Here is a 69,116-nt window from a genome sequence, read left to right as displayed (position 1 = left end):
GAGGAGTACCGCGGAGTCGACGGGGGAGCCTGCCTGCCGTGTGTGGACCGAGGTAAGTTCGAACTAAGGTACTTCGAACTTCAGCTACGTTATTCACGTAGCTGAAGTTGCGTACCTTAGTTCGATTTGGGGGTTTAGTGTAGACCAAGCCTGAGTGTCCCTGTGTAGACAAGCCCTAAGGAATTTAGCAGTTATCTACCTGTATGCAGACCATTTATTATTTGTACAGTTCCCAAAAGTGTGCTAGGCTCTTTACACATCACAATCTTCTCTTCTAATGAGGTATTTACAAGATGCCCACCATTCTGTTATCTAAGTGCCAACAGACACGACAGAAAGAACTAGACAGGCAGAAAAATGGACATTACAACAGTGAAAGAAGGTGAAGAGTTACTTATACCTGCTAATGGTCTCCTCACCTTGTAAACAGAGAAGGCAGCTGATACAGTCAACCACCCACTGACGGGACGTGGCCAGTGAATCACAGCTGTATGGTGCTATTAGTCCAATCAGAGATCCAAACCGATTAAAAGTTTCCTGAGTCTAATTACAAAAGAAGGAAGAATGAACATTCTCCAGCTGTACTAGACTTCACTTGCCATCCTTATTGTTGATACCAGTCAGCTCTGTGTTTTTGGGGAACCAGGGCGCAGTATCTAGCCTGTGTGACTTATGAAGGACACCCCTCACCCCGTCTCTGTTTGAACCAAAACCGATCGGAGAAAAGGTTTGCAGAGAACAACGAAGGGCATGGGGAGATATACCTAGACCCCCCTGACAAGGGTGACAAGATTAAGACTTTTCAATTTTTGCATCCAGAATGTAGAACAGAGACAACTCCCCTAGCCTCATCTGCATGAAAGATGGGATAGGGATTTGCATAAAGAATGGGGAACCGCACTGAACTCTGGGACTAGAAAAGCAGGGACGCACTGCATCATGGGAATCCCTGCTCCAGATGCTAATGAACTTACACCTGCACACACCCAGCTCAGCAATTATCAGAGCAATTCTAGTAATAAATCTTTGATTGATATCCCAAAATACTGTAGCAGCCTAGTTGCCTTGTGAGCTCCCTGTAAGAAAACAACACCCATAGCCAAGAGTGATCAGCTCCTATTGTCTAGCCCAGGGGTCGGCAACCTTTCAGAAGTGGTGTGCCGAGTCTTCATTTATTCACTCTCATTTAAGGTTTCACGTGCCAGTAATACATTTTAACGTTTTTAGAAGGTCTCTTTCTATAAGTCTATAACATATAACTAAACTATTGTTGTATGTAAAGTAAATAAGGTTTTTAAAATGTTTAAGAAGCTTCATTTATAATTAAATTAAAATGTAGAGCCCCCCGGACCGGTGGCCAGGACCCGGGCAGTGTGAGTGCCATTGAAAATCAGCTCGCGTGCCGCCTTTGGCACGTGTGCCATAGGTTTCCTACCCCTGGCCTAGCCTAAAGAAAATCCTTGAGCCATCAGTTTACCCATAAACAAATCTAGTGTTCTCCCTTGAGCCATTGTATTTTCTCTACAAAACCCCCGACCTATGCCCAAGTAAGGGTTCTGATGTATAGACACAAACTCTGCATCAGTTCCATTGGGATTCCATCTCCTGACTGATCGTGCTGGGGGCTCTGCCTGTCTCCAGCACTCAGGACCCTGAGCTACCACCATCACCTGGGAACCCCGACCAGTTCAAGCCTCATGGAGTGGGGGAGATCCCGCTCTCTCTCTGTTTTCTTTTCTACCTCAAGTATTAACCTTTAAAATGTAACTGTTATGTTGGTTTAGCTCCTTGTGTAGTTATCACTATTATTCAATAAATAACTTTTATGGTTCAGCTGGTTGCTTCTCTCGCTCTGAATTTTACTCTTGTGTTTTTAGCTTCCCCCATTTACTCTGCAGCAACGCTTCTTGCACCTAAGCTAAAGATCCCTGTAGTGCCCAAAAATACTGGGGGTTTGCTCATCAAGTGTGTTACTCCCACTACAATTGTAATGTGAAAGTGTGATAGGGATGTGTTAAACTTGGGGCACATAAGGGAGGGGCAGCTGAAAGTGCTGTTCAACCCAGCCTATTGAGACCAGGGGCACATAGGGGTACCAGCTTGAAAGTGCTGCGTAACTCAGCCCACTGAATACAGGGACATATGAGGGGATCAGCTGGGGAGTGCTGATTGACTTGCTTTGCTAGTGTGTGTGTGTGTGCGCGCATCTTCATCTAGTTCTAGTTATTAGCCCTGGGGAACCTAGGTCCTGCAGGATAGCTCCATTGGGAGCTCCATTGGGAGGGGACTTGTAGAAAGAAGGAGTAGAGCTCCATATGAACACACAAGTGACATAAGCAACATATTAACAGAATTACAGAAAACTCCCCCTCCCCCAGAAGAGTAACCCTAATCAATGAGCCTACCCAAAGTGACAGGCACATCTGATAACATTGTGCCTCTGATTTCTGTACTGAACTGGGTAATGCACATTGGAAAACATAATCCCAATTGTACATACAAACGGATGGGGTCTAAATTAGCTGTTATCACTCAAGAAAGAGACCTCAGAGTCATTGTGTACAGTTCTCTGAAAGCATCTGCTCAACATGCAGTCAAAGACCATAACAACATGTTAGGAACCGTTAGGAAAGGGATCGATAATAAGACAGTAAATATCATTATGCCACTATATAAATCTACAGTACCCCCACACCTTGAATACTGTGTGCAGTTTTGGTCATCTCATCTCAAAAAAGATATGTTAGATTTGGAAGAAATACAGAGAAGAGCAACAAAAATGATTAGGCGTATGGGACAACTTCTCGTACAAGGAGAGATTAAAAAGACAGGGACTTTTCAGCTTGGAAAAGAGACGACTAAGAGGGAATATTGTAGAGAACTATAAAATCATGAGTGGTGTAGAGAAAGTCAATAAGGAAGTGTTCTTTAGCCCTTCACATAACACAGGAACAAGGGATCACCCAATGAAATTAATAGGCAGCAGGTTTAAAACAAACAAAAGGAAGCATTTCTTCACACAATGCAGTCAACCTGTGGAACTCATTGCCAGGGAGATGTTGTGAAGGCCAAAAGTATAACTGGGTTCAAAAAAGAATTAGATGAGTTCACGGAGGATAGGTCCATCAATGGCTATTAGCTAACATGGTCAGGGATGCAACCCCATGATCTGGGTGTCTCTAAACCTCTGACTGCCAGCAGCTGGGGCTGGGACTGTCCAACGGGGGATGGTTCACTTGACAATTGCCTTGTTCTGTTCATTCCCTCTGAAGCATCTGGCACCCACCACTGTCAGAAGACAGGATACTGGGCTAGATGAACCATTCTTCTCGGGGATCCAGGATAGCCACTCTTCTGTTTTATGTTCTTAGCTGATTAAATAGAAATTCAGCTTTAGCATCCTGGGAGCATAAGAACCAAGAATGCATTTGTGACACTGGCAGACCAGTCAACCTGTGTATGACCCATAATAACTTAACAAGAGGCGCTTCTACTGTATCAAGACAGTTCACTTGCATGTGAATTTCTAAGAGATGTATTAGTCTAGCAATCATCAACTCATTCAAAAATGAACAATAGAGGCTAAGTGTATTTGTCTGTGTTTATCTATACCTGGTTAGAAGTTTCACAATGTAACCAAATTAGCTTGTAGATGCTAATTCCCTTTCATGTCTTAATTATGTATGCAAGGTGTTCAGTTAACCTTAAAATCAAAGATGTAAGACACTCCAGGAAACCAATCATTTCTACATTATCTTCAGCTTAACTATCTGTGTTATAATGGAAGAACGGCTAATTACCTTATGTGAAGGAATGTAACTAGTTTACTGTGTTAATAGAATGATAATAGAAGATTATCTTCAAAGCAAAGTACAACAGGTGATCTGCATTGGGGGAAGGTCCTTCTGTGACAATTTCTGTGAGGTCGGCTTGTCAGCCTGCTAGAATAGCTATAAAAGAGAAGGCTCGGGCCTGAGCCTATCATCTCTAGTCTGCTTAAACTTTGAACAGGGAAAGTGTAAGCCATAGGACAGAGATTTTCCAAATAATCATTTGGAATAACCTGGAAAGTGCATGGAAAAACTAACAGACTTTACATCTAAGCTGCCTTTGGATTCTGATCTGTTGGGATGATTCCAGAGAGACTTTTACAAATCAGCATCTTGTTAACTAGGGTGGGAGCTCTTCTGTTGTTGACTTGGTGAATCCAAAGATAGAATAAGCCATCAGTTTGGGGGATTGGCTGCCCTCTACTTCTTGCAGTCTGCCCGGAGTGTGGTCACAGCATTGTTGTGTAAACCTCTCTTCTGGAAGCAGGGGGATCTTAGTCACCTTGAGATCCCAGCTGCCGCCCTGGAAGAGTTTTTCATGCATTTGCGTTGAGTGTCAGATCTGATATAAGCAGGGAAGTCAGCTCAAGGAAGAGTAAGAGGCTATACTCACTGTGCTATTAACTGCCTCTTGATAGGCAGTCAGAAGCTGGGTGCTGGCCTGCAAGGCCCTTTCTCTCTCCCACTCCTTCCCTGAACTGAACCATGTCCTCAGTAGCTGTTGGTAGAGCAGGGGAATGGACAGAGTTAGTACCAGAAAATCCCTCCCAAAAGTTCCTCTTAAACAGGTTTAATTGTCACTAGAATTCCTCTCCAAAGCATCTGACCTCGGTGTAGCAAAGGAATTACATATCTAATGGAAGAGCCCCTTAGATATACAAGTCCCAGGGACCAGATTCACCTCTGGTGATTGAAGCCAAAGGAGTTACATGAGAGATGAATCTGGGCCCGTGTATGTGATGTCTGCTGTAGACTGTCTGATGGGAGCTGTCTAGCACTTTGCATGCTGTTTGATGTCTGCTGCTGTGGTCTGTTTCCTGGGCAACTTCTCCCACGTCGAGTGGCAAAATGACAGAGAAGAGCATTTCTTTATATTAATTTGAATAAGAGCAGAGAAGTCCCCCCCCCCGCCTTTTATAACTTCATTTTTATACTAAAGGTGCATCAAACTCCCCACCCCTCAGCTCTTCAAGATATTCTGTTCATGTCTGAGGAATAGGAAGTCTCCTCTGAATGAGTTTCCATACACAGGGCTTAACTCAATATTAATGAATTCTCTTAGAAGAAGTGATCAGTTTCATCTGGTTCTCTTGGATCTGGCTACTGCAGTGGTGATTTTCTTGCCGGTCCAAGTAGTGTCAACTCCATTGTAAGAACTCGATCCCAATCCAGCCCTGGCATAAAATGGCATAGCTTCCATGGATTTCAATGGGGCACATGCCCACTTATCACAAGGAAGAATGTAGTGCGTTCTCCCTAAAATTAACTCCGTTGTGGAAAATTCCTCCACAACTGAAGCTTGACCCTCTAAATCTCTGACTCTTCCCTGCTGTAACACAAGAAACAATCTCCATCGCGGTTCAATGGTCTACTCACTTCAAACATTTCCTGAAACCAGTCTGCCGTTGGTTCTTCCTCCAGCAAAGTCTTCATTAGCTTGCCAAGGGCTTCCAAGGACCCTACATACAGTGACTGAAACCAGAAGAGAAGGTGTGAGGCTCAGCACGGATCATTTGTGTGTGTGGGCCGGGGAAAGCTAACCATAACCTTGCCAGGGAGGCCATGTGTGACTGCCATCACCCAGTGCCTGCTGGGCAGAAATACAGTGGATGGTGCCAGAGGAGAATTGTTGTCACGTACCTGTATATGCAGAGCATCCTTTGCTGTCTCGCCTTCCTCTTTCATCTTCTCCAAGGGAGGAAGGGGAAATAAACTTTTGAAACACTCATCAAGGAGCTCATGGTTTTCCTCCAAGGTCAAAGATGGTTTGAGTTTGCTGGCAGAAGAAAGATAGGGAGAAAAGTCATGCATTAGACTCAGTACCACCTCCAAGTAAAAGAGTGGGTCCAATGGCTAGAGAGTGCCCCAGTCTAGAACCCCAAATGCAAACAACCCTTCACTTTGCAGCTGAGCACCTCTTTGCACCTCTATTAAGTATTGGCTTATCTAGAAGTAAAGCTAAAGCGTCAAGTCCCCTTTTTAGAGAAACCCACAAGCTTCCTTCCCCGTGCCAGCTAGCCAGACACCTCCCTCCCCATCTGAACTCTCCTCCATTGTACTGCATGCCCCACAACCTCCAGTCTTGTGTCTTTCAAGCACAAACCTCCAAATGGACACATTCGAACCCTCAAGAACGAAAGTTCTGCTGGTGAGCAGCATGTGAGCCAAACCCTGCAGGCATCAGACTGCTCCCAACCTGACACTCCTGAATTAAAAAATAAGAAGTCATCACAGTGCCAGGAAATATGGCAGAAAATAGCCTACCTCAGATGTCCAATGGCAAGAATTGCCTTGTAGCGAACTGGAGATGCCAGGGAATCCAGTGGTTCCTTTTTAATGAAGTCCTGAAATGCATTAATAGGGACATAAAAAATGGGAAATGGATTTGAAAGGCAGAGAGGTCTTCCTCTCTCACCCTGAAATAGGGCCATATGCCAGACCTGTAATAAACAGACACCGGGCTCAGCAGGCTCTCTGCCTCTGAAATGGACCGTAGGGCCATCTGCAGGCTATACGGAGGACAGAAAGATAACTCACCAGACACAACCCATTCCTTCCAGTTACAGCCCACAATATGTCAGCATCCCTGCCGAGCTCAGCGTGGACCCAGCATTCGGGGTGCCATGCAGGTAGCTCATGAGACTGCAGTAGTACAGTCACAGCCAGTGGATAAAATAACATCTCCCTGGAAAACCAGTCTTATTGCATTACAACAAACTCCTTTGTACTTCAGTCCTCAAAGCTCCTCATCACTCACCAGCATGTAGCCAAGGAGCTCCTGTTTGTAAGAGAATTCGAACTCCTGGGAGTCGCTGGTCTCCAAGATGGCACAGCTAATCTCCGTGACATTCTGGATGAGGGTTAATTTTAGGTACATGTCCTACATAATCCAGAAGGAGAAACAAGAGGATGTGGAAGAGAAACTGGGAGAAGAACCAGAGTCCAGAAGATAAAGATCAGGAATTAAATCTAGCCTCAGGAGAGGAGAGCTGTGTCCGCAGACCCCAGAAGGCAGAGGACCCCAGCTCTGCACCCACCTCAGAAGATAAGAAAACCCAGGTTCATCAAATAAATCCAGGTCCACTTACACCAGAGCAGCCAGGACTCCTGCTTGATGTAGCAAGGAAATCAAGCTCTGTGCAATTTAAACAAGCAACTTGTGTATAGAAAATGCAAGAGCTGAGAGCAGATTATTTAGAATTTACCTTGTTCGTAACAGTGATGCCCAGCACCTGAAAAACAAAATGCAAAACAGCTCTTAGCAATGTATGTCCAACATAACACACATCCTCAAAATGTCCTGGCTGGTGAATATGGAGCAGAGAGAAATCACTATTGTTCAATCTTCCAAAAGGCAGGAAATGTATCCAGAGGGGGTGTTTTGCAGAGGTCAATATCAGGGGCCACACTACATAATATTTGCATTTGTGAACTACTAGAAGATATCAGTTTGGTTCAACTGTTTTTGACAATGCCTAAGTGAGAGTCTCAGTCGGACAGGGCAGAATTGAATGGCAAAGTGACGTGGAAAGGTTGCACGGAGATAAGAGTCAGTGCCAGCAGTCAGACACCTAGGGAACAGAAATAAGGAGCACACAGACAAACAAGAAGACAGATAAGAGGTAAGGGAAGTAGTGTGTCCAAGAAACAGAGTGACAGCAAATCAACTAAATACAAGCTAGCACTCGTCTCTCTTGGGTAGCGAAAGATAGCGCTAGATACACATACATATTAGGGGAGTTAGAGTGTTATTCTGAATAGCCTGAGTCTGAATGCATCTGAATTACTGGGTAGCTGTGGTCTACAGAATTTCAGAAGAATATAGAGAAACTAGAGAAAATACAAAGAAGAGCAACAAAAATGCTACAACATGTGACAACTCCCGCTCCGTCCATTACAGTTTTAAATTTGAGTTATGTGACAAATTATTGCTCAAAGGAGAGTTTTAGAACATACAAGCCCTCGCTCTGTAAACTCAGAGTCAATGCTATCACTTCAGGGTAATGCCCCTAACACTCATCACGCAAAAGCTCTTACCCGACAACTGGCTCTGTAATGGTGAAGGATGTTCCCTGTGATGTCTGCCTCTACTCGGGAGAGAAGCTGGTCTTTTGGAGCATGAACAGCCACGTTGCTGTATGTCAGCATCAGGGTGCTGCGAGTCTTGCCTCTTTTCCCATGGTGGTAGTCCTAGACAATCGGAAATGTCACTAGAGACAAGTTCTTGTGATTCGTTTTGCCTTGGAATTCTGATCTGCTGCTGACCGAGGAATTGCTCACAGCCAAAGATCTCAAACCACTTGCAAACTGCATTTAAGCAATATAATAACTGTGTGAGGTAGGGAGTTATTAGTATCTCCATCATTCCCACGGGTCACTCTGACACAGAGAGCCTAAAATGCTGAACCTACAGCAGTGAAGTACATGGGAGCTTAGTCGTTGACACTGGTGGGTACAAGATCAGGTGCTAAATGTCTTGCCTAAGGCTGCACAGTGAGTAAATGCAGAGCCAGCAATGGAAGCCCAGAGGCCTAGTCTCCTGCTCTATCCTTTAGATCAGTGGTTTTCAACCAGGGGTACTTGTGTACCCCTGAGGGTCTGCAGAGGTCTTCCAGGGGTATATCAACTCATCTAGATATTTGCCTAGTTTTAGAATCATAGAATATCAGGGTTGGAAGGGACCTCAGGACGTCATCTAGTCCAACCCCCTGCTCAAAGCAGGACCAATTCCCAACTAAATCATCCCAGCCAGGGCTTTGTCAAGCCTGACCTTAGAAACCGCTAAGGAAGGAGATTCCATCACCTCCGTAGGGAACCCATTCCAATGCTTCACCACCCTCCTAGTGAAAAAGTTTTTCCTAATATCCAACCTAAACCTCCCCCACTGCAACTTGAGACCATTACTCCTTGTTCTGTCATCTGCTACCACTGAGAACAGTCTAGATCCATCCTCTTTGTAACCCCCTTTCAGGTAGTTGAAAGCAGCTATCAAATCCCCTCTCATTCTTCTCTTCTGCAGACTAAACAATCCCAGTTCTCTCAGCCTCTCCTCATAAGTCATGTGCTCCAGACCCCTAATCATTTTTGTTGCCCTCTGCTGGACTCTTTCCAATTTTTCACATCCTTCTTGTAATGTGGGGCCCAAAACTGGACACAGTACTCCAGATGAGGCCTCACCAATGTCCAATAGAGGGGAACGATCACGTCCCTCGATCTGCTGGAAATGCCCCTACTTATACAGCAACAAGGGCACATTGTTGACTCATATCCAGCTTCTCATTCACTGTAACCCCTAGGTCCTTTTCTGCAGAACTGCTTCCTAGCCATTCGGTCCCTAGTCTGTAACAGTAAATGGGATTCTTCCGTCCTAAGTGCAGGACTCTGCACTTGTCCTTGTTGAACCTCATCAGGTTTCTTTTGGACCAATCCTCTAATTTGTCTAGGTCCCTCTGTATCCTAATCCCTACCCTCCAGTGTATCTACCATCATTTTACAACAGACTGCCTGCAGTTAAGCAGAGAGGAGCACAATCTGAAGCTGGGGTTCTCTCAAATGATTTTTATCGTCTGATGTCTCATGGTTTGAGCGCCCCTCCCATGCACAATATGTGGGAACTACATCAGTCACTTGCATGGAAAAGACATCAGACGATAAAAATCATTTGAGAGACCCCCAGCTCCAGATTGTGCTCCTCTCTGCTTAACTGCAGGCATCACGCAGAATGCATACATTGGGGGACAATGCTAGCTGACCAGAGCAGACACTACTGCGGGGTTGCTGCCCTTGCTTTAGAGGGAGAGAAAGTTTGAGAGTAGCCCCTGGCTCCTTTACCTTCAGGCGGCCGATGAACCCAGAAATCTTAACCTTGCTCATTGCAGCCCCAAACTCCTGAAGTGCGTTCAAGGTGAGGTCCAAGTGGTTCTCAGCAGAGAATGCGAGGATGGAAATGACTCCCTGTCACCCAAGAAAAATACTGGTTAGGATCTATCCAGGTGCCTGATAGACCCCACGAGTCCGTTCCTTTCACCTGAAGTGGTATAAAGTGCCAGTGAGGCCTGAGACACATGGGGGCTGAGTGAAATAGCAATGAAGAGGATATGAAGCAAAATGGCATCTGTCCCAGGCCAACTCAGAGCTGAGCCCCACAGGGAGCATTCAGGGATTACTTGGTAAAGTGGGGAGAGGGACAGAGTCCTCACCTCTCTCTCAGGGGCTTCCATACAATCTGTTGTCGTCAGAAATTTATGAGTCTGTGATTTAACGTGGACCAGGTCCTGACAAACTGCTAAGGACGTTCCTAGTGCCTTATACAGGAAACTCTGAAAGAAAGAGACCAGCCCTGAGATATCAGTAACACAACGTGCCTGTCAGTACAGACCCAGCTCAGCAACACTCAGGAAGGAACAAGATAGCCAAGGCCAAGCATCCATACTGCAGAAACATCCCATCATGTAGCCCAACCAGAGAACCAACAATGCAGTACAGACAAGCAGCCTGTCCAAGCAAATATTGGAAGGGCGGGCGGGGGGCAAGACAGCAGGGAACAAGTAAAAACAAATTTTATATGCAGAATAAAATATAAAGTAATGAAGCCTTGAGAGAAGCCTTATGCAGCCCTCCAATCAGAATTTCAAGGGAAATTAACGAGAAACTAAGCCTTAACAGATAACAAACCTTCTCTTTGGAGGGGCTGGCATAGCCGGCCATCTGCTGGCTCAACTCAAGGCTTATCTGGCTGCTCCAGGCACTGTCACCTATCATCTCCAGAGATGTTCTTAGGAACTGAGTGTAAAACAAGAGTTAAAGCAGATGGTTAATTTCAAGAATTTGGGGGTTGTTGTGGGGTTTGTTTGTTTGTTTGTTTATTTGGTGTTTTTTTTCTTCCTTGTTCTCTGTTGTCAACTTTCCAATATTCAGGTGTCATGGGAAGATTATTTCCCTATTGAGAACTATAAACATCAACAACCCAGACTTCCTCTGCCTGTTGTTCTTTAACCTTTGCCTGATGATTCCTCTCAGTCTCCAAACCCAGATGGACAGTGAACTGGAGAATGAGATGGAGCCAAGAAATCTGACCATTGAGGAGTGATTCTATAGTGGATGGAGAATGGGTCTAATAAATTTTGAACAAAGGGCCCTGGACTATGAAGGACCAGGCACCTTCTCTGAAGTGTTATGGACCCTTTATGCCACCTCCCGAGGGTCCCCAGGATTGTGAGGTACCTCACGACCACCTGCCCTTAGCATGAGGAAGCCTCCTCTGTGCCTGCCACATGTCAGCTCCTGACTCTGCCAGCCACAGGAAACACAAGCACACCCTTCTCACCCCATCCAGGCTCCACTGTCCTTCTACAGGTAAGCAATCAGTACAGTCCAACCACCGAGCCCTCTGTGCATCCCGAGAATGTCCAGCCCCTGTTCCACTGGACACTCACAGAATTCATAGGTTTGCTACACACCTGTCACCGGTGTCACCTCAGCATCATCGCTCCATTTAACACACTTAGATACGTTTAGAGTGAAAACAACTATACTTCACTTAGATACGTTTAGAGTGAAAACAAGTAGAGTTTAATTCACAAAGGTCAGAGATTTGAGAAGCAGCAAGTAAAATTAATGTAAACAAATGGTTACATAAAAATAAAATCATAACACACTTCTAGAGCTTAAACTTAGATAACCAAACATTCCCCTGTCTCACAAAGGATAGCTCCCCCAAATCTCTCTCCCAGCATGAAACACCCAAACCAAATGTGATCCTCCATTCATAAGACAAGCCAGCTGGCAGTTCGTCCAATAGGTGAAGGATACCTGGTACAGGATACCTCTGGACCTCCAGATATAGTTCCAAGCATCCATTGTCTTTACTTGTAAACAGGGTACCCCCTATTTTTTGTTTGTTTTTCTTGTATCGAATCTCCTCTGGAGACTTTGCAATCACTTGATTAGAATGTTGCTCTATTGATTAGCATCCACTGTGAAGAATTACTCATCTACATACAGCCATTCAGGCAGATAAGCGTCTTCTGCCTGAAAGAAACTTGTTGATCACTTTCTGGTGACCAGCCCCAACTCACAGACCTTAAAAGCATAAATTTCAGTGTACAACCATAACGCCTTATATATTATCCATCCAGTCACTGTGCAATGATTATGATGATCCGTATGGCACAGGTATCCAGTAAAGGCTTTACATGACACCCTTTGATTATATGGAGATCAGATCCAGGGAATCCTGGTAATCCTATGCACTCCTGTGGCCTCTGCCACTGGGTACCCAAAGGACTGGGGTCACACCCTCAACTCCCATTGAAGTCAGCAAGAGGTTAGTAGCTCTCAGCACTTTGCTGTTTCAGGCCCGAATTTTGAACAGCAGCCAGAAAATATCAGAAACCTCACAAGAGAACCTAATCTTCTTTGATTTTTTAGCCCAAAGAATTTCAAATGAGGCTGGCTCTGGAATGGGAAATTCTAGAGTGTAATCCAACCCCAAATGGAACTCCAAACCTTCTCGGGCTTATTTGTCACTAGGTCCTTTCCTTTCATTTTCAACGCTCGCCATAAAAATGTTCCTTGTCTGGATTTACACAAGGCTGTAAAGAGCTCTTTCTGACCAGAAAGGCTTCTCCATGAGATACGGTCACCAAACCTTGTCTTGTCTCTTTTCCTTTTTGGGTTTCTCAGAGCAAATTTTCTTTTGAGTGGCAAATAGAAAAAAAGAATCCTTTAAATGTCCCCCAGTGATGCATTAGCACCATTAGCATGCTGGTTTTCTGGTTAAGTTTTGTGTTGTTCCCAGTGGTAATACAGAGTTATTTATAACTAGAGCTGGTTGGACAATAGTAAGTCCATTTCACAAAACAAGTGGGATTTTTTTGTTTTCTTGATTTTTCAACACACAAATGAAAAAACAAAAAATATTTTGCTTTTCAAAATCAAAAATGACCATTATTCAATTCTTTGTTTTCCCTCTTTCCTTCCCTTTATCCCTCGTCCCCATGCCTGTTTCCCCCTCTTCCACTTTGTGACTGAAAAAGCTGGAGGGGGGAGAAGACAAACAGGAAAGCAACTGGAAAAAAAAAACAAAACAAATCAATTTCAGTTTCAAAAAACTAAACATTTTCTATTTGGGTTGGGGTTGCTTTGTTTTGTGTAAAAAAAAAAAACTGAAAAATTTGAAAATATCCCATGAAAATAAAAAAGGCCATTTTTCACTGAACAAAAGTTGCAAATGAAATGGTTTGACCAGCTCTGCTTATAATGAATAATTTATCATTATTCTTTCCCCAGCTGATACATCTGGAGGGGGGAGGGAGGGCTGTGACAATACAGCTGAAAGCCAACTTGTACCTGAAGCAGCATGTGTTCCCACCGTTCATGGTCCAGGGAATTCTCTGTGTTTCCTATAAAGCAGGAGGCAAAACAATAACGTCACCTAGGTTAGCAAGAAGAGTCGTCCCAGGTATCTCCTTTGCAATCAGTCCTTCTAAAACTCCTGGTCTGCCAAGCTGTAACATACCTGGGCTTTCAAGGCTAAATGGGACCTACGCCAACGTTCTTTGTTGGACCAACAGAAAGTATCACGTTATGTACCCTGCTGGCATTTTTATTCAGGGTCAGTCAACCCACCAGGAGTGAGATGCTGAGCACTCCTAATTCCTGGTGACTTTAATGGGAGCTGAGGGTGCTTAGCACATCACAAAACTGTTCAGCACATCAGAAGACTGGGTTTAATGTGAATACAAACTTTTCCTGCATAATAAGAGATTCTGGACTTGATCCTAACTTGATGTAAATCGGTGTAGCTTCACTGAAGTCAATGGAATTATATTGATCTACATCAGCTGAGAATCTGGCCCTGTTTCTGAAGGTCCAGCTCTAACCTACCCTTCTTTAATGTCGGCACAATGTAATACTGGGGACTCTGTACAGCAACAACAACTAGGGAAGATACAGCTCATTTCTTAAATCTTTTTTTGAATATCAAACCCACTTGAACATTTTGGGGTCCGATGTTCCTCAGAAAGATATCGGGTTTGTGCTCCACATAGGGTCTGTCATACTCCACAGAGACTGTACTGGCATAGCTACGTCATTGGAGCTCTGCTGGCATAACCCCATAGTGTAGACAAAGCCGACACCAGGGGTTGGCAACCTTTCAGAAGTGGTGTGCCGAGTCTTCATTTATTCACTCTGATTTAAGGATTCGCATGCCAGTAATACATTTTAACGTTTTAAGAAGGTCTCTTTCTATAAGTCTATAATATATAACTATTGTTGTATGTAAAGTAAATAAGGTTTTTAAAATGTTTAAGAAGCTTCATTTAAAATTAAATTAAAATGCAGAGCCCCCTGGACCAGTGGCCAGGACCCGGGCAGCGTGAGTGCCACTGAAAATCAGCTCGCGGGCCGCCTTTGGCACGCGTGCCATAGGTTGCCTACCCTTGGCCTACACTGACTGAAGGGTTTTTTCCACTGAGGTCAATAGATTCATACCACTGTAAAATTGGTGAAAGACATTTTTAGGCCCATAATACCTAGATTCTACAAAGGGCACCCACTTGGCCAACCTAGCTTTTATGGCTCGGGTTTCCTTACAGAAAGAAAAACTCTGGGTTTTTTAATTGAATCACCCTTGAAAGTAAACATGGGGTTTAATTTTCAGAAAAATTCCGTTTCCAAAATCAGACTATATATGTAACTCCAAAATATTTCACTAACCTCCAGCTTCATGTGTATTCAACCTAGCAAAGGTGTGGGGGGAACTGCTGTAAAATTTCCATGCAGCTGAAACCTTCCTGGCCTGATTCTGCCCTGATTGAATTGGCCTCAGTGGTTAAACTCTGGATTTACCCCAGTGGTTCACAGTTATCCAGGTGAAGGAAAAGTGAGGGCCTAGAAGCCCAATTTCAATTCCTCACTGTTCCCATGTACTGCAGCACGAATGGCACAACACATGTCAATACGAAGCTGCATTTTGTGGCTTCCCTTCTATTGTCCATGGACCGCACTCCTACTGACTAGCACTTTACCTTCAATGTACTGCAGCAGAGGTGGGATATTTAGTACCCACATCTCACCCACTGCTGCGTGGATATTGTGGTGCAGGGCCTCAAGTAATTGCAAGGCAGCACATCCATGTCCTTCTCTTTCATAAGGGGATGAAGCTACTACCTGTCAATGAGAGAGAAAGAACAGGCTAAGTTTTGCCAGCACAATACCAGTTTGTTCCTGAAGGAGGGAATAGTTCAGACTCTCTCATTGTGGAGACCATACAATAGAGTTGTTGCTTCTACTGCAGTGTCGTCCTGAAGAAGAAAGCATTCTAGCTAGTATGAGGATGCAGAACAGTGTGTCTCAGGAGAGGGCAGAGAGAGAGATCCAATCATACACATTCCCCAGCCTGTCTATAAGCATCTAGCTATAAAACTGATTTTTATAGTTAATTGTCCCACTTTACATTTCTCATGGTCTACTCACCAGGAGTCGTGCCAGCAGCCCCTGGGGTGTAGGGAGTTTCACTAGGGAAAGAAACAGACTATCATTAATTATGCCAGGTTTTGCAGAGAGTCCTGCTGATACAACAAGGAGTCTGGTGGCACCTTAAAGACTAACCGATTTATTTGGGCATAAGCTTTCGTGGGTAAAAACCTCACTTCTTCGGATGCATAGAGTGAAAGTTACAGATGCAGGCATTATATACTGACACATGGAGAGAAGGGAGTTTCTTCGCAAGTGGAGAACCAGTGTTGACAGGGCCAATTCAATCAGGGTGGATGTAGTCCACTCCCACTAATAGATGAGGAGGTGTCAATTCCAGCCAGCTGGCTGGCTCATTACAGAAGCAGCTTTTCCTCTCCTGGAATTGACACCTCCTCATCTATTAGTGGGAGTGGACCACATCCACCTATCCATTTCCAACGTGCCCACCAATGTTGAATACAGCTGATAATAATTTGCATTTCCATAGTGCTTTCAGTCTGAGCATCTCAAAATGCTTTACAAACAGGAATGAATTCCGCCTCACAGCACCTCTATGAGGTTGGCATTCATTACTCCTTCATTTCACAAGTGGGGAAGCTGAGAGAGAAAGATCAAGTGATTTCCCCCAAGATCACACCAGAATTTTGGTGGCAAGCTGTGAACAGAACCCACGTTTCCTAGCTCCCTCCCATGGCCATGTTGTCATCACAAGACCATCCCTCATTCATTTTAGCCTCCTGATTGCAGACGAGAGAACTGGAGCAGACTGAACCTGTTCATTGCATAGTGCCTGGAGAGAATAAATGAAAGAGTTTCTGTTATAAACCTGGTCCACTGTAGTCGAGGCAAGCAGCTTCTTCTCCTTCCTGCTGCTTTTTCTCAACCAGTTCCCTAAGGCATCTGCAGAGAGGCTTCAAAGTACCAGTGTACTGAGCTGGCACCACATACTCCAGAAGCCTTGGCCATAACACCTGCAGAGAAGAGCGAGACTGTTCAGTACACAGCTATTTCCATTCCCCCACCTCCAGTATCCTGCTGTCTGAATCCCTCCCTGTCATGTAGCTTCTCCTTTTATTCATCACTGACCCTTCCCTAACCTATCACCTCATCTCTCTCTCCCCATCATCTCACTCTACCTGTCCGGTGCCCCCGCACTCTGTCTTTTAAATACACTGCCTTGTTTGGTGAATCCTCTTTCCCTGCATTAGAGCATTATGGAGCTATTTAGATAGCACCATAAACTCACCCAAAACTTTACAGACCTATGTAAGGCACAGCCCCAGCCCCAATATCTGTTCAAATCCAGGATCACCAAATCTAAATTTCAGAAGGGGGGGTTCAGACAGTGGAAAGAATTAAGAGAAGATCTCTGCAACATGATTCCTTCCAGTTAAGTTGCTTTATATCTTTTCTCTAATGTGAACCACTTACTCCATGATGAAGGGGTCACACCATCCCTGACATGAATTTGACATGCTGTTCCTCCATTATGCTGACTGTGCAAAAAGCTTCCTTGTGGAGAGGTACAAGGAACGTAAAGAAGAAGGTCCCTATTTCAAGAAGCAGTAGCAACAGGTCACTTACTTGGGTCATTCCATTGACTGAGGTGTCCAGACATTGCAGGATGTCAATGCACAGGGTTTGGATAGTGCCTTCTTCCTCAATAGCCTGGGTGAGAAGTGTTGTACCCTGCTGTGAGATAGCTATATAGAACTTATGAGCTAGTAGTAAGACACTGGCTATAGAATCAGTGTCCTTCTCTTACGAAGCCATCTTGAACATTGACCTATGCCTGCTTTTATAATGCACTGGAAGTGCACAAACGTCTGAAGGAAAGAGAATAATAGAAACTCCTAACTGGTGGGTCAGATCCCAGGCTTAGGAAAACCCTAAAGTGAAGGGAATGATTCACTGAACACAAAAGAGTTTCCCCAACAGTGTTAAATGTTTTTAAATTTGAAAAACTGTTTCATCTTTTTATCTCTGAGGAAAAACATTCAGACTCCGCCCAGTGGAAATAAATATGCAGAACCAGGGGGATCCACTCTGTTTATTCTGATGCCCCAACCAGCTTGGTCATTCTGTGTGTAGTGAGTGTCATAGAATCATAGACTATCAGGGTTGGAAGGGACCTCAGGAGGTCATCTAGTCCCACCCCCTGCTCAAAGCAGGACCAATTCCCAACTAAATCATCCCAGCCAGGGCTTTGTCAAGCCGGGCCTTAAAAACCTCCAAGGAAGGAGATTCCACCACCTCCCTAGGTAAAGCATTCCAGTGCTTCACCACCCTCCTAGTGAAATAGTGTGATTCTATCAACAATTTACTGTAACGTTGAACTGTTTATGTTAATACATATCATGGATCCAGTCATGGAGCACAAAGTGTCTGGAGCCCCTGGCTGTGTCCATGGATAGAAATACGGATTGAAGATATTTTTAAATTAGTACATGTAGAGTAGAGTACATATAGTGAGGGAAATAGGCAGCAAGCTTTTCCAGGCTCCTGACAGTCTGGGATGCAGCCTGCATAACCTCGGTGTTTTGCTGATAGTTTATGTAGGCTTCAACAGCCACAGAATTGGGCAGCATTATGTTCTCTGGAGAGTCTATTGAAAACAAAAAGATGTGCTTCCTTGTACAAGAACATTTCACTGAAAAATGGTGTTTTCAGAAGTTTCAATGTCTCATCAGAGGTTTGAGTAACCTAGATAACTCTGTTAGATGGAAAGACCCAGTGTGAGATTCTGATCTCTGTTACACTAGTATAAATCCAGAGTAACACCACTAAAGTCAGTGGAGTTACCTTGACTTTACACCAATATAACTGATCAGATTCTGGCTCTAATCATTCATGTCCTTGAGTCAAAACTCCCACGGAAGGCAAGGGGAGCAATCAGCATGCAAGTATGGTAGGACCAAGTCCTACGTGTTAAGAACTCTCCTTACCAGTTTGCTGGTGGACACACTGAACTCGCGGAAAACATGTGCTACCATATCCCATGCTGCACAATTCTCCACACTTCCTGAACTGAGCAGCCTCCTGATGAAATGAAGAACTGCCTTCCTCACCTGCAAGGGTAGAGATTACACACAAGAGTTCTTGTTATCCCTTCTGCCTGAAATAGGAGATAGGATATGAGACTCCTTAGGCTTTTGAGTTTATCTCCTTAGATTATAAACGTGGATACATCTAACACTGGCAGGAGAATGACATGCCTTCTCTAGTCTGCAGTCTCTCCTCTGGATCTGAATGAAAGCTCCACCCAGATATCCATTCATCCCATATCATTGAAAAAAACTGAAGTATTTCACTGCTCCACACACAATCTTACCTTAGCAGTCTGATCACTGAAAGTGGATTTCACTGCCTTCACAATCAGAAAGTTTTTAACTCTTGTCTCGGGCACTGAAAGATAAGGAGAGGTGTACAGTACTTCTTTGTTCCACTCACTCACTTTCCACATTGGAATTAATCCTGGATTTCAAAGGGCCCTATTTAAGAATAGTACCGAGCTTCTCTCATCTACAGAATCAGTGGGAAAAACATAGGACCAGACTCTAGTCTCAGTTACACCAGTGTAAATCTAAAGTAATTCCATTTCTATAAAGAGTGCCATCACACTACCATGATGGAAATATTATCAAAGCGTTAGATAGACTGAGGTCACTGAAGTTAATCTGTGTTTACACCAGTAGAACAGAACTCAGAATCTAATCTATAGTGTATAATACTGACGAATATCGAGTCAGGAATCCTATTTTATTTTTATCTGATTATTGTTAACATGCATTAGCCCCAAGTTAACTTCTGTATTTGAAGTTGAAAAATACCTTGGGCTACATTCAGCACTTAGTTGAACCTGTTGATTTCTGGGTGGCCATAGGGGGGTAACTTAGGGCAGCATTTGGTCCCTTAGTGGAGATCCAAACCACTGGTGATTGTGTGTTATAGAGACTCTGTGCCCCATTTGCAGAGGCGATGAGTCTGTTACAGCCCTGCCGTGGCTACAGAGCCTTGGTTCTTTAGCTCAATCTATAGTAGCTCATGCTTTTAGCTCTGGATCAGGGCCGGCTTTAGGCCGATTCCCCCGATTCTCCTGAATCGGGCCCCGTGCCTAAGAGAGCCCCGCACCCCACGCCTAACAGGGCCCCGTGCCCAGCGGCCTTTTTAATTTTTACTCACCGAGCGGCGCTCCGGGTCTTTGGCGGCACTTCGGCGGCGGGTCCTTCACTCCCTCCGGCTCTTCGGTGGCACGTGAAGGAGCCGCCGCCAAAGTGCCGCTGAAGACCCAGAGCGAGTGAAGGACCCGCCGCCGAAGTGCTGCCGAAGACCCGGAGCGAGTGAAGGACCCGCCGCCGAAGACTCGGAGCGCCACCTGGTGAGTACAAGCCCCACGAATCGGGCACAGCACTTCCTAAGCTGGCCCTGCTCTGGATATCCCCAACTCAACCCTCAGCATGTCGGCCAAGAGGGCAGCTGGCACAGTTGCTCCTGTGTTACTTACAGTCGGCACCAACAATAGCACTGAGCAGATTCAAAGAGGCCACACGAACAGCCTCATTCTCAATCTCCAGCTGCGAGAGCAGAAATGCTATCAGATCATCAGGAGAAGAACGGGCTGCAAGGGAACAAATCACGTCCTCACTGACAACAGAACTCTTATTCTTACCATACCTGACAAAGGAAGTTACAAGGAAACCACTGTGTAACTCAGAGTCTCTTCCCCTTACCTAGCAGAACTACACAATCCAACAGCTCTGCGTGATTTTCCATGCTGAGCGGCTCAGCTTGAGAACAGATCTGTGGGAAGAAGGGAAATGGTCAAAGAAAAACTAATCAGAAGCAATTGAAAAGAAAATGTTCAATGAATTTCTAAGCTTCCACTTCCTACTTGTCCAACTCGAGGTCTGAACCCCAGGTAGATGGTACTGAATGCACAGCAAGAATCAAACACAATGACCAATACATTCGATAAGAGAAGCTAAAGGGTTTTGAGCAGCAGAGCTGATCGAATCAAGACACAGCCACAGTTTTTACTAGACAACTCTGACTCCCCTGATAATCGGCTTATGGTGAAATTGCTTTACAAACGGAGCTGGATATTAGCTAAGAAAATGAGACCGCTACCTGCTTACTCCTGAGCCTACAGAAATCAGGAAGGCATGAGGAGGTGCCCAGGCTCTGCACTATCATTCGATAGATTTTTATTGTTAATATGCTTCAGATCTGCTGTGCCTAAGCTCAAGGGATCCAAGCAAAACCACCCCTCACCTGGTTGTGCAGAGCACTGCAGATGGCTTGAAACTTCTCTTTAGGTAGAGGGATCTCATATTCACAAGAGACCTCCAAGAGCTGGCTCAGACTCTGCAACAGAGGGTGAAAGTCAGATGGTGGCACACACAGGAGCAATATGTAGTGACTGAAGCAGCTTCAGGGGATTCCTCGATTCCAAGGCTGGAACGGATTATTGCCATTGTCTAGTCTGAGCTCCAGTACAACACAGGCCATAGACCTTGCCCAGAATAATTCCCAGAGCAGAGCTTTTAGAAAAACATCCCAATCTCAATTTAAAAACTGTCAGTGAGGGAGAATCCGCCTCGGCCCTTGGTAAATGGTTCTAATGGTTCATTATCTCACCATTTAAAATGTACGCCATATTTCCAGTCTGAATGTGTCTAGCTTCAGTTTCTAGCCATTGGATCAAGTTACACCTTTCTCTGCTAGACTGAAGAGCCCATTATAAAACATGAGTCCCTCGTGTAAGATATTATAGACTGTAATTAAGTCATCCTGTTACAGGACAGGTCCACCCCATCAGGTTGGTACCAGGTTGTGGAGGAATTGAAGTAGATCTGGGGCGGCCCCACTGGCCTAGTCTCCCTAGTCACCGCAGCAGTCCTGGCTCCTAGGGCAGCATAGCCTAATGGTCGGGATCAGTGCAGCAGCCCTTCGGTGAGGGCCCACGGCCCAACAGCATGAGTCACTAGAGCTGCCCTTCTAGGTATGGCAGTGCGGCCTAGTGGCCAAAGGCAATAGAACCACCTCTCCCGGTAGGGCAGTGCAGCCTAGTGGCCAGAGACAATGGAACCGCCCTTGGCAGCAGGGCAATGCGGCCTAGTGGCCAGAGTCAATAGAACCACCTTTTGCGGCAGGGAAGTGTTGCCTAGGCCAGCCCTTCTCCACTGGCTCCTACCTATTCCACAGGTCCCAGCCCAGGGCCCTGTCTTGCCGCAGGGGTATCTGCCTCCAACTCAGCGGGGATCCTTCCAAAACATGCCGAGTCAAAGCCTGGTACCTCAACTGGATCAGTGCTTAGTCCACCTAGGCTACTTCCCACCCGTTCTTCCACAGCTGGTAGTCTCCGGGATTCTGTGGTCTCTCCTCCATCTCTGGCATTGGGTGGCTGGGGGCCTCTGAATCCTGGAGCTCTGGCAGTCTCAGAATCCCGCAGAGAGACTGCCAGAGCTCCAGGATTCAGAGGCAGCCACAGTCCAGCTGGCCTCTGAATCCTGGAGCTCTGGCAGTCTCTCTGCGGGAGCCTGCAATGCACCTCTGCTCCCTTCAGCAGTCATCTCAGCCTGAGCTGAGCGGCTCTTTCATATCCTGGTTCCACCTGAAGCATGCCCAGCAGAGATGGGGGGGCATGGCCTCCTCGGCCCACAAAGTATGATTAACCCCTGCTGAACCAATGCGGGGTAGGTAAACCCCATCACACACCCTTTTACTGTCTGTTTGTTAAACTAAATAGATTTAGTTCCTTGATTCTACCACTATAAGGCATGTTTTCTAATCCTTTAATCACCGTGGCTCTTCTGTCAATATCCTCTCCAATTTATCAACAGCCTTTTTGAATTGTGGGCACTAGAACGGGACACAGTAGTCACACAAGTGCCAGATTTAGAGGTAAAATAACCACTGTACTCCTACTTGAGATTCCCCTTTTCATGCATCCCAGCTTTAGCTTTTTTGGCCGCAGCATGAGTTCGTGTTCAGCTGATTATTCATCATGACCCCCAAAATCTTTTCAGAGTCATTGCTTCCCAGGACAGCATCCCCCATCATGTATGTATGGCCTAAATTCTTTGTGCCTAGATGCAGACATTTCCATTCAGCCGTATTTAAATGCACTTTTGTTTGTGCCCAGTTTACCAAGTGATCTAGATCACTTTGAATCAGTGAGCTGTCCTCTCCATTATTTACCACTCCCCAATTTTTATCTCATCTGCCAACTTTATCAGTGATGAGTTTATGTCCTCTGCCAGGTTATTGATAAAAAAGATGAAAATCTAATTCCTTCCTGCATCTAAACACTTTTCTCCTTTGCTGCTTGAAGCTTCCAGAATGTCTCTGATGCCATCTACATATTTTACTATGTTTAAGCAGTTGTGTAGTGCCCTCATGCTATCAAACAAGTCCATGATCCCTTGGTTCCCTCCAAATCATGGGTATTTCAACCTCAAAAGTGACCACATACTCTGTACCAGAAAGCTTCAACCAACAGAGAGGAGGGATAGCTCAGTGGTTTAAGCATTGGTCTGCTAAACCCAGGGTTGTGAGTTCAATCCTTGAGGGGGCCATTTAGGGAATTGGGGTAAAAAACTGTCTGGGGATTAGTCCTGCTTTAAGCAGTGGGTTGAACTAGATGACCTCCTGAGGTCCCTTCCAACCCTGATATTCTATGATTTACATCACTACCAAGAAGTTATAGCTGTCTCATGACTTCATTTACAACTGTGTAGCCCCACTGAAGAGAGAATATGGCCCATTACTTCTTGCTCATGTGGTACTGAGGTAGATGAAATAGAGAGACAAGGGGAGTGAGACAATATCTTTAATTAGATTATCTCACCCACCTTCTCGCTCTAATATCTTGGGACCAACATGGCTACAACAGCACTGCATAGGACGGTAGATGAAATAGACAGGCAACGCTTTTATATATCTAGTTATATAAGCCAAAGCAATCACCCTCATGCCTCCTTAGAATTAATTTTCAACCACTGACAGTTGGTTTGGTACTGACCAGAGACAACATCTGGCAGCCCCTGCTCTGAGGAGCTTCTGATCTAAAAGAGAGACACAGAGTTGACAGGATGTACTGGGAAATCACAAGGAGGGAGTATCTTGTTGGGGAGTGGGGCAGGTGTTCTGTTTTTTATCTCCTTATCATTCTCCCCAGGAAACAGAGGATGCTTTTCATAAGAGGCATTTACCTACAAATCTTGTTGCCTGGGTCACCATGCGCATAAACCCAGAACTCGTGTGGATATTTATTATCTAACAAGTCACTGTCTAAACCAGGAAACCCCACTGGCAGCAAATTCCTCATGCAGTTCATACATGCACACGCATAGACAGTTACCTTAATGAGGGGTACCTCACCTTGGTGACGTGAAAAACATCAATGTCCTCCTTATATTGCTCAAGGAGCCATGAGATCAGTTCGAATATCCGATCGTGATGCTCCTCTTTGTGTAGCAGGAGGCTCATCATGGGACCAAGGGCTTTGATGATGGCTTGCTTGAGCTGCATAGATGAGATACAGAATTTATGTTCCTAAGAATTCATTCAATATCATCCAATGGGCACACCTTTTCTACTTCTAATGAGTGCAACTTCCCTTGTTCCACTGTAGGAACGGCCCGATCTCAACATTTCCTGGTAAAGAACCGGGATTCGTAGGGTTGGTTTCAGGATTATATTCTAATGCACTTCACAACTATACCAGGTAAGATATTCCCCAGATTAGTATGCATTCTCAGCCAACTCAAAACTGCTGTAATTCCACTGGGGCTGAATGGACTTATACCAGGAATTAATTTAGCCCACTATCCCGTGTTCATCTGCACATTAGGTGCATAAAACTAGAAGCTATGTACACGGTGTACAGACAGAATTTCCATGATGTGGTGACATTATAAATATATGGGTTTTAGATGTTTTACATGACACTCTGTTCCATCCAAAAGGACCTATCATTAAAGGCCATCATCACAGAGAGTGACAGACACATAGAATTTAACATTACAATTTCTGCTAAAGGTTTAGAAAGCCAGCAATGCTCACCTGCAGCTCCTCACATTGCAGCCAGTTGCTGGTCACATGACAATAGAATGGAAGAATTGCATCGAAGAATGGCAATGTACCCATGCTGGGGAATGTGCTCTTATCCCAGTTAGTCAAATATAGATTCATTGCCCTTGACCATTTTTCCAGAACTGCATGGAAGGAGAGAAGACAGGCAATGTGAAAAGGACATATTAGTAACGAGGAGAAGTTGCTTTATCAGTGAACTCACCCAGGCCTAAAGTTTACTACAATTCCATGGCAGCTACTGCTTAGTTCAGGACTACACGCTGAAATCCCGTATCAATTTTGAGCTATTTCTCTTCCCCCCATTCCATGTCTTGTTTCTGAAAAGGCTTTTAAATTTGCATATCTCTCAATCTTTTTTCAATTACCATCATTTGAGGACAAATTTTTTCTCCCTTCCTTGTTACCTCTTCATTAGAGCTGGTTGAAAAAGCAGTTTAAATTAAATTAAAAATCTTTACTGATGGTTTTTTTTTTTTTTCAAAATTGCAAAGTATAAAAATCATTGATATTTTTCAAAAATCAAAAAAATCCAGCCACCTCTTTAGCTGCTCCAAAACACTGGACGCACACTTCCTGATCAAAATGGTCATTGACATTTTTCAGGTTTGTTTTTCATCAAATTTGGAAAGAAAAAGTGTGGAAAATATAATTAAAAATCAAAAGATTTCAACCAGCTCTCCTCTGAATGACTCGCGTCCTCTGCAGTTATTGTTTATTTAACCCTTACACTGTATGATTTCATCTTGAGTTACAGTTTGTCTGAAAGATGTTCAGTGCCCCTCACATCCATTGGCTTTACTGGGATTTGAAGGGATTGGGGAGCACTTTGCCCTAAAAGTTGGTGTATTTAGTGTCCTTGCTAAAAAGAATTAGGGCCCAATCCTGTTCTCTATGAAGTTGATGGCAAAATTCCCATTTACCTCAAAGGCACAGGATTAACCCCTTACTGAGCATCACCTGAAAAGCAAAGGAGGAGAGAAGTGGAGAGGAAGAGAAGATAGAGAAAGAGGGTGAAAGGAGATGATGATAAAGAAACTAAGGGGAGAGAATGGGTGGAGAAGTGGGAAACGGGATTTTTAAATGTTCAGTAATGCAATCTGCTTCCTTCACCTCCTCCCCCAGGAGCCTCCTGGCAGATGGGCAGCGTCAGCCTTTGTGTGTGTTTATTTTAAATTATATCCATGAGTCATAAAGGGCCTGAACTTACAAATGCTCCGCGCCTCCTGCAAAGTACGGAGCACTCTCAACTTCATTGAGTGCCACGGGAGCCAAGGAACGCAGCACCTGGTGCAATCCAGGGCAGGGAGCACAGTTCAGGGCCTGTTTGCAAACTTGGCCAGTCACTTCAATCTGTACCAAGACCCCCTCAATATCCATTTTGGGCCCCTCCAGTAAGTGCTGCACTTACCACCACAAAATGCTTGTCTCAGCCTGCTGTCCTTGACTAACCCCAAGATGGGGAACATGGCGTTCAGGGTACTTCCCACATATGGGATACACTTAAGTGCTGCAGAAAAAGGCCAGAAGAGAAGGAAGAAAGATAATCAGCTGCTCTCTGCCTTCTTACAACACACTTAGAAACACCGTGGGGCAGGATGCTATGGGCTCCTAGGCCATTTTGCACTGCGTAAGCAGAGCAGAATGGCTTTAAAGCAGCCATTGAAAGCCAGTGGGAGATTCACCCTGAAGAGGGGAATCCTCCACCAGTGTACAGCTGTGCCCGATGCCCAACTCACTCCCAGAGTAAGGGGAGAGAGCACTGGGGCGGGATGGGAAGTGGGGTGGAGAAGAGCTCCACTAGACCTGATCTTCCCCCATCCGATCCTTAAGGAACTTCAGTCAGGGACATAAGTTAGAGCTTGCACCTCCGTCTGGATAGCTCATGATCTGGAAGCCAAGAACTAGCAACAGCAGTTAATCTCGTGTCTCTCCCCAGACACACCCGCATGCACACACGCAAACAGAGCTCTGTTTAGCTGTAACATTTTTAGGGAGAGAGTGTAATCCCCTGTCCTTAAATGAAAGACAATAACTTTGAAACAAAAGGTGGAAGTTACCATACCATAAGCTGATGACAGGTTGCCCAGCGTAATGAAAATATACTCTTCAGGCTTCTCCTGTACTGTCAGATGACATTGCAGCTCGTACATCACCTCATAGAAATAGCAGCATCCCAGGGTCACTAAGGTGTTGCTAGCTGCCACTTTTAGTTCATTTGTTGCTTCCTAAAAAAAAAAAAACAGGGAGAGAGAGAGAGAGACTGAGGTGACTGAAGCCGGTTGCACTAGCCAGAGTTGTTTATATGAGTCAAGTCCTTATTTCTGTGCATAAGTTGTGAATGAAGCCTCCCAACTTTCTGTGGATAGAGTCATTAGTCATAAATATTCATCGAGTCATTTGGCTAAACAATTTTCAGCCTTTGAGTTCCTTGCAAGCTGCTTAGTTAGACTATTTACTATTAGCTACTTGTGGTGGATGTCATATGATATTTTTCCCTGCCCTTCCCTGAGGAGGTAGTGAGACACAGACTGGGCAGCTTCAAGATATTCAGAGCGCTTTCCTGGAATAAACTGTCCCCCAAAAGGAGGCTGACTTCCTTTGGAACAAGAGGGATTTTTCCATGGGTTTTCCTGCTGGCAAACTATATTCTAAATCCAATGCTGCTTCTTTTGGAGATAGCTCAGATTCTGTCTGTCTTGGGGCTTTCTACTGCCACTTATCGCTCTAGTATCAGAGCGCCTTCCACATAACATCAGGATCAATAATGAAATCCCTAGTAGACTTCGGGAAAGACTTGCTCATTAAGAAACCATAGGCCTCTCTCTGTGTCTGATATCATGTGTCTCGGGTCCTGATCCTGCAAAGCACTTAAGCACATGTGTAACTTTTGCATGTGAGTTCTCCCATCCTATGCATATGCACAAGTGCTGTCTAGGACCTGGGCTTTGGTCTGGAGGAAGGTGTGGGCCTCTAACAGGAGAATACACTTTCGTTTCCGTATATAGTTTACCCCCCGAAAAAGAGAGTTTTAATTAGTTAAAGCTTTGGATCCTTTGATTAGTATCTCGGGAGAACTAACTTACCTGAGCCTCTCTCATGTGTTTTGAGGCCAGGGTTATTATTTTGATAAGTAGCCTTCTCTGTAGGCCCCCGGTGTCCTGCTGTAATACTTTCTCCAGGACACAGTAAATGTCAACTCTGTCTTGCTGCAGACAAAACATAAAAGAGAATAAACAATTGGAAAAAGGTTTTCTTGATGACCACACAGTAATTTGGCTAATAAGCCCCTGCCCTAAAGAGTTTACAATCCACACATGAAATGACTAGCCCAAGTCTTATCATAACAGAGCAGGTCCGTGGCCAGGAAGAGAATCCATGTCTCCTGAGTCATTATCCAGAGTTCTATCCACTAGGCCACACCGACTCCTCAGCCTGCATGCTCACACAACTAATCCATTGGCTTAATTGGTGTAAAACATGCCAGGCCCTCCACAATCACTGCATTCAGCAGCACTTCAGAAGCAGCCGAGCAATTTGCATATTTTAATCTTCCTGGAGAGAAAAGAGCCAGAATAAGCGCCCTTCACTGCCCCCTTATCTAGTTTCATTTATTTAAAACAAACAATACAAATGCGCACCTCGCCCTTGCTCTATCCACTCCAGACAGAATTTGTAAATGTGTAATTACAAAATACCCAACTCCCGCAGTAAGTCCTCAACAGCTCCTAGGGGAAATTAGCTCAGCAGTTAGATCGACATTGACAGTCGCACACTTGAAGGTGTCTTTTATGAGGCCCATCAGTGTAGAAATTCACAGATGATACTAAATATGGAGGAGTTGTGGTATCAGCTGGGACAGAGAAAAACTAAAGAGGGACACAGAGAAATTAAAAACCTGAGCAGAGAACAAGATTCATTTCAGAAAACTGCCAACTAGCACATCTGGAAAGGAGGTAGAAGTAACTGACATAATGGGAGGGAGAAAAGTGGGAAGCAACAAGTGTCCTGGGGGTGACAGTGAAAAACAAAGTCAACTTGTATATGCAAGGTGTGATGGCTCCCACAAAGAGCCATGTGGGTTGGGTCTTTTACACACAGGGATCATGGCACAAAGCAGGAAGACACCAGTTCCTCTCTGTTCAGCTGAGGTGTGACTGCATCTGGATTGTTGCATTTTCTAGCACCACATTCCCAGAGAGTGCAACAAATTGGAAGTAATTCATGGGAGAGCAAAAAAAGAATGCAGGGGGGTGGCAGAATTGACTTCTGAATAGAGCCCTGCAACCTGACCCAAATCCTACGGGACCTGACTATAGGCGTCAGGGTCAGGTTGGATGAGAAAACCCCTCTTGGACTCGGGTCAGGTCGGCTCTCCTCCTTTAGCCCATGGGATCGGCACAACCGCATTAGCAGGGAAATGGACTGGATGATCCAATAGGTCTTTTCCATCTCTGTCTCCTGCGAGTCTCTAAATCTATGTGACCTGCATGCCAAGGTCATAAAGCACTTTGGAACGTTCAAAGCCAATCAGATCTCTTGACTGGCTAAACATTCCAGTGGTTCTGCTTGAAAAGGACTGCTTCTGCACACTGCAATCATACCAGACAGCTCCACTGGGGAGAAGCTCCTTCCCTTCATTTTTAAATGTAAGGAGGATTTGTTTAATTGAAAATTGTCTCTGATAACTTATGAATACATAGGCACTATGTAACTCAAGTAATTAATCAAATTAATTAACATAATTCATTGAGTGATTCAAATAATTAAAGTACGAGGAGGCCATGTTCAGTTCTGAACTGAACTGCTTATCTTGGCCTCCTAATACTTTAATTGAAACTAAAATGCCTTCTGTGTTGGCCCTTAATAGAGAAATGGACTTTGTTGGATGCAAGTATTAATAAATGGAAAAAGGGGTCTGAATATTACTCCTAGGGGAATTCTGCACTACTGCGCATGTGCATAATTAATGAGCTTAGGATTTAGAGCAGGGAGTCAGTTCACTTGGGTTTTATTCACATTCTTTTACTAACTTGCTAAGTGGTGTTGAGCAAGTAACTTAATTCCCTGTGACACAAATCAGCCATAAATGGGGATAATGCTTACCATTCTCACAAGGGTGCTGTGAGTCTTAATTCATTAGTATTAGGTAAGTGCTTTAAGATTTTTGGATGAAGATGCTAAAGAAGGGCAAAGTATTATTGGAAGAGCTTACTGCAAGTCCTATAGTGTACTTTTACTATATCCAGCCCATGTACTCCACTGTGTGTAAAAGGACAACGCTTTCTTTATAGAGCATTATATCATCCTGATCTGTAATAACAGCATTTTGCATTCTGAGTTTATGCCTGAGGACAGAAGGATGAATACTGATTATACTGATGGTGCGCCAGGCCAAGTTCTATACTGAATTACCCCCATGCATTCCCCTATACCCCCATGAAGTCAGGTAGAATTTGGTGTGGACACATGGAAAGCAGATGTAATTTCATGAAATTGCCCTACCTCATCCTGTCGCAGTTTCTCTAGCAGAACTGTCACAACGCTAGCCAGATTGGTCTCAGCTATAAAGGCAATCCTGAGGGCAATTTTGCCCTTATTTTGGTCATCCATATTTGCCAGGAGGGAATCAACCTCATTATAAACACCTGAAATTAAATAAAAGGATTCGGCTGGTTACCACTGATAGTAGAAATTGATGCCGGCCTCTTTAATTCACTGTCCAGTAAAGATTCTGCAGGAGCCCAAACACTGTGAGAAGTAGACCTGGGAATCATGTAAATCCTCTTCCTTGCGCCTGATGACCAGGTTTATTTGCTGAACTACCCAATGTGTTTGCGGGGAAATCATAATGAAGAAAATTTGCTCCTTTCAAGTAGATCCCCACGTAAAATAATCTTCCTTTCCCTCTTTACTATCAATTCAAGAGTTTTGCTCGCATACAGAATAATAATTTATGGTCAAAATTTTCAAAACTGGGTGCCTAAACTTAAGCTCCTAAATCCATATTAAGGCACCTATGCCCTGAGTCAGCATCCTAATCACATGCTTAACTCTAAGCCAACAAAGAGACCTAAAGTTAAGCACATGTTTAAGAGTTTTGCTTAGTCAGGGCCTCATTTTCAAAAATCCTGAGCACCCACATGTACCTATTGGCTATGCTGGGAACTTTTTGGGGCTCAGTATCTCTTGAAAATCAGGCCACTTTTTTAGACATCGGTATGAATTTAGAATCCTAACTTTAGGCCCTCTGTTTTGAAGAACGCCTTTAATCTTATTTTATGGTCATTTAAATACTTGCAGAGAAGACTCATGGAACAGAGTTCATCCGGTTGCCTGTAGAGGTCATAAAGGACTTTCCTGCCCATGTACCATTGACTAGATGTACACTGTGAGTGGGGTCAGGTGGTTCCCTCCAACCTTCACCTGAAGCATCAGGGATTGACCATAGCAGGAGAAGGGACACCTGGTAAGGTGGACCAGTGCTCCAAGATGGTTCAGAGAATCTGTTTCCTTAGATGTCCTGCTCACATTCTCAGGGTCCAACTGATCTCCAGAGTTGTGGGGGGGAAGGAATTTTCCCCTGCTCAGATTGGCAGGGACCTTTGGGTGGGAGGATGGGGCACTGATCACCTGCTCGGATCATCTGGATATATCTGACCTATTCAATTCTCTACCATTGCAAGGGCCTCAGGCATTGGTGGAACCGCAGTCTCTCCTGTTCTCTGCCTATGGCACACAACAGTTTAGTCTCCTAAAGACTGAAATGGTTTAGTCCAAGACAAGTTTTTGGGTTCAGTGTAGGGTTGCTAGGTGAAATTTTAATGGCCTGTGAAATACAGGAAGTCAGGTTAGATGATCTAATGGTCCCTTCTGGTCTTAAACTCTATGAAACTATGAAATAGCTGATATATTAAAAAAATCTGGATTTTATCTCCCATGTATCTCTTAGCTGTGGGCAGAAATTCTCCAGGAGACTTAATATTTAACAAGAACTCTGAAATGCCATATTTATCTGTCTCCATTGTAACAGCATTCCAAAACATGAAGGAGGAACTAACAAGATTTCCCCTTCCCAGGAAAGACTGCTTGAGGTTAGGTGACTGCCCATCCTTTATGCAAATTGCATCCTTCACTTCTAACACCCAGATGCAAACTGAATCATAACTATCCTACATTGCCCATCTAGCTACAGTAGTGATAGTGTGGGATTAGGAGCACTAGTATTGCTAAGAAATGTGACCCCAGGCTTTCTTATCCTGCATTTAAGATATTAGCAGAGCTTCATTTAGACAGCTAGAGGAGAAGTCCTTCTGCATTTTTTGTTCTAATTTCCCCCATCTCTGATGGATTCCACAGCTAGATGTTGGCTCCATGGATGCAGAAGACACAAAATGAGGACCCATAATAAACATAAAACAACTGGGAGAAAAGAAGGAAAATCTCCCCCATAGCATTCAATAGAAACTCAGATTCTCAGGAAAGTTTCCAGGTCCAGAGGCTGTAGGCCAACTCCTCAACTGGTGTAAATCAACACAGCTACAAGGAAGTCAACAGAGCGACACTGGTTTACAGCAGCTGAGGTTCTGGTCATATAAATGGAGAACATTACAGCTAATCTATCTGTATGCCTATGCTTTCTAAATGTGTTTGTGATTATAGAATGGATATCGAGAATACAATGCTGACCCTTACCTCTGTCGGTTACCTCCTGCTCACTCACAAATATATTCATGTTTAATACCTCCTCCAGTCAGACCTCCAAAGAGCTCCCGTACTGATAGGCAGCTGGCCTCTCAGTCAGTCGTGTCCAGGATAGCCAGTTAAGATTATGCCAGCACTATTATGACATCCATGTGACTGTGGCACACCTCATAAGCTGCTGCTGACCAGGTATGTGCTGTAATTACATGGTCAAGATCCTCCAAGTTATTTAGGCTCCTAACTCGCACTGAAATCAGTAGATGTTAGGAACCTTAATACATTTCAATATCTGGGCCCATACATGTAAGCAGTTCAATAGGTCGCTAAATTTGCTCCAGTGTCGAATTTCTCACTCTCTCTACGTCATTTTGAATTTTGGTTCGGTCCCTCTCTCAGTTTGCCACACTTTCCAATATCGGTTTAATCTGAAAAGTGTAAGTGTGTGTAGCGGTCAGTAGGTTTCCGGGATAGGGTGGTATTTATGTGACCATCGCTTATTAGCACAGTAGTGTCCAGGAAATGGACCGCTTGTGTGGATTGATCTAGGCTGAGGTTGGTAGGTTACTAGTTTTTAAATGTCAAGGTCCTGTGTGAATATTTTTTGGCGAGAACAACTTACTTTCTTTCTTTATCTTATATTTTGTATTTCTAAAGATGAGGAAGAGGATGACGTGGAAGACATTGAGGTTCTGGCAGTGGAGAAAAGGCACTCTTCCTCCAAGAAGACAGTTATGACTATTATTCTAAAGCATTGCACCCCGATTCACCAGCATTATTACTACACCGCCCCTTCCCCATACATTGAAAGTGAAGATGCCCTGCCACAGGAAAAGCTAAAAAATGAGGTGCCCCATGTCACAAAACCCGTGATCCAACCAGAGTCTAAGAGTTCAAGTCCTCAAAATGCAGAGTCAGAGGATAGCAAACGTCTACGCCTCAGCTGTCTGGAACGTCAGCGGAATAAGGATCTGCGGTCTAGTTTCCTCACATTAAGGGACCATGTACCTGAACTGGTTAAAAATGAGAAAGCCGCAAAAATACTCATCTGGAATAAAGCCACTGATTATATCCATTCCCTTCAGGCAGAGGAACACAAGTTATTGCTAGAAAAGGAAAAACTGCAAGCCAGACAACAGCAGTTGCTAATGGAAATAGAACACATGAAGACTTGCTAAACTTTTTTTTACCTGACCTGGACAGTCACTGCCACTTTGCTCATTTTTGATTCTTTAAAAAAATAATTGTGTTTTTTGATGTTAATGTTGTTTTACTTTCGATCCAATCCTTGAAGTAGTTGACGAACTATATTATCCGGGTAGAGAGCGCATGGATGTTCTTGCAAGGAGGCTGCCAAACAATGAGACACTGCCCTCATATTGCTTCTTAAGAACTATAGATGTTCTTTAAAAGTTGTGAGCATTTGGAGCTACTGATGGCACCTAGTTGAGTTTAAAAACATTGATTCCTAATTTTGAATGGGGTTTATGTTCTACCAGATGTCACTTCAGGGGTTACTATTTGTACTTCTGTGGGAATTTTCTGTAAAACCATGTACACACTTGCCTTTGGTACATGTCTTGGATTATGAGAGGTGGCTCTTGCTACCAGTATTCAACTGGAAGTTCATACCTAAGTTCAGTAATACCTCAATGTTTGAGGAGCATGTTTTTGTATACAAATATATTGTTAATCTCTGCTATACAGGCAGGGTAAGAATTAGTACAGTACGTACTTTAGTATGATGCGGAGACATAACTACATTTGATACTTATATTTTCATATGAAAATGAGTTCTGAAAGTTGGGAGTAGATATTACTGTATTACTTTTTTGAACTAAGAAAACTTTTGTAAAGAAATTTACTAAATATGCCTTTTCCTAGCCTGTTCCTTCCAGTTGATGTATTTGTTAATGTTTGGTGCATAGAACTGGGTAACTGCAAAGTTCCAGTTTTAATTTCTTCCAAGGATGTACATTTAGTGCTGCTGCTTATAGCATTTTGAAATATCTCATGGTTATGAAAATAAATAGCAGTTATATGATGTGCTCTTCAATATTTATTTTTCAATTTAGTTATTCGTTTTTATTATAAGTTCTATTACTTTAATGGTGCCCATGAGACATAAAGACATAATTCCAGCTCCTATGCACTTACATACTACAGGAGGGATGAGATGCCAGCAAATTACCATTTCTCGTAACAAAGTAATTGTAATGGGAACAGTTGTAATGTACTCCTGTCAATCCACATTCAGATCTCTCCTTTGATACCGTGATCTCTCTAGGGTAGTGGTTTTCCACCTGTGGTCCGTGGACCCTTGGGGTCTGCAGACTATGTCTAAGATTTCCAAAGAGGTCTGCACCTCCATTTAAAACTTGTTAGGGATCCGCAAATGAAAAAAGGTTGAAAACCATTGCTGTATGCAGGGCCGGCTCCAGGCACCACCTTACCAAGCAGGTGCTTGGGGCGGCCACTTCGGAGAGGGGCAGTACGTCCAGCTGTTCGGCAGCAATTCAGCGGACAGTCCCTCACTCCTGCTCGGAGCGAAGGACCTCCCACCGAATTGCCACTGCAGATCGCGATCGCGGCTTTGTTTTGTTTTGTTTTGTTTTGTTTTTGTTTGGCTGCTTGGGGCGGCCAAAACCCTGGAGCCGGCCCTGGCTGTACGGGCCTTATGCAAAGCCCATTCTTGTTGACCAGGTTGGCCACGATTTGTTAGGAGAGTCGGTATAACCCCCTTGCTTGCTCCCCATATTCTGAGAAGGATTCACAGCAACAATTTTCCTTTCAAAACCTGAAGCTGCCACACTTTTGAAAAGGGGGAAAGAAGCACAATCTGTGGTTTCATATCAACATTTGAAAACTGTATATCCATTTATTAGCCGCCCATGCCAACCATTCAGACAGGTGGAGGTAGCCCTGGGTGATGCTTCTTTAACAGGACAATGGATGGCATGGAAGGTGCCCAGTTACTTACACTTAATGGCCAACAGAAATCCACCCCAGAGGCGAATACATCTCAGCACTGGGGGAAGCAACCCCTCACAGAGACCATGCGTCATGGGGGTTTGGGATACTGCTGGTGAACGTGGTGAGGGGAAAGTGAGGGGCTAATACGGCAGCGTGGGGATTCTCAGCCACTCTGGGCACTGCCTGGGCAGAAAGACCCAGTCAGAGAGTGAACCCTCATCCTGTGCCCCCTGAGGAAAAGAAAAGGGTCTAGCCAACTGCCCTGTGAACAGCTGGGAGACACTTTTCCCCCCCAAAAGGGGGAAGCCTCTGGCTTTGATGTGTATTAAATACGGGACAAGTCACTTTCTTCAGCAAACATTTGAATGGAGATAAAGAAATGAGTATCAAATGAGATGGGAAAGTTGACCATTTAAACCCCTGCAACTGCCAAGATGGAGAATGGCTCAAGGCAACAAATTCCCTCCAAAACAGGAGAACTTGCTGCAATTAAACAGGGGAACATCTCGAAACCCACGATGCTTTTTAACAGACATTTGATAATTACTCAGAAAAAGGCAAAATCTGACAGCTGATATCAATGTTCAGTCTTTAAAGAGAGAGAGGGGGTGGAAATCTGGAGAATTTTGGATCAATTTTCACAAATAAGAGAGGAAAATGGAAAAATGTGTGGGATTTTATATCAATAGTCAATAGTAGGTAAAGAGGTAAAATTTGAGTGACTGTTCTATTGTTATTTGACAAATCAAGAGAAAAGGGGCAACATTTGCAAAGATTTTCTATCATATTCAAGAATTTGGAAAAGGTCAAAATCAGAGATTTTGTTAATATTTTATAATTAGAGAGACAGGGAAAAAATCTCAGGGAATATTAAATAAGTAACAGATACCTAGAGAGGAAGCGGGGCAAAATTTTAGGATATTCTCCTGAAGAGCTGTGTGTAGCTCAGAAATTTGTCTCTCTCACCAACTGAGGTTGGTCCAAGAAAACATACTACCTCAACCACTTGTCTCTCTAAATGCAAACCAATGCACCATTGGAGGGGGAAAGTGATCATTTAACTATCAACTCAAGAAAGGGAGCTGCATGTTGCTGTAGCCAGCTCAATGACCAACTGCACAGCTGTCATCACAATGGGGGAAAATCTGAGGACGAGACTAGAGGAAGGGTCAATAATTAGAAAGAAAAGGAGAGAAACCTGACTGGATTTTAAGTATCGCGGGTAGCCGTGTTAGTCTGTATCCACAAAAACAACAAGGAGTCTGGTGGTGCCTTAAAGACTAACAGATTTATTTGGGTGTAAGCTTTCGTGGGGAAAAAACCCACTTCTTCAGATGCCACCGGACTCCTTGCTGACTGGATTTTGTATCCCGTCGGTGACAATTGGGGAGACGTGGGGGAGAATTTTATCACTCTCGGAGTCAGACGTGACACGACAGCCGTGCTGCTAAAAGGTGAGCAGTGTCGCCCCTCTTTGGCGGCAGGAGAGACTCTCCCGCCGACAAAATAAATCCACCCCCAGCCAGAGGCGGTGAGCTCTCCTCCCCGCGCCGACAAAGCATTGTCCACACAGGTGCGTTTTGTCGGTTTATAGTTGGGGTGTGTGTGTGTGGGGGGGGNGGCCTGCTGGGAAACGTAGTTCTTGCTCCCTCACGCTCTCTGATTGGCCGCCGCGGGCCCTGGGGCTCTGCTCCAGGGCGAGAAAAGGGACGCGCCGGGGGGAGGGGTGTGTGTGTGTGTGGGGTGTGTGTGTGTGTGGGGAGGGGGGTGTGGGTGTGTGGGAGGGTGTGTGTGTGTGGGAGGGTGTGTGGGGTGTGTGTGTATGTGTGGGGGGTGTTTTTTCACACCCCTGAACCACAAAAGTTGTACCCACAAAAGTGCGGCGCAGACAACGCCGCGGAGAGGATTCCCCCCCCTCCCTGCCCAGACACACAAAGGGGGCAACCCCCTGAGCCCCGCCCCTCCCCATCGCTAGCCACGCCCCTCCAGCCCCGGCGCGTCCCTTTTCTCGCCCTGGAGCAGAGCCCCAGGGCCCGCGGCGGCCAATCAGAGAGCGTGAGGGAGCAAGAACTACGTTTCCCAGCAGGCCCCGGGAGAGGGGGCGGGCAGACAGACAGGCTGTCTTCCGCTTCCGGCGGGAGGGAAGCGCCCGTTGTTGGGGCAGCCGGTGCCCTCCCTTCCGGCCCGAGGCGCTTCAGGAACTACACCTCCCAGCCTGCCCTGGGGCGCTTCCACCCTCTCGCGCTCCAGGTAAGGGAGGGCCCCGGGGTCATCCTGCCCCCCCCGCCCCGCGCAGAGACTCCCCCCTGCGCCCCTCCGACCCGCTGACGTCATGCCGGGAGTGGCGCCCGAGGCTCTCACAAGGGCCCTGCCTGCTGCATCGTCCCCCTGCCCCCAGCCTGCCCCCCCCGCCCGATGATAAGAGCCGCTCGGGTGCGGGGATCGGCTCCAGGGCCCTCGGGGAGCAGCCCCCGCAGGGGCACAGCCCCTCGCTACCCCGCTCCCTGCAGCCTGAGCTGCCCCCTGCCCACATCGGTCTCTAGCTGCCCCCGCCTGCATCCTGGGCGATTTTCAAACTTTTTGAGCTAACCCCCCCCCCTTTGAGTTATATATTTTTGGTTGCCTCCCCCCATAACCCAGACAGGCTGGGTGGCCTGCTGGGGTGAGTCAGGGGGTGGAGGTGGTGCGCCCTCTCTGAGCCCCGCTATGTGGAGCAGGCCCCCCTCCAAATAGAAGTCATATGATGTCTATACCCAAGGGTCCCAGCCCAAAGCCCTCCTGAGTCCGCTCCCTGCCCCATTGGGCCCTGGAGTTTCTATAGTATGGGGGGGGGGGGGCTCAGAAAGAAAAAGGTTGAACCCCCTGCTCCAGGAGTTGTCAAAGATAAGTGCTAACTGTTTCAAGATTGCGTCGGCTAACTCCTTTAGTACCTGAGGATGAATTTCATTAGGCCTTGCAGACTGTAATACATCTAACTTATCCAAATATTTATTAATGAGGGCTGTTGATTAACTGCAGTTAACTCATGCGATTAACTCAAAAAAAAATGTATCGCGATAAAAAAATGAATTGTGATTAATCACAGTTTTAATCGTGCTGTTAATAAATTTCAATTGGTATTCTATTGTTTAAGTATTTTGGATGTTTTTTTACATTTTCATATATACTGTATTCTGTGTTGTAATTGAAATCAAGGTGTACATTATTTTTTATTACAAATATTTGCACTGTAAAAATGATAAACAAAAGAAATACTATTTTTCAATTCACCTCATACAAGTACTGTAGTGCAATCTCTTTGTCATGAAAGTGCAATTTACAAATGTAGATTTTTTTTTTTGTTACATAGCTGCACACAAAAACAAAACTGTAAAACTTCAGAGCCTAGAAGTCCACTCAGTCCTACTTCTTGTTCAGCCAATCGCAAAGACAAACAAGTTTGTTTACATTTACAGGAGATAATGCTGCCCTCTTCTTAGTTACAATGTCACCAGAAAGTGAGAACAGGTATTTGCATGGCGCTTTTGTAGTCGGCATTGCAAGGTATTTATGTGCCAGATATGCTAAACATTCATATGCTCCTTCATGGTTCAGCCACCATTTCAGAGGACATGCTTCCATGCTGATGACACTCGTTAAAAAAATAATATGTTAATTAAATTTGTGACTGAACTCCTTGGGGGAGAATTTTACGTCCCCTACTCTGTTTTACTCGCATTCTGCCATATATTTCATGTTATAGCAGTCTCAGATGATGACCCAGCACATGTTGTTTGTTTTAAGAACACTTTCACTGCTGATTTGACAAAACAAAAAGAAGGTACCAATGTGAGATTTCTAAAAATAGCTACAAGGAATCTGGTGGCACTTTAAAGACTAACAGATTTAGTTGGGCATAAGCTTTCGTGGGTAAAAACCTCACTTCTTCAGATGCATACAGTGAAAGTTACAGATGCAGGCATTATATACTGACACATGGAGAGCAGGGAGTTACTTCACAAGTGGAGAACCAGTGTTGACAGGCCCAATTCAATCAAGGTGGATGTAGTCCACTCCCAATAATAGATGAGGAGGTGTCAATTCCAGGAGAGGAAAAGCTGCTTCTGTAATGAGCCAGCCACTCCCAGTCCCTATTCAAGCCCAGATTAATGGTGTTAAATTTGCAAATGAATTTTAGTTCTGCTGTTGCTCTTTGAAGTCTGTTTCTGACTTTTTTTTTTGTTCAATGATAGTGACTTTTAAATCTGTAATAGATTGAAGTGTTCACTTACACTGTGTTATAATTGAAATCAATATATTTAAAAGGTTTTTCATTATTGTTTAACGGTGCGATTAATCACAATTAATTTTTTTAATTGCTTGACAGCCCTATTATTAACCGGTTATTTCCCCATTGTGGTTTCTGTTCCTTCCCCCTCTTGGTTAAGAATTATTGTTTTACGTATCTGGTCACAATTAATCTTTTTTAGTGAATGTAAAAAGGCATTAAACACCTTATTCTTCTTTTAGTCATCTGTTATGAGCTCTCCTTCCCTTGTAAATAGAGGACCTACACTTTCCTTTACCTTTGTCTTGCTCCTAATATATTTATAGAACCGTTATCTTATTGCCTTTTATGTCACTTGCTAGGTGTAACTCATTTTGTGAGTTAATCTTTCTGATTTTGTTTCCACATGCTTGTGCTACTCTTTTGTACTCATCTGTAGCAATTTGTCCATGATTCCACTTTTTTTTTAGGATTCCTTTCCATTTTCTGGTCATTAAAGAGTTCCTGATAGAAAGAATAGTAAGCGGGCAATATGGCTCTATCTTTCCTTCACATTGTGATAGTTTGGTGTTGCTCCTTTAATATTATCTCTGAGAAACTGCCAGATCTCTTCAACAATTTTTTCACCTCAGATTTTATTCCCATGGGACCTCACCTACCAGATCTCCGCGTCTATTGAAGTCTGCCTTTTTGGTTTCCATTGTCCTTAGTCTCAAGTATCAGAGGGGTAGCTGTGTTAGTCTGAATCTGTAAAAAGCAACAGAGGGTCCTGTGGCACCTTTGAGACTAACAGAAGTATTGGGAGCATAAGCTTTCGTGGGTAAGAACCTCACTAACACGGCTATCCCTCTGATACTTGATACCATGTAAGGCACTGCATTTAGCCGTATGGAATGGAAATCTATCAACCTCATGTATACCTGCCTCTGGAAATTTCCATTACTTGCATCTGAAGAAGTGAGGTTCTTACCCGCGAAAGCTTATGCTCCCAGTACTTCTGTTAGTCTCAAAGGTGCCACAGGACCCTCTGTTGCTTTGTCCTTAGTCTGTTACTCCCATGCCTTCCTTCTCATAGAATCTTGAAATCTATCATTTCATTATCACTTTTGCCTATATTGCTTTCCACCTTCAGTTTCCTAACTAACTCCTTCTTGTTAGTCAGAATCAGGTGTAAAATGGCCATTCTCCGGATACTTCTTCAATCTTCTGAAAGAAACAGGAGTCCCCAGTACATTGCAAGAACTTATTGGATACTTTGTGTTTGGTTGAATTATCTTTTCTAACAGATGTCTGGGTAGATAAAGTCCCCCCCCCCCCATTACTAACTATGTTTTGAATTTTTTCTATTGTATGCATGACAGTCTAGAACATCAGTGTGCAGGGAAAGAGCCTGGGGGGAATTGTGCCTTTTCTGACATGTTTCTTATCGCTGTTTGTGCCCTAACAGGCTGCGTCATAACATCCCTGTTTTGCTCCAGATCATTCCATCCTTCCAGGGAACAGGGAAGGGAAATGGCTGCAGTGGAGCCAGTTGAGGTAGGGATTATGAGGGAGTTGCTGGTGGGTTCCCTTTGGCGGGAGAAGGGCTGTAAATACATGGGGGGGTTGGTCAGGAAATACACCAGGTGGAGAAAGGGAGGGGGACAGGGTCTGATAAACCTGCTGAGATTTGTTTACTGTGAGGCCTAGATCCTAGTAATAGACCCATGGACTTGGTGGGTGGGAATTCCCTGATTTGTGAAACAGAAAACAACCCTGCTGGACTGGGCTGGGAAAACTTACCAGACTCCAGTACTGGAGTCTGAACCTATTAGGCCTGATGTGAGTTATAAAGGGGCACCCACCAGTGAAGCCCAGGGAAGACACCCCATCCCTACAATATGGTTTCTGGCAATGGGGAGGGGGTTCCGATTCACACCAGGGAGTTGTCCCTGGACCCTGTTTGGGGCTCCATCTCCTGTATCAGCCTCTGGCTAGTCGGTGAGCAGTGAATGTGAAGACCCCTGCCCCCTCTGTCTGCTGGGAGGGCTGAGGGGTGTTCTCTTTCTCCCCTCACCCTCGGGTTTCCTGGCTGCTCTGATGGGGTAGGTGTGGGACTATGTTGCCTGCCTGACTCCCAGAATTCCCATGTGATTGGCCCTTCTCCCTTGGGAGTAGTGGAGTTGTCACTGGGCACCAGGTACTGAGTAGGGGGCTTTTGCTCTTTCAGGGGCCGGTGGCCTTCGAGGAGGTGGCTGTGTATTTCACCAGAGAAGAGTGGGCTCTGCTGGACCCCACTCAGAGAGCCCTCTACAGAGATGTCATGCAGGAGAACTATGAGAATGTGACCTCGCTGGGTAAGGATTCCTGTCCTCTCGGTTATCAGAAGGGGAAATGAAGAGTTAAGGTTCACAATACCTCGCGATGCAACCTCAACTCTGCCTTGTTTCAGCAACACACCAGCAGGCCAGTGACACATATACTAGTATTCTACCCTCCCTGCTACAGAACTCTTTGGGAACAGAGCAGAGAAGCAGGATAGCACCAAGTCTAACATCTTCTCTTTGCTCAGGCAAAGGTTAGGATTAGGTCCAGCGTATGGAACAGAAGCTACGTACACCTGGCCTGCACTCAAACATTGAGCCTACTACCCACAATCCATCTCACACTTTCCTAATGTTACCACCCCTTTACCCTTGCAGTGAGGATTCCTTATGAGTCATTGCCTTCACTTACCCCTCACTATGGCACCAGACTACTGACAACCCTCGTGGGAAGAACACACCCTTGTGCACCTTTATTGACACAACCTACAACACTCAGCACTGAAATTAGGAACATCTGTTCCTTCAACTGTCACATGCACCTCTCTTCATATCACAGTCACAGCTCTGCCAAACTGCTCCAACAATTCCTTCCACCGTTCATTTAAAGCTACAGTCGACACAGTGCACGTAGCAGGAGTGCATGCAGATAAAGACTGGCATTCAAATCTGTACAACGCAACACAAACAATGGCATGTTCTCTTAGTTCTTCCTCCTGTTAATTATTCATCAACACATTTGAATGCCAGGGAATACGATTAGGTCATCCGTCTGACCTCCTGTTTAATACAGGCCATACCATACAGCTTCATCTATTTATCATTGTAGTGAGATGAATACCTGGTGTTTTCATGAAAATATCTTCCAGAAAGGCATCCAGTCTTGCTTTGAACAGTTCAAGAGATGGAAAATTTGCCACTTCCCTGGTAGTTAGTTAACCTTTGTACCACCCTTACTGACCTATTTCCAGTGACATTTGCCAGTTCCAGAATTAGGAGATAGGGGCAGAGTTAAGGTTGCATTGCGGGGCTGGTGTGTAGTTTTTCTTCTCATTTGCTGGTTTTCAGAGGTTTTAACTATCTCCACCATTCACATGCTGGAAGGGCATGAGGCAGCCCTGGCAACGAAAATGATCAGGGGGCTGGGGCACATGATTTACGAGGAGAGGCTGAGGGAATGGTTTATTTAGTCTGCAGAAGAGAAGAGTGAGGGGGATTTGATAGCAGCCTTCAACTACCTGAAGGGGGGTTCCAAAGAGGATGGAGTTTGGCTGTTCTCAGTGGTGGCAGATGACAGAACAAGGAGCAATGGTTTCAAGTTGCAGTGGGGGAGGTCTAGGTTGGATATTAGGAAACACTATTTCACTAGGAGGGTGGTGAAGCACTGGACTGGGTTACCTAGGGAGGTGGTGGAATCTCCATCCTTAGAGGTTTTTAAGGCCCGGCTTGACAAAGCCCTGGCTGGGATGATTTAGTTGGTGTTGGTCCTGCTTTGAGCAGGGGATTGGACTAGATGACCTCCTGAGGTCCCTTTCAACCCTGATATTCTATGATTCTATTCTATGACATCCTTAACTCTGTTTTAATGTAGTTTCTTGGCATTTAATTTCCTTGATTTCTTTTTAATGGACTTTTTTTGCCAGTATAAGTGTGTCTACATTAGAGCTTTTACCGGCAAACTATGGCAGGTAGGGATATGATTTTTCACACCACTAACCGACAGCAATCCTGGCAAAACTCTTAATTAACAGCCAGTCTAATATCTCCGTGTAGATTTGAGAGTACTTTAAAATATTGTTCTTAACACAGAAATGTTGGAAACTTCAAAGAGAGACTCCTCAGAATGCAAGCAAAATCCACAACACACATTGTCTGAAAGTTGTCAATGATAGGGCTCATACTCAAAGGCATGATGTGGCTCAGGTTCAAGGCCCTAGCGTGTCCTCTTGAGCCAACCAATTACTCTGACAGCAGACTGCTGGAAACCCTCTAGCTGTTAAAAGACCTTCATCTTTCTGCACATGTGAATTTCCATCTCTTTGATTTATCATTCATCAGCCATCTCCTCGAAGGTCAACGGCCCCTGAAAGAGCAAATGCCCACACTCAGTACCTGCTCCTTGAAGGAGGAGGCTTTTAGGTTTATTAGGAACTGGGGAACCTCTTGGGAAAGGAGGAGCCTGTATAGGAAGGATGGGGTCCACCTAAACCAAAATGGAACCTGACTTCTGACATGTAAAATTAGAAAGTTTATAGAGAAGATTAAATTAAGGGCAGGGGGAAAGGCAACAGGTGTGGAGGAGCACATGGTTCAGATGGAGTTTTCCCTTAGAGGAGGATCTCTTAATGGGGATTCCCTATATCCTAGTAAAGAAGAGCGGCTAGAAGTTTATAAAGTACAGGTAATAACTGAAGAGAAACAGTTAAATGAAAAAGAGTCCTGTTCAATTACATCACATGAAGTCAGACAGCTAAATATTGACAAAATTTTTAGAAGGCTAGATACTAAGATGGGTGAACTTGAGTGCCTGGATTTAAATGAGAATATTGAAACAATAGGTATCATAAAAACTTGGTGAAATAATGATAATCAATGGGACATGGTAATACCAAGATACAAACTATATAGGAATGACAGAGTAGGTTGTGCTGGTGGGGGAGTGACACTATATGTGAAAGAAAGAATAGAGTCAAATATAGTAAAAAAATAAATAAAAAATTCAAACTGTGCCATAGAATTTGTATGGATAGTAATTCTGTGCTTGAATAATAAGAATATAGCAGTAGGAATGTGCTACTGACCATCTGACCAGGATAGTGAATATGAAATGCTCAGGGAGATTAGAGGCTATATGAATAGAAATCTCAATAATAATGGGGGATTTCAGCTATACCCATGTTTACTGGGAACATGTCTCCTCAGGGTGGGATGAAGAGATAAAGTATTTAGAAACCATTAATGGCTGCTTTTAGGAGCCCCTAATCCTGGAACCCACAAGGGGAGAGGCAGTTCTTGATTTTGTCCTAAGTGGCACACAGGATCTGGTCCAAGAGGTTAATGCAGTTGAACTATTTGGTAATAAAGACCATAATATCATTAAATTTAACATCCTTGCGAGGAGGAAAATACCAAAGAAGCCCACTGCAGTAGCATTTAACTACAGAAAGGGGAACTACACAAAATTGAGAGCTAATTAAATGGAAATTGAAAGGAACACTCACAAAAGTGAAATGCCTGCAAGCTGCATGAAAACTGTTTAAAATGCCATATTACAGGCTCAAAATAAATGTGTACCCCAAATGGGGGTGGGGGAAACTGTAAGAGGACTAAAAAGTACAACCACAGCTAAGGCAGTTAGAGGCAAAAAGCCATCTTTTAAAAATTGGAAGTCAAACGCAACTGAAGAAAATAGAAAGGAGCATAAACTCTGGCAGGTCAAGTGTCAAAGTAGGCAGGCCAAAAAAGGAATTTGAAGAGCAACTAACAAAACTCACTGAAACTAACAACAATTTTTTTTGAAGTACATCAGAAGCAGGAAGCCCTGCCAAAGAAGCAGTGGGACCACTGGGTGATTGACATGCTAAACAAGCACTCAAGGAAGCCAAGACCATTACAGAACAACTAAATTAATCCTTTATATCAGTCTTCACTGCAGAGGATGTGAGGGACTTTCCTCCACCCGAGCCATTCTTTTTAGGTGACGAATCAGGAACTGTCCCAGATTGAGGTGTTGATAGAGGAGGTTTTGGAACAAATTGATAATTTAAACATTAATAAGTCACCAGCACTAGATGAAAACAACAAGGAGTCTGGTGGCCCCTTAAAGACTAACAGATTTATTTGGGCATAAGCTTTCGTGGGTGAGGTTTTTACCCACGAAAGCTTATGCCCAAATAAATCTGTTAGTCTTTAAGGTGCCACCAGACTCCTTGTTGTTTTTGTAGATACAGACTAACACGGCTACCCCCTGATACTTAGCACTAGATGGTATTCACCCAATAGTACTGAAGGAACTCATACATGAAAAGTGCAGAACTACTGACTACAGTATGTAACCTGCCACTTAAATTGGCTTTTTTAACAAATGATGGGTGATAGCTAATGTAATACTAATATTTTTAAAAGGCGCCAGAGGTGATCATGGCAATCAGAGGCTGGTAAGATTAATTTCAATACAGGGCAAACTGGTTAAAAACTATAGTAAATAAGAGAATTATCAGACACATAGGTGAACATGATTTGTTGGGGAAGAATCAACAAGGATTTTGTAAAGTCAAATCAAGCCTGACCAATCTATTAAAATTCTTTGAGGCAGTCAACAAACGTGGACAAGGGCAGGGTCGGCTCTAGGTTTTTTGCTGCCCCAAGCAAAAAATTTTTTGGCTGCCCCTCACCCCAGCCCTGGGCTCTCCCCCCCCCACCCACACCCCCTGCCACCCAAACCCTGGGCTCTCCCCCGCACACCACCCGCACCCTCTGCCGCCCCAACCCTGGGCTCTCCCCCCACCCCACCTGCACCCCCTGCCACCCCAACTCTGGCAGGGTTGTGGTAAGCAGCGGGGCTCCTGGGCCGCGCCTCAGCCCAGGGTCTCAAGCCAGGGCTCCCGCCTCCAGGACTGGCCGGGACTGGGGAGGACAGAGCCGGGGGACCGTCCCGGCAGGGGGCTGAGGAGCCGGGGCAGGGCAGCCCCAGAGGGAGCGGAGCCCTGGAGAGCAGGACGCGGGCCGGGCCCGGCCCGGCAGCACCCCGCCCTCTATGGCCCTGCTGCTGCTGCTGCTCCTGGCCGCCCTGCCGCAGTCCCTGGGCAGCTCTGGCCGCTTCGCCCAGCCCTGGCTGCGGCGCGGGAGGGCGGCCGCCCTGCGGCACCTGCAGGCGGCTCCGTGTGCCCCGAGGGGCGGCCCCCAGCCCGAGTCTCCCGCGCTCGGAGCCCGCCCGGCCATAAGGTGCGGGCGCTGCTCCCCGACGCAAACCGCAGCAGCCCCAGGGCGCCCCCGGTGCAGGACGTGCTGCTGCTGCCAGGGCCGGCTCTAGGCTTTTGCCGCCCAAGCGCCCCCCCCCCCCCCAAAAAAAGAGGCTGGCTGGAATGCCGCCCCTGAAAATGTGCCGCCCCAAACCCCTGCTTGGTTTGCTGGTGCCTGGAGCCGGCCCTGGCCAAGGGTGATGCAGTGGATACAGTGTGCTTAGAATTTCAGAAAACGTCACCAAAGTCTCTTAAGCAAAGTAGGCAGTCATGGCATAAGAGGGAAGGTCCTCTCATGGATCGGTAACTGGTTAAAACATGGGAAACAAAGGATAGGAATACATGGTCAGTTTTCACAGTAGAGAGAGGTAAATAGTGGGGTCCACCAGGGATCTGTACTGTGCCCACTGTTGTTCAACATATTCATAAATGAACTGGAAACATGGGGAAACATAAAGGTGGCAAACTTTGCAGATAATGCAAAATTACTAAAGATAGTTAAGTCCAAAGCAGACTATGAAGAGTTACAAAGGGGTCTCACAACATTAAGTGACTGGGCAACAAAATGGAAGATGAAATTTGGTGTTAATAAATGCAAAGTAATGCACATTAGTAAACACAATCCCAACTATAAATTCAAAATGATGGTGTGGTGTCTAAAAGCTGTTACCACACAAGAAAGAAATCTTGGAGTCATTTTGGATAGTTATCTGAACACATCCACTCAATGTACAGTGGCAATTAAAAAAGCTAGCAAAATGTTAGGAACCGTTAGGGAAGCAATAGGTAATAAGACAGAAAATATCATAATGCCACTATATAAATCCATGGTATGCCACACCTTAAATACTGTATGCAGTTCTGGTCACCTCATCTCAAAAAAGATATGTTAGAATTGAAAAAGGTGCAGAGAAGGACAACAAAAATTATTAGGAGTATGGAACAGCTTCCATATGAGGGTTAAAAGATTAAAAAGACTGGGAGTGTTCAGCTTGGAAAAGAGACGACTAAGGGGGGATATAATAGAGATCTATAAAACTGTGAATGATGTGGAGAAAGTGGATAAGGAAGTGTTATTTACCCCTTCACATAATACAAGAACTAGGGGTTATGTGATTAAATTAATAGGGAGCAGATTTATAACAAACAAAGGTAAGTACTTTTTCACACAATGCACAGTCATCCTGTGGAATTCATTGCCGGGGATGTTTTGAAGGCTGTAATTATAAGTGGGTTCAAAACAGAATTCGATAAATACAAGGAAGACAGCACCATCAATGGCTATTAGTCAAGATGGTCATAAATGCAACCCCATGCTTTGGGTGTCCCTAAGCCTCTGACTGCCACGTACTCTGAGTGGAAGACAGGAGATAGATTACTCGATCATTCCCCCCTTCTATTTTTTCTCTCTCAAGATTCTGACATTGGCTACTGTTGGAAGACAGGATACTGGGATAGCTGGAGCACTGTTTTAACTCAGTGTGGCCATTCTTATGTTCTTATCAGTTTGGCTTTTGCTGATCTGAAGTTCCAAGCTCTCCAGTTACTAACTTGTTTAATACTGCTTCCCCAAAGAGGCAGTGTGCCATACACCAGCTGAAATAGATGCCAAATGACTGACGTTATTTAGGGGAAAATTAGAACCATAGTTTGAGCCCCGGTTGTGTGCAAGGAATGTTATAACAGCAAGGTGCTTTTGGTCAAAAGCTTGGGTTAGAAGGGCTATAGCTCAGGAATCTCTGGAGCAATTAATCCCATTTTTGGGCCACTAACCCTGTCTTGCACCCACATGGTGAGCAGTGTATTTCAGGACAATGTGAGTAAGCATGTAAATTCTTGAGAAATTAGAATAGTTGGTCTTTAAACAGAAAGTAATGCTGAACCCTAAATCTAGTGGAGCTGGTGGTCTGCTATGATAACTTTCCAACTGCATGGAGGATGTGACAATTAGGTGCACCCATCTGTGGACAGGAGAGAGTGTGAGGGTCTCATTCAGTAGTCCTTGAGCCGAGCCAAGCGAGAGCAGAGAGTAGGAGGAGGGGAGAAGATGATGGGGAGCTGGCGTTTGTGGGGTGACACAAGGCAGGGAGGACTGAGAACAGAAGGGACGAAGGGGAGGGGTGTGTGGAGGACAAGGAATAGAGGGAATCAGGGATGGTTGGGTAAAGTGGAAGGAGGAGGATGAAGGGAGTCAGGGAGAAGAGCTCCTATGAGCTGGGAGAATGGGGGAAAGGGAGTGGAGGGTCCAGCAGTGGTCGTGTTGAGGGAGAGTTGGGTAGGTGATGTGAGTTAGCTGGGGGAGGGGAATACTGGAGTTAGAGGGACAAGGGGAGTGACGGGGTTGGAGAGTGGTTGGTCTAGGAAGCAGCAGGGTCTGCTGGGGGTGGGAAGGGAAAGGCTGGAGACTGACTGGCTAAGCGGCAGTTCTGCAGAAAAGGACCTGGGGATTACAAGCGGACAAGAAACTGGATATGAGTCAACATATGCCCTTGTTGCCAAGAAGGCTAATGGCATATTGGGCTGCATTAGTAGGAGAATTGCCAGGAGATCGAGGGAAGTGGTGACTCACAGATGCATGGGCAATGATTATTCCCCTCTGTTCGGCATTGGTGAGGCCACATCTGGAGTATTGCATCTAGGTTTGGGCCCCCCACTACAGAAAGTATGTGGACAAATTGGAGAGAGTCCAGTGGAGGGCAACGGAAATTATTAGGGAGCTGGGGCACATGATTTATGAGGAAAGGCTGAGGGAACTGGACTTGTTTAGTCTGGAGAATTGAAGAGTGGGGGGAGATTTGATAGCAGCCTTCAACTACCTGAAGGGGGGTTCCAAAGGGGATGGAGCTCGGCTGTTCTCAGTGGTGGCAGATGACAGAAGGAGGAGCAATGGTCTCAAGTTGCAGTGGGGGAGGTCTAGTTTGGATATTAGGAAAAACTTTTTCACTAGGAGGGTGGTGAAGCACTGGAATGGGTTACCTAGGGAGGTAGTGGAATCTCCTTCCTTAGAGGTTTTTAAGGCCCAGCTTGACAAAGCCCTGGCTGGGATGACTTAGTTGGTGTTGGTCCTGCTTTGAGCAGGGGATTGGACTAGATGTTCTCCTGAGGTCTCTTCTAACCCTATTCTTCTATAATTCTAGCTCAAGGATCTGGAAGGGTTGGTGCTGGTTAGAGAAAAGGGAGCATGGGTTTTGTAGTGGATACTTCAGGAAATAGGCGTGCTAGCAATGGGATGAGCAAAGGGACACGGTTTTGGCAGGAGCTGTTGGGAATCAGGACAAAGAAACCATTGAGACAGTGGGATAATAGGGTGGAAATGGCTGGGGAACAGAAAATTTGGGAAACTGGTAGTGAGGAGGGCTATGGGCAATAGGAGGGGAGGAGAGAACACAAGGAGTGATTGCTCCTGGGGTCCCAGCATAGGCGCCAAACTCCGCTCTACCCGGTGGGTGCTCGACCCCGCCTCTTCCCGCCCCTGCACTGCACTCACCCTGCCCCCACTCCACCCCTTTCCCAAAGTTCCCGCCTCCTTCCCGTCCCCATTCCACCCTCTCCCCAAAATCCCTGCCCCCTGCCCCACCTCTTCTCCGCCTCCTCCCCTGAGCGTGCCACATCTCTGTTCCTCCCGGAAAGTCCTAAGCGCCGCCAAACAGCTATTAGGTGGCGGAGGGGAGGGCGGGAAGCGCTGGGAGGGAGAGGAGGGAGCGGGGACGCAGTGTGCTCGGCGGGATGGGAGAAGGAAGTGAGGACGGGGGAGCTTGGCTGCCAGTGGGTGTGGAGCACCTGCTAATTTTCCCCCGGGGGTGCTTCAGCCCCGGAGCACCCATGGAGTCGGTGCCTATGGGTCCCAGGAGGTGGGGAAGGGTGAGAGCAGTTAGAGGAAGGGTTTGAAGATCACTGTGATTGACAGGGGTAATTGCATCTCTGTGCCCTTCCTTGTCTCTCTGAGTGTCCCCCCCCCCCCCACATAGCTGTCGGGCCTCGTGCCTTTCCCACTCCTGCAGTGTCTCTGGGCCTCTCTCTATCAGTAAGAAGCAGTTCCAGGAGGATTTCCTCTCCAGCTTGAGTCTTCCCTTTCTGGGACATGCAGTTAGCTGCTCTGGGTTTTAGGAGCCCCTTTGATTGTGAGTGTCTGGCTGTGTGTGTTCCCACTAAACATGGGCAGAGTTAAATCCCTGATAAGAAGAGTTTCCTGCACCTTTGAGCATCTGGGGAGCTGGCCCCAGGATTTTACTGCTTTAAAACGAGAAGCGTTTAAAATAACAGAACTTCTTTTGTGTGTGACGAATGTCCCATGAATTCACCTGATCTCACTTGTCTTCTTTTCTCTGGGCAGGGTTTCCAGTTTCCAAACCTGATATCTCCCGGCTGGAAAGATGGGAAGAACTGTTCTCCCCAGATCTCCAGGGCTTAGAGAAAAGAGAGCTCCCGAGAGGCATCTACACAGGTGAGTAATCATTAAATGAACTCAGTGCCAGAAGGAAACAGCTGGGATTCCCAGCAAAGACCTTGTGAGCTCTCTTGGTTCAGGCTTGTCTGCAGCAAGTGTCATATCCTCAGGGCAGATATTGCTCATGGCTTCCTACCCATCCTGACTATCTCCTGTCACTAGCTTCCTCCCTGAACTTCCTTCTCCCTGAGTGTTTAAATGGGACTGGATGTAGAATTGATCCCCTCCTCTCTTCTCTTTGGGGATGAGTTTGGGGAAATTCAGTCCCTCATTTCCCCCCCCCCCCATCTGCAGCTGTTCTTTTCATTTGTTCTCCCCTTTTCCATTCCTGTTTCAGATTTTTTTTTTCTCTGTCCCAGCAGGTGATGGGATGGTGAGTGAGACCTCGGAGCAGAAGCCTCAGCAGGAAGACGATGAGCAAGTCAAACCATATGGGACATTATTGCAAAGATGCAAAGGGAGTGTGACCAGGAGTTGTGAGCAGGGAAAAGCCTGTGAGAGTCAGCACAGGCCAGAGAAGTGGCAGGGAAACCAGCCAACACAGAAAGTTGGTAAATCTGTTAATTGTCGGGGAACTCACAAAGGCCTCAAGGAAACCACAACCCAGCAGAGAATCCCCATGGGAGAGAGAAATAACACATGTGTTGAGTGTGGAAAAAAGTTCAGTAGGCCTGCCCTGCTTCTTAGCCATCAGAGAATCCACACAGGGGAGAAACCCTATGAATGCTGTGAGTGTGGGAAAACCTTCACTGAGCGCTCAACCCTTATTAAACATCAGAGGATCCACACAGGGGAGAAGCCCTACGAATGCTGTGAGTGTGGGCAAACCTTCACTGAGCGCTCAACACTTATTCAACATCAGAGAATCCACACAGGGGAGAAACCCTATGAATGCTGTAAGTGTGGGAAGACCTTTGCTCGGAGCTCACACCTTATTAGGCATCACAGAATCCACACACAGGAGAAACCCTATGAATGCTGTGAGTGCGGGAAAACATTCACTGAGTGCTCATCCCTTATTCAGCATCAGAGGATCCACACAGGGGAGAAACCCTATAAATGCTGTGAGTGTGGGAAAACCTTTGCGCAGAGCTCACATCTTAATAGGCATCAGAGAATCCACACTGGGGAGAAACCCTACGAATGCTGTGAGTGCGGGAAAACCTTCACTCGGAGCTCACACCTTATCAGACACCACAGAATCCACACAGGGGAGAAACCCTATGAATGCTGTGAGTGTGGGAAAATCTTCACTCAAGACTCATCCCTGATTAAACATCAGAGAATCCACACAGAGGAGAAACCCTATGAATGCTGGGAGTGCAGGAAAACATTCGTTCTGCGCTCACACCTTAATAAACATCAGAGGATCCACACCAGGGAGGAACTCTATTAATGTTTCGAATGTGGGGAATTCTTCCATCAGAGCTCAGCCCTTATTACTCCCGAGGGTATTCTGTGCCAAAAATTAAAAATGATACGCACAATATTTTAAAATTCCGCAGAAATAAATAAATAAATAAATGCAGAGGCTCCAGCCTGGCAGTGGGGAGCACAGGCCACTGGCTTTATGCAGGTGGGAGATCACCTTGCAGCCTCCCCACCCTCCACCCCTGGAACACGGAATCAGTGGTGAGGCTGCACCCAACCCTGACACAGCACAAGGCCTGCCCCAGAAACACTCTGGGGCCCTGCCCATCTGTGCCAGGAGCAGCCGGTGTGTGGCAGGCAGGCTCAACCAGGCAGGAACCAAGTGTGAAGGAGCTCAGTGTGGAGGAATCCAGGTGTGGGGTGAGAGGATTGTGCGTGGGACAATCTGGGTGCAGGCAGCTCAGTGTAGGGTGTAGATGTGGAGGGGATCTGGATGCACAGTGACTTGTTGGGATTCCATGTGCAGGGGTAATGGGACTCTGCAAGTGCTTCCAGATGAAAGTGGTTGGGGCTCAGCGGAGGGGTCTGGGTGTGAGGGTCTCAGCAGGGAGGTCTGGATGCTGGGGGAGTGGGGCTTGGTGGGGGTCTGGGTGCAGTTAGTTGGGGGTCAGTGGCATGGGGGTGTGGATGTGGGGACTCAGGGTGTTGCAGGAGGGGGTGGGGGTTTGAGTGCAGGGAGCTCAGTGGGGGGTGATCTGGGTGCAGGGGTTGGGGTCTGGAGACTGGGGGGCTCCCGATGCAGGGGTTGAGCTTCAGTGGGATGGGGTTTGGTTATGGAGGGCTAGGGGGGTTCTGGGTGTACAGGGGTGAGGCTTGGCAGGGGTGTCTGGGTATGGGAGGTCCAGATGCATGTAAGTTGGATGTACAGTGACCCCTCCCCCCCACAGCTGAGGAGTGATGGGGGAGGATGCTGAGTTTCCTGCAGTTTCTGGGGGTGGGTCTGACACAGTCCCAGCCACTTCTTGCAGGGGAAGAGGAAGTCCCATCCTCTCCTGCCTCCAGCCCAGTCGGGACTAGCAGCTGATCCCAGCTCAGGGTAGGAGGCATTGGTTGGGGTATCCCCAGCCCTGTGGGGATTTACCTCTCCAACAGCTGCTCCGGGTGCATGAAATGATGTACCTGTGCAGCTAGGGGGTGGTGCGTAACTCCTCTTGCAGCTTCCCTGTCAGAAAGTCATTTTTCTGCAGGGAAGGAAAGAAATCTGCAGGGGACATGAATTCTGCATACGCTCAGTGGCACAGACTTCCTCCAGGAGCAGCCCTTATTTATCACTAAGGAAGCTGCAAGAGGAGATAAACACCAAAACTTTGTGTAGGGCTGAGAAAAGATTTTGTTTCCCTTTTGCTGATGCCCACATAGTGAGCTTTAAGGCAGCATTTGTGTCACTATTTTCTTTCACTTCCGCCAGCTGAGTTGTGTGCTTTTCCCTTGTGCATCTCAGCCTCACTTGGAGTGAATAAAACAGTCTTTTTTTATCAACTTCTTTGTCCTATGTCATGGAAGTGTGCGTCCCTCCAACAGAAATGTCAATCAACTCCGGGTGGGGGAACCAGGAGTGAATGCAGCTAGGTACACAGATGTTAAATCTATCTGGGTCTTGATTCCACTAGGATTTTCCATGGAGTTAGCTAACTTGTATTAGCTATCCTGATGTAAAATTATAACTATTTTTAAAATTAAAGAAAATAGCCCATATTTAGTGGGCAGGTTAATTTAGCAGATTTCCTCAAGACTTGACATGACCTCAATCACTGTTCTATAGTCCAAATGAATTTGGAGCATCACATTTAAGCTTTTCTTCACACTGCAAAGCAGCTGTTAGTCACCAGGTTCCCCCTAGGGACAGACGGGGAAGACACCCACAAAACACATCTCTTCCCGCCTATTGCATTCTCCACACCTGAGAAGACAAAATGACACAATTGTTTAACTTTGATGGAGGGGTCCTGCCCTAAGGAGTTTGGTTAGTAAGATGGCTGAAACGTGTTTAGAAAAATTTGCTTTGCAACTAAAATAATTTCTTAAGTATGTGTTAGTAAGCATTTTATCTTTATTTTTCTTGTAGCCTATTATGATTGTTATGCCTCAGTGACTGTACGCATATAGGAATACAGGTTTAAGTTTGTATGCATATAAAATCTCTCTTTGTAGTTGATAAACTATATGTAACTCTATATAAGTTGGTGTGTTTAAACTGATGTTTCTGAATAACTATTTGAAATAATCTTACATATTATTCTCTTAAAGGTTTATTGGACTTCAAATATTGTGTACTGTCCAGAAGATACATTTCTGGGGAAATCTGGGACTGGGGGCGTATTGGGGGGTCACCGTGCAGTATAAGCAGGGCTGGGAAGAGACAGAGTGTAACCCGAGTGTGGCTGGCAGGCTGCTGTTACACACACACACACACACACACACACACACTCAGGGTGTGGCTTGCATGCTGGAAGGCTGTTCGTGAGCGGCCCAGGTGGGAACTACTTCAGCAAGGCATTGTAAGGCACCCAGGATTTCAGGGCAGGGGTAATACAGCTACTCATGAGGCTGGATTGTACCCTGGTATGTCACAGCTCTACAGGACGTTACTCCTGACGTCATCTCCTAGCTAAGCCTGTGGTTTGGGAAATGCTGTCCCTAACTATGGCGATGTGGAAATAAAAGTGTGTTTTCGTTGACTTCACCCCTCAGCAGGAACTGCAACTGTGTGTGAAATATAATCAGCGTTGAAGCTGAGAGAGCTGCAGGAAAATAAATAACTATTTTTGCTTAGAAACCCCATCTCAGGTAGCTAACAGAGATTGACCTAAACTTATGTCTAGTTCCTAACTGACACCTGTGCCACCAGTTTAAAGGAATAAACTGGCCATGTTTGCAGAAGCTATTCCTGACTAGCACTGCTGAGATTTTGGGTGGTTTGCTAAACGATTCTACTCCAGGGAAGTGTACTTTTAGCATGGTGAAGGATTTGGCAAGAACTCAGATAGAAATAGCAGGCGCCCAGCTGTTGGTCCCCAAATACCCAGTTCTGTACCCCACATACGGTACATCCCAAAGACCCAGCTCCAAACATGCACTCCAAACCCAAGCAGACTCATGATTCCTAACTCCAGCCATTCCTCCAACCCCAGCTCTGAACCGCCAGATACACCCGCCCCAAGCTGCAACGGTCCCCTCACACTCAGGGCATAGCCTGGGCTGCAAGATCTGCACCAATTCTAGGCCCTGATTTCCTCTTTCAGCTCCCTGGACCCAGCCACTCCCTGGCTCAGTTTCACTGACCCTGCAGCAGAGGCTGCTCCTCTCTGTACTGTCTGGGATACTTGTCCACCCTGTCCTACTGCAGCCGTGGGCAGCCCCCTCTCAGGTCTGTGGGGGAGCTCAGGGACCTATGTTTGAGCTATTGAAGTCCTCAACTTGTGGTTTAAAGACTTCAAGGTGCAGAGAATCCTCCAGCAAGTGACCTGTGTCCCACGCTGCAGAGGAAGGTGAAAAAAACCCCAAGGCCTCTGACGATCTGCCCTGGAGGAAAATTCCTTCCTGACCCCAAATATGGCGATCAGCTAAACCCTGAGCATGTGGGCAAGACTCACCAGCCAGGCACCCAGGAAAGAATTCTCTGTAGTAACTCAGATCCCACCCCATCTAACATCCCATCACAGGCCATTGGGCATATTTACCGCTAATAGTCAAAGATCAATTAATTGCCCAAATTAGGCTATCCCATCATACCATCCCCTCCATAAACTTATTAAGCTTAGTCTTGAAGCCAGATATGTCTTTTGCCCCCACTGCTCCCCTTGGAAGGCTGTTCCAGAACTTCACTCCTCTGATGTTTAGAAACCTTCGTCTGATTTCACGTCTAAACTTCCTGATGGCCAGTTTATATCCATTTGTTCTTGTGTCTACATTGGTACTGAGCTTAAATAATTCCTCTCTCTCCCTGGTATTTATCCCTCTGATATATTTATAGAGAGCAATCATATCTCCCCTCAGCCTTCTTTTGGTTAGGCTAAACAAGCCAAGCTCTTTGAGTCTCCTTTCATAAGACAGAGGCTTTCCATTCCTCAGATCATCCTAGTAGCCCTTCTCTGTACCTGTTCCAGTTTGAATTCATCCTTCTTAAACATGGGAGACCAGAACTGCACACAATATTCCAGATGAGGTCTCACCAATGCCTTGTATAAAGGGAATAAAACCTCCTTATCACTACTGGAAATACCTCACCTGATGCATCCCAAAACTGTATTAGCTTTTTTCACAGCCATATCACATTAGCGGCTCATAGTCATCCTGTGATCAACCAACACTCCGAGGTCCTTCTCCTCCTCTGTTACTTCCAAGTGATGCATCCCCAATTTATAACTAAAATTCTTGTTATTAATCCCTAAATGCATGACCTTGCACTTTTCACTATTACATTTCATCCTATTATTATTACTCCAGTTTACAAGGTCAACCAGATCTTCCTGTAGGATATCCCGGTCCCTCTTTATATTGGCAATACCTCCCAGCTTTGTGTCATCCACAAACTTTATTAGCACATTGCCACTTTTTGTACCAAAGTCAGTAATAAAAAGATTAAATAAGATTGGTCCCAAAACCGATCCCTGAGGAACTCCACTAGTAACCTCCTTCCAGCCTGACAGTTCACCTTTCAGTATGACCCGTTATAGCCTCCCCTTTAACCAGTTCTTTATCCACCTTTCAGTTTTCATATTGATCTCCATCTTTTCCAATTTACTAATAATTCCCCATGAGGAACCGTATCAAATGCCTTACTGAAATCGAGGTAAATTAGATCCACTGTGTTTCCTTTGTTTAAAAAATCTGTGACCTTCTCAAAGAAGGAGATCAGGTTGGTTTGGCACGATCTACCTTTTGTAAAACCATGTTGTATTTTGTCCCAATTACCATTGACCTCAATGTCCTTAACTACTTTCTCCTTCAAAATTTTTTCCAAGACCTTGCATACTACAGATGTCAAACTAACAGGCCTGTAGTTACCCAGATCACTTTTTTTTTCTCCTTTCTTAAAAATAGGAACTATGTTAGCAATTCTCCAGTCATACGGTACAACCCCTGAGTTTACAGATCCATTAAAAATTCTTGCTAATGGGCTTGCAATTCCATGTGCCAGTTCCTTTAATATTCTTGGATGAAGATTATCTGGGCCCTCCGATTTAGTCCCATTAAGCTGTTCGAGTTCGGCTTCTACCTCGGATGTGGTAATAGCTACCTCCATATCCTCATTCCCATTTATCATCCTACCATTATCCCTAAGCTCCTCATTAGCCTCATTAAGACTGAGGCAAAGTATTTGTTTAGATATTGGGCCATGCCTAGATTATCCTTAACCTCCACTCCATCCTCAGTGTTTAGCGGTCCCACTTCTTCTTTCTTTGTTGTCTTCTTATTTATATGGCTAAAGAATCTTTTACTATTGGTTTTAATTCCCTTTGCAAGGTCCAACTCTACATGGCTTTTGGCCTTTCTCACTTTATCCCTACATGTTCTGACTTCAATAAGGTAGCTTTCGTTGCTGATCCTTCCCATCTTCCACTCCTTGTAGGCTTGCTGCTTTTTCTTAATCACCTCTCTGAGATGCTTGCTCATCCAGCTTGGTCTACAACTCCTGCCTATGATTTTTCCCCCCTTTCTTGGGATGCAGGCTTCTGATAGTTTCTGCAACCTTGCCTTGAAGTAAATCCAGGCCTCCTCTGCCTTTAGATCCACAAGTTCTCCAGTCCAATCCACTTCTCTAACTAATTTCCTTAATTTTTTAAAGTTAGCCCTTTTGAAATAAAAAACCCTAGTCACAGATCTATTTTTGTTTATCCTTCCATTTAGTTTGAACTGAATTAGCTCATGATCACACGAACCAAGGTTGTCCCCTACAACCATTTCTTCTATGAGGTCCTCAAAACCAAATCTAAAATGGCATCCCCTCTTGTTGGTTCAGCAACTACTTGGTGAAGGAATCCATCAGCTATCGCATCCAGGAAAATCTGAGCCCTATTATTACTACTAGCACTTGTCCTCCAGTCTATATCTGGGAAGTTAACGTCTCCCATGATCACACAATTCCCATTAGTGTTTATTTCATTAAAAACATTAAAAAGGTCTCTATCCATATCCAAATCGGATCCTGGCGGTCTATAGCACACCCCAGGCACTACCTCAGGGGAGGCTCTAGTAGCTTTCTTCTCAATGTGATTTTTACCTGGGGTCTCACTGTCTCTAAGCTAAAACAAAGTCCGAAGTTCTCACTGGAGTTGTGAAAGAGTCCATGTTTTCTCTCAGCGTTTCCACGATTTCTAAAACATGCATTCTTGGAATGAAGGGCCTTTTCCACGCAGCACTGGAACTTCCAGGGGCAGTGCTGCACTCTGATTGGCAGAGGGTGGTAGAGGGAGCTCTTAGAGGGGTCACACGACTCTCTTCTGGGTAGGTCACCCTGCCCCAGAACTCCCCCCAGTTGGTCAAATCCACTCTCGGGGAGGTCTTCTGCAGCTGAAACCCATCCTGATTGGTAGAGGGCAGTGGGAGGAGTTCTTAGAGGGGTCACACGATCCACTTCCTGGTGGATCACCCTGCCCCGGAACACCCCCTGATTGGTCAAATCTCCTCTCGGGTTGGTCCTATGTGGAGCAAAACCCATCCTGATAGGTAGAGGATGGTGGGAGGAGTTCTTAGAGGGGTCACATGACACCCTTTGCTTGCGGTCATGTGTCCGTCTTGACCCCAGAAGTAATACCCCTGGAGGGGCAGGTCTTAGGGTGACAGGTGCACGGGGCCTGAGGGGTCAGGGGATGGGGCCTACATCTGATTGATGGTAGGGCCCTTATATTACTCACAGTGTTTGATAAGTGGATAGAAAGTTATCACCACCCCTGCTGGACATTCACACAGGCAGAGGGAGCCCTGGGGGATGTTGCTTTAACAGCAGATTGGAAGGCATGGAGGGGCCAAAACATTTAAGAAGTTTCCATTCACAGTCACTAGCAAATAATGGCCACCGGGGACCCACCGCACAGGTGGCTACATCATAGCATTGTGGGAAGCAACTCTTCATAAAGACCATTTGTCATGCGGGTTGGGATACTTCTGGACCCACGCTGCACTCAGTGTGAACTCCTCATCCCAGGCCATCTGGAGAAAAGAGAAGGGTCCAGCCAACTCTCCTGTTAGTAACTGGGAACTACTGATCCCCAAAGGTGAAGGCCTTTGGCTTTGATGTGTATTAAATATGTGGCTGGTCTCTCTCATCCGCAAATGTTTTAACGGAGATTAAATGGGGACCAAATGATTCTCAAAGGAGAGGGGAAAGATGTTCATTGGGCGATTTAACCCCCTGCAACCTTCAGGATGGAGAATGACTCAGGGCAACAGGTTCCCTCCACAAAAAGAGAAGTTGCTGGGATTTAAAAACACGGGAAAGCCCCTAAACCTGAGAAGATTTTCAATTGTCATTTGATAATTACATAGAAAGAGGAAAACCTGAGATATGAGAGCAATGTTCAGAAATGGAAGAGAAAAGAGTGGAAATCAGAGGAATTTTGGACCCATGTTTGCAATTTAGAGAGGAAAGTGGAAAATCTGAGGGATTTTTTATCAGTTGTTGATAAGAGGTAAAAACAGTGTATTTCATATCAATATTTGATAAATCAATAGATAGAAAAGGGGCAATATTTGCAAAGATTTTATATTCACATTCAAGAATTTGTGAAAAGGGCTAAAACTGAGGTTTTGTGTTAGTTTTTAATAATTAGAAAGAGAAAAATCTCAGGGCATATTAAATTAATAATAGATAACTGGAGAGAAAGTGAGGCAAAATTGTGGAGTATTTTATATCCATCATTGATATTGGTAGAGAAATCAGTCACGCGCTACGCATTTGATAATATGAGAGAAAACCACCGAGATCTGAGGGAATTCTATATTGATATTAAATAACTAAGGGGAAAGAGGGGAATGTTTGAAGGGAATTTATATGACTGGCCAATACATAAACAGAAAGTAATGGTTTCCCGCACTGCCATCATTCACATGGGTAGCAGGGAGCCCTTTGAGAAGCAACTTTAAGAAGGCAAGGGGGGGGGGGGGATGGAGCAGTCAGGAGGCACAACCCTGCTCCTGTTCACACCCACTGGGCTAGGAGTCACAAGGGTGGTGGTGACAACATCTCCTCCTCTCGCTGGGTGTTGCCTGGGACTCTAGTCTGTGGGCAAGCTCAGAGGTTTGCCCCAGATGTCCTGGGTGACCTTAGTCTCGCTGTGCCCTGGTTCCCCTCCTGTACAATGGGGTAAGAACTCTGCCTCACAGGGGTTTGATGTGGCTAAATATGCTAATGGTTGTGAGGTGAGAAGCCTATAAGAGGCCCATAGAGAGGTTTGCAATGGGGGAGCCACGCGGGACGGGAGAAGGGGGATTTCTACACAGACGGGGATGGGGAAGGGGAGCTCTGCAGGGATGATGGGGGTTGAGGGGCCGGGGCGGGGGAGGATGCCTGGGTGGGAAGGGAGTTGAATAGAATTTGCTGCTGTTTCTCCTTTTCCGCCCCTGCAGGGTTCTCCGGGTGGGGTGTGAACAGGAGCAGGGCGGCTCCTCCTGACCCAGTTTTTTCTTTAAACTGTTCTGGCTGAAAACCCTAGGCCCAATCCAGCTCCCATTGAAGCCTGTGGCCAATCTCCCCTTGTGATGCCAGGGTTGCAGCCAGCTGGCAGGGGGTGAGGAGGTCGAATGGGGGCTTGTTTTCCCCCTGTGCCGGCTCTCCCTGCTCCCCACCGGCAGACACTGGCTCTGCCTCTCCCATCACTTTTGTACGTATCTGAGGAGCTGAGGGTGGCCTTGGGGGCCTCTTCCTGCCTCCATGGCCAATAGCAGCATGTTGACCCTTGTTGGTTCCAAAGTGCCTTGCGCTCCCTGCTCAGCTGGCAGAAGGAGGAGGGGGCGTCTGAGGGTCAGGCAGGCGGCGGGGTGCAAACAGGGAGCAGGAGCTGGGCAGGGGCTGCAGACAGGACTCGGGGGTGGGGCAGAGACTCTGAGGGGTCAGGGCAATGGGATGGGGGGAGGAAAGGCGGGTGTAGCTGACATTCTGGGTGCTGGTGAGGTAGTGGAGGGAGACTCAGGGGCTTTGCTGCTGGGGATGTGTCTGCTTAATGAACCAGGTGCAGCCATAAACTCCACTGCTCTGCTGGGAGCCTTTGGTCAGCACCATTGCTCTAGCACAGGGTGAGGATGGAGTGAGTGGGGGGTGGGGCCTCTGAGAAGGGGGGGAGGGGCGAGGCCTCGGACAATGGTTGGGGCTAGGGTAGGGTTACCATATTTTAATAAAAAAAAAGGAGGACACTCCACGGGGCCCCGGCCCCGCCCCAACTCCGGCCCGGCTCGGCTCGGGCCCTGGGGCCCTAGTTCCGGCCGAGCGCACCGGCCCCGGCCAAGCACCCCCAACCCCGGCCGAGCACCCCCGGCCCTAGCGACTCCAGCTCGGCTCGGGCCCCGGGGCCCCGGCCGAGCAGCTCCGGCCGGCGGCCGAGCATCCCCAGCCCTGGTCCCAGCGGCTCCGGCCCAGCTCGGCTCGGGCCCTGGTTCCGGCCGAGCAGCTCGGGCCCGGCCCCGGCCCTGGTTGAGCGGCGCCGGCTCCAGCGGCTCTGGCTCCGGCCCCAGCGGCTCCAGCCCGGACCCAAGCCCCAAGACCCCTCCCTATTTTCCCGGACATGTCCGGCTTTTTGGCAATTCCCCCCGGACGGGGATTTGAGGACCAAAAAGCCGGACATGTCCGGGAAAATCCAGACGTATGGTAACCCTAGGCCCTAGGGGTGTTTGGTTTTGTGCGATCAGAGAGTTGGCAACTCTAGTGCTAATCATCAGCAGTGAGCAAAGGAACTGCCAGGGCCACACCCCCACCAGGGAGAGAGAGAGCAAGGAAGCGGGGTGGGAGGGTGTCTCATTTGTCTCCTCTCCATGGCCCACCCTGAGAGAGGCCTCACAGCAACTCCTTCCAGGGCCGTGCCCCTCAGTGCTGGGTACCTCGGGTGGGATTAGCTCTTTGAGAGGAAAAAGGACATTAGCAGTTCCTGCTCCAAAGCACCAGGAGAAATATTATTGGCTAGCAGCCAAGAACCCGCAATTTCTGTCCCCTTGTTTCTTCTCTGCCAGAGCCCCCTGCCCCATCTCGGGCACCAGCGCCTCTCCCAGGGGACCACACACCCAGTCGGTGCCCTGGCTCTGCCCAGGCAGCCTCCCAGCAGGGTACACTCAGAAATGTGGGCCCCAACTACAAAACTTACTCCAGTTTTACCCCAATGCAGGGGCGGCACCAGCTTGTTCCCGGTGGGCAGGCTAAGGTGTGGGGGGTCTGAGCTGAGCCTTACCCCTCCCTCACCACAAGGCCCCACCCCTGAACCTCTTCCCTAGCCCACTTGGAGGCCGGAGCTGGACAGTTCGCGGCGCTGCCTTGGGGTCGGGAGCAGGGAGCAGCGACCGCAGGGGCAGTGCCCAGGAGCCCCGGCCGGAGTGGGTCAGTCCAGGTCACTGTGGGCAGCCCCAGTCCGGATCCTCCATCTGCTCTGGGTGGTGCCGCCGGGCCGGTGGGGACACGGGCCAGGGGCTGCTCTCGGGTCCCCCGGCCCCCACCTGGCTTATTCCTGCGCCGCTGCTGGAGCTCAGCGCCGACCAGCAACTGCAGTTCTCTCGACTCTTGGAGAGCAGCAGCTGCTACGGGGTGGGGGAAGGGCTGAGACAAATTTTGGGGTGGCCTGAGCCCCTGCAAGTCCACCCCCAGCACCGCCCCTGCCCCAACACCCCCAAACTGCCTGCTTTTCATGTGCAATAAGTAGGGCCCTACTGAATTCACGGCTATGAAAAACGCGTCACAGACTGTCTGTGAAATCTGGTCTTTTATGTGCTTTTAGCCTACACTATACAGATTTCAAGGGGGAGAGCAGCGTATCTCAAATTGGGGGTCCTGACCCAAAAGGGAGTTGCGGGGGGGGTGTCGCGGTATTGCTACCCTTACTTCTGTGCTGCCTTCAGACTGGGCGGCTGGAGAGTGGGGGAAGTTTAGGTTGGATATTAGGAAAAACTTTTTCACTAGGAGGGTGGTGAAGCACTGGAATGGGTTACCTAGGGAGGTGGTGGAGTCTCCTTCCTTAGAGGTTTTTAAGGTCAGGCTTGACAAAGCCCTGGCTGGGATGATTTAGTTGGGAATTGGTCCTGCTTTGAGCGGGGGGTTGGACTAGATGACCTCCTGAGGTCCCTTCCAGCCAGCCAATGCAGTGATGTGATATTTTGGGGTAGATCAGTGGTTTGAGCATTGGCCTGCTAAACCCAGGGTTGTGAGCTCAATCCTTGAGGGGGCCATTTAGGGATCTGGGGCAAAAATCTGTCTGGGGATTGGTCCTGCTTTGAGCAGGGGGTTGGAGTAGATGACCTCCTGAGATCTCTTCCAACCCTGATATTCTATGACTATGATATGAGGTTAGATCAGCCCATTGATGTGATATGGGGAGGATACCAGGTTAGGTGGGCCCATTGGCTTGCTTTATGGAGCGTCCTATCCCCCCCAGCCGGCCCTGCCCCTCCTGGCCCCTTCCCCCACCGGAGCCCAGAGCGCCCACCCGTGGTCACTAGCCTCTCCCCCCAGCATGCTCAGCGGGCAGCACATGCCTCCTCCCAGTCCACCTGTGACCCCCAGGCCCTAAATGCTGGGTGGGCAGGCCGCGCACGGCCCCTCCAGCTCCCAAGTGCTGGGCAGGCAGCATCCAGCCCTTCCCAAGCACATGGTGGGCAGCGCCAGGCACCCCCCAGCCCTGGGCACCTCAAGTCCCGGCCACAGGCTGTCCGTGGCCACCTAGCCCTAGCCCCAGAACACTTCCCTGAGGAGGAGCCGTCAGCCTGCCTGGGCTGGGGCCAAGGGGGAAGGGCGAGCAGGAGGGGGCCTTCTGGGCAGGGCTACACTGGGCTGTTTGGGGAGGCACAGCCAGGACTCCTGGGTTCTATTCCCAGCTTGGGAGGGCAGTGGGTGTCTAGTGGTTAGAGTGGGGGTTGAGAGCCAGGATTTCTGGGTCCCACCTCTAGCTCTGGGGAGGGAGTGGGGTCCAGTCGTGGTGCTGGGGGTGTGGCAGCACCCCCTGGCTTGAAGTGGTTTCCATCCTGTACAGAGTTTAGTTTTGTTCAATGGCTCTCAGCACCTCCCAGTATAAAAATTGTTCCAACGACACTGGGTCTAGTAGTTAGAGCAGGAGAGGCTGGGAGCCAGGCATGGGCGGCGGGGATAAGAGGCCAGGGGAGGCATCTGGCCCGTGCTCTGCCCAGAGGCCCTGTGCCCGCTCGACCTCTTCCCCCAAGGCCCCATCCTCACTCCGCCCTTTCCCAAGTTCCCATCCGCCCACATGGGGGCCTCAGGGAGGGGGCAAAGAGGTGCAAGTGGCGGAGGCCTTGGGGGAAGAGACGTGAGAGGTGGGAAGAGGTGGGCGGGGGGCCTCACAGGAGTGTGCCGAGAGGGTCTGAGGGTGGAGTGTGGGTGGAGCTTCGGCAGGAGGAGGCTGAGCGGGAGCGGGCGTTGGGGCAGGGCCGCAGTCCGGGCTTGCCTAGCCTCCCCAAATGGAGGAGTCCCATGCTGTCCATGGAGCCAGGACTCCTGGGTTCTAATCTTGGCTCTCCCACAGACTCCCAATCTGACCTGGCACAGGCCATATCGCCCTCCCTGGTGCCTCAGTTTCCCCTATGTGTGAGACGGGTACCAGTGTGAATGGATGCAAAGCCGTGGAGAACCTAGTCCCTTCTCCCGGAGTCTCCTCGGTAGCCCTGGGTAAGCAGCCAACTGCTCCAGACCCTGGATGAGGTATGGACAGGCCAGGGCTGAGGGCTAGATCTGAGGAATGGAAAGAATAAATCCACCCTTATCCGACCCCACCCCGGGGTACATGGCTGGGAGGCTGGTGTTGCAGGGGGCAGGGAGCTCTGCCTCCTCCTGGAGCCCTCGCGGGGGAGAAGGGGGTGATTCCCCGGCTTGATTGCTGATGGCGGGGTTGGGATGGGGGGCACTGACAGATTGTGGTCTCATCTCAGTGGGGATGGAGATGGAGCACGGCCTGCTGGGAACTGATGTCTCCTCTGTATGTGGGAGGGTGACACTGGGACAAATTGTGGGACCCCTGTCCTCCCCCCGCCCCCCGGGACAAGGGAGGGGCCTCTTAGCCTTGCCTGCTCTTCTCTCCTTCACTAGGATCTCCTTTACCAGCACAGGCCCACCTTCCTCAATGCCAGTAGCTTCAACTTCTGGTGAGTGGAGTGGCCGGGGAGTGGGGGCCTCTCAAGCCCACTACGGGGAGCAGGGGCCGGGGCACTAGAGGGGAGAGGATGAGAGAGGGGGGCAAGGGCTGTGACAGGGCGAGGTGGGGTTGAAGAGATGTGTTGGGGGGGTAGAGCTGGGACTCAGGGAAGGAATGGGACAAGCTGCAGGAAGAAAGCCTAGAGAGGGGGGATGCCACGGGGCGGGTGCTGGGGGGGATGGGAAGCTGCAGGGGAGGGGAGACGGCCAGGGGGAGGTATTGGGGAGGCCGTAGGGAGGAATGCTCAAGAGGCAGTAGGCACGGGTGGTAGGCACGGGTGGGAGCTCATACGAGGTTGGGGTGTCAGGCCATTGCGGTTCTCCTTGTGAATGCCACCAGGCTCCAGGGAACCCCACGGCTGGCAGATCCCCCTGCCTCCCAGCCTTGATTCCCAGCATGTAGCCTGGAAGGTGCGGGGGGGGGATGTGACTGCCTCAGGGGCATTTACCCCACTCCCACCCCAGGAGGGAAGTGTGGCAGAAGCACAGGACCTGCACTGGGAGCGTGGAAGCCTTGAGCTCCCCCAGCAAGTGCTTCGAGGCAACCCTCGCCCTGCGCACCATGTACATCAATGGGTGAGCTGGGCACTGGGCACAGAGTGGACCTGGCAGCCAGGTGGGTGAACAAGAGAGAATAGACATCCTAGAGGGGGTGGGGGGGCACTTCCAAACCCCACCCCACACTCCTTGGGGACAGCAAAGTTCTCATTGGGGCAGGGGCTTGGAGAGGGGTTGGACTCCCTTGGTTATGGGCCAAGGGATTGGGACACCTCAGAGGGCAGGTGGGACTCTGTGGGGGGATCTATCACAAGTAGATCTCTCATGCATGGATCTATAGGGTGGGGATCTATTATTAGGGGATCTTCATCTGAGAGCTCTGTAGTGAGGAGATCTCTAGTAAGGAGATCTCGGTGTTGGAGATCCATAGTGAGGGGATCTCTAGTGAGGGGATCTTGGTGTTGGGGATCTCTAGTGAAGGGATCTCTAGTGAGGGGATCTATCAGTGTTGGGGATCTGTAGTGAGGGGATCTCTCAGTGGTGGGGATGTATAGAGAGAGGCTGAGACAATCTGTAACAGGGGTACAGCTCGCCTTTGGGGATCGATGTACAGTATTGGGGTCTCTTGATCAGGAGATCTATAATGGGGTGATCTGCAGGTCAGCACTTTCTCTCAGGGGGATGATTATGGGGTGAATAGGGACTCTGTCAGGGGGTGGTTCTGCCTATTGCTGAAGGTGGGGCTCCCTCTCTCTGGGCAGTGCTCTATGGGGTGGGGTAGGGGCTCATGGAGGAGACTGGTGGCACTGCAGTGCTGGCATCATGGGGTGATTTTACCTCCCCCCACTCCGGCTGACCCCAATTCATTTCCCTTTCGCACAGAGCGTTCCAGAAAGCCGAGATCCTCCTGTCCTGCAATCACAGCTACCAGGTACCCCCTTGTGCTCCTGCCCCACAGGCTCCCTGGGGCCCCATCCCTGGTGTGAGGGGCTTGGCTCATCCCCCCTTGGGATCCCTAGCCTTTTCTGGCTGGGTTTGCCCTTGGCTGCTGATGGTTTGTGGATGGGGAATTGCTGCCTCCCCCTGTCACCACCCCAGTGTCCTGCTCTCTGATTTATCCCATCCTGCTTCTGCAGCTCCACTCCCTTCAGGAGGCTTTGGTTCCCATCATGGGAAAGGAGCATGAGCTGCAGTGCGTGACCCATGGGCTTTCTTGTGCTCCCCAGGGGCCTGCAGGCGACAGCTGTGGGGCAGAGTAGGGGACACTGAGGATTCTGGATAATAAACAATGGGGCACTGGGTGTGAGCAGGGGCTACAGGGAATTCTGGAAAACAGAGACTGGGGTGCTGGGGTTGGGCAGAGCCCCAGGGGATTCTGGGTAACAGAGAACGGGACACAGGAGTTGTGCAGGAGCAATGGGGGATTGTGGGTGCTGAGGCCAAGCAGGGGTTTGGGGTCACAGAGAATGGGGATGTGGGGCTGGGTAGGGCCGTATGTTTTTGCTGAGCTGAGCTCCTGCTCCACTCCCAGGCCTTCTACACAAGCTATGAGAGGATCTGGCCCTCCTGCAGCAGGGAGTTCCGCAAGTTGATGCATGGCAAAGCTTTTATTTCTGCTCCTCGGTTCTAGGCCTCACCACCCTTCTTCTCTCTCGGTGTGCTGCAGGCCCGCCAGGTCCTGGTGTAGCTCAAGGTCTCTCTCTTCAGCAATTTCTCTGCTGGGTGCCTGGAGGAGGGAACCAGGGATTTCACCCTCTATTGGCCCTGCGAAAACCAGAGACGCATCTTCTACTTCCCTCCAAACCAGAAGAACCCACGGGACCCTCGCCCCTGCTCAGCAGCAGAGAGCCCCTTTGGGAAGGTTCCCTCGGGTAAGGCTGGAAATCAGGGTCCCCGTCACCAGAATAAAGTCCTCCGGAAGGACTGAGTCTGGTGCGAGGGATTATTTTGTTAGCATGGCTTCTGCTACAGAACCACGGCCACCGGCTACACGGCACCCACGCCTCCGGGACACAAAGTGGTTATAAGGGAAACAGATTCCTCCGGCGGAGGCGGTAAAGGGAGGGCGTCCCCCAGACAAACTGGGAAGCTGGGAGGTGGGTGACAGCAAGAAGCCTGGCCCTCAAGGCTGAGACTCACCAACTCATCACAGCAGTGGCTGCACAAAGTACCACCAGATCCCGTGTCTCTGCACCCCCCCTCCCTGCTGCAGCCCTGGTGGTGGGGGGGGGTGTCTGGTCACTGCAGCCCCCCCACCCCAGGGGGGGTCTGGTCACTGCAGCACACTCCCCCCAGCCCCCCCTCCGGTGAGGGGTGTCTGGCTCATTGCGTGCAGCCCCCACCCATCCAAACACGGGGGGAGAGGGGGCGGGGAGAGGGAGCTTTCTTCTTGCGTTCTAATTGGTCAGGGCTCTGTCTCCTCGTCCTATTGGCTGTGTCGGGATGGGCGGAGCTTCCCAGGGCGGGCTTGGGCGTCAGGGGGCCCCGAGGCGCCTCTTGAGCAGCACGTGGAGCGGCCTGGAGCGCGAGAGGGTAAAAGTGGTGGGGGCCCCCCTCAAATACACCCCAGCCCC

At 47.2% G+C, this 69,116-nt stretch overlaps 6 protein-coding genes and 2 long non-coding RNA genes across 10 annotated transcripts in view; 4 read left to right on the top strand and 4 right to left on the bottom strand.

The window, feature by feature from the left end:
* The window catches only part of LOC117889261, a 2,867-nt gene extending 2,324 nt beyond the window's left edge, over window positions 1-543 (bottom strand). The window contains exon 1 of the long non-coding RNA XR_004648425.1: window positions 420-543. This is a non-coding gene — a long non-coding RNA (uncharacterized LOC117889261). The remainder of the gene's footprint in view (window positions 1-419) is intronic.
* A 5,006-nt stretch (window positions 544-5,549) lies between these two features.
* On the bottom strand, window positions 5,550-6,967 carry LOC117888915 (maestro heat-like repeat-containing protein family member 2B). The gene is made up of 3 exons (XM_034792709.1): window positions 6,808-6,967; window positions 6,315-6,394; window positions 5,550-5,826 (listed from the first exon to the last, which is right to left on the bottom strand). The coding sequence occupies exons 1-3, from the start codon at window positions 6,925-6,927 to the stop codon at window positions 5,550-5,552; spliced, it is 477 nt and encodes a 158-aa protein (XP_034648600.1). The 5' UTR covers window positions 6,928-6,967.
* A 633-nt stretch (window positions 6,968-7,600) lies between these two features.
* Window positions 7,601-17,403, bottom strand: LOC117888913 (maestro heat-like repeat-containing protein family member 2B). The gene is made up of 10 exons (XM_034792707.1): window positions 17,118-17,403; window positions 16,360-16,504; window positions 15,531-15,571; window positions 15,083-15,224; window positions 13,401-13,453; window positions 10,725-10,832; window positions 10,250-10,369; window positions 9,882-10,004; window positions 8,088-8,240; window positions 7,601-7,621 (listed from the first exon to the last, which is right to left on the bottom strand). Exons 1-10 carry the CDS (start codon window positions 17,124-17,126, stop codon window positions 7,601-7,603), a joined length of 915 nt encoding a protein of 304 aa, XP_034648598.1. The 5' UTR covers window positions 17,127-17,403.
* Window positions 17,404-18,454: 1,051 nt separating this feature from the next.
* Window positions 18,455-20,520, bottom strand: LOC117888912 (maestro heat-like repeat-containing protein family member 2A). Its single transcript, XM_034792706.1, has 4 exons — window positions 20,264-20,520; window positions 20,038-20,151; window positions 18,865-18,938; window positions 18,455-18,601 (listed from the first exon to the last, which is right to left on the bottom strand). Exons 1-4 carry the CDS (start codon window positions 20,304-20,306, stop codon window positions 18,455-18,457), a joined length of 378 nt encoding a protein of 125 aa, XP_034648597.1. The 5' UTR covers window positions 20,307-20,520.
* Window positions 20,521-30,324: 9,804 nt separating this feature from the next.
* On the top strand, window positions 30,325-33,505 carry LOC117888911 (N-myc proto-oncogene protein-like). Its single transcript, XM_034792704.1, has 2 exons — window positions 30,325-30,379; window positions 32,985-33,505. The coding sequence occupies exons 1-2, from the start codon at window positions 30,325-30,327 to the stop codon at window positions 33,503-33,505; spliced, it is 576 nt and encodes a 191-aa protein (XP_034648595.1).
* Window positions 33,506-37,447: 3,942 nt separating this feature from the next.
* Window positions 37,448-41,822, top strand: LOC117889258. The gene is made up of 3 exons (XR_004648421.1): window positions 37,448-37,550; window positions 41,015-41,103; window positions 41,777-41,822. It is a non-coding gene; the product is annotated as an uncharacterized LOC117889258 (long non-coding RNA).
* Window positions 41,823-41,848: 26 nt separating this feature from the next.
* LOC117889251 (zinc finger protein 239-like) lies at window positions 41,849-53,267 on the top strand. The gene is made up of 3 exons (XM_034793187.1): window positions 41,849-41,903; window positions 51,165-51,275; window positions 51,638-53,267. The coding sequence occupies exons 1-3, from the start codon at window positions 41,870-41,872 to the stop codon at window positions 52,672-52,674; spliced, it is 1,182 nt and encodes a 393-aa protein (XP_034649078.1). The 5' UTR covers window positions 41,849-41,869; the 3' UTR covers window positions 52,675-53,267.
* A 15,722-nt stretch (window positions 53,268-68,989) lies between these two features.
* The window catches only part of ADAD2 (adenosine deaminase domain containing 2), a 9,954-nt gene continuing 9,827 nt past the window's right edge, over window positions 68,990-69,116 (top strand). For 2 of the 3 annotated variants that reach the window (XM_034792326.1, XM_034792324.1), the window contains exon 1: window positions 68,990-69,075. The gene's annotated coding sequence lies outside the window, so the exon portion shown is untranslated. Of the gene's footprint in view, window positions 69,085-69,116 lie in introns of all 3 variants that reach the window. The other variant, XM_034792325.1, reaches the window with a different exon arrangement.

The sequence above is a fragment of the Trachemys scripta genome, chromosome 16, assembly GCF_013100865.1.
Source record: "Trachemys scripta elegans isolate TJP31775 chromosome 16, CAS_Tse_1.0, whole genome shotgun sequence".
NCBI lineage: Eukaryota > Metazoa > Chordata > Testudines > Emydidae > Trachemys > Trachemys scripta.
The sequence above is the reverse complement of the archived record's forward strand: the minus strand, read 5'-3'. Positions and strand labels throughout refer to the sequence as shown.

Excerpts from the sequence above, each read along its gene's own strand:
- LOC117888915 (XM_034792709.1), bottom strand. The coding sequence starts at position 6,927 with ATGTACCTAAAATTAACCCTCATCCAGAATGTCACGGAGATTAGCTGT. Across the intron at positions 6,395-6,807 it reads AGCTCCTTGGCTACATGCTG|GACTTCATTAAAAAGGAACC; the intron begins GTGAGTGATGAG and ends AATGCATTTCAG. Across the intron at positions 5,827-6,314 it reads CTTGCCATTGGACATCTGAG|CAAACTCAAACCATCTTTGA; the intron begins GTAGGCTATTTT and ends TTCTTCTGCCAG.
- LOC117889251 (XM_034793187.1), top strand. The coding sequence starts at position 41,870 with ATGCAGGAGAACTATGAGAATGTGACCTCGCTGG. Across the intron at positions 41,904-51,164 it reads TGAGAATGTGACCTCGCTGG|GGTTTCCAGTTTCCAAACCT; the intron begins GTAAGGATTCCT and ends TTCTCTGGGCAG. Across the intron at positions 51,276-51,637 it reads CCCGAGAGGCATCTACACAG|CAGGTGATGGGATGGTGAGT; the intron begins GTGAGTAATCAT and ends TCTCTGTCCCAG.
- LOC117888913 (XM_034792707.1), bottom strand. Across the intron at positions 15,225-15,530 it reads GGCTGCTGGCACGACTCCTG|GTAGTAGCTTCATCCCCTTA; the intron begins GTGAGTAGACCA and ends TCTCATTGACAG. Across the intron at positions 8,241-9,881 it reads GGTTCATCGGCCGCCTGAAG|GACTACCACCATGGGAAAAG; the intron begins GTAAAGGAGCCA and ends CCGATTGTCTAG.
- LOC117888911 (XM_034792704.1), top strand. The coding sequence starts at position 30,325 with ATGCCGGCCTCTTTAATTCACTGTCCAGTAAAGATTCTGCAGGAGCCC. Across the intron at positions 30,380-32,984 it reads TCTGCAGGAGCCCAAACACT|ATGAGGAAGAGGATGACGTG; the intron begins GTGAGAAGTAGA and ends GTATTTCTAAAG.
- LOC117888912 (XM_034792706.1), bottom strand. The coding sequence starts at position 20,306 with ATGGAAAATCACGCAGAGCTGTTGGATTGTGTAGTTCTGCTAG. Across the intron at positions 18,939-20,037 it reads TGCTATTGTTGGTGCCGACT|TGCCCGAGACAAGAGTTAAA; the intron begins GTAAGTAACACA and ends CTTATCTTTCAG. Across the intron at positions 18,602-18,864 it reads TCAGTGATCAGACTGCTAAG|GTGAGGAAGGCAGTTCTTCA; the intron begins GTAAGATTGTGT and ends CTACCCTTGCAG.